We start from the raw sequence: 72,089 nt of genomic DNA, 5'->3' as shown, positions 1-72,089 counted from the left end.
GGTGTAGAGTGTGACAGAAAAAATATGATTGTGCAGTTTGCAGGAAGAAGCCCCCTCCTCATCCTTCTCCCACCACAGTGAAGTACAAATCTTAAGGAACTGTTAGAATTTATCCTAGAATGGTGGTGTGTGTCAAAATTCATTTTTAATTCTGTGCCTATCTGTAAATAATGTTGGTTTAATACTCATAAATGTATTCAACAGTCTATTTTACCAAAATGTACCATGAACACTTTGCAGATGTAAATTAGTAACTTGCGTTCTTCCAGTATGTCCGCTTAGGAATTTTCTACTAGGACTAATTAGAAAGCCTTACAGCAGGAAGCAGTCATCCTAACAAAGGGAGAGTTTATCATTTATACTAACACTTGAAATTAAAATGAAATGGAGATACACTGATGAAGAGGCTTATTGAAGGCAACAGAGCCAAGAATAAGGTCTGTATCTCCTGCACCTAAACAATTGTTTCATCCACTGTTTCACCCAAACAGCAGGGTTTAAAAATCCTCTGATTTTTAGACTACACCTCTATTATTTCTAAAATCAAAATATCAGGACCGAGATTAAGTGAGAAGCACTCAAAAATAGATCACAATAAGCACCAAAGATCTCTGGTATTTACCAGAGTTTTAAATAGCTTTTGTTCTAAACAACCTGTTCAAAACAAAAAGGAGACAGAATCCATTTAGTGCAGTTCCCATCTTATGGAATCACCATGCTGGCAAGTCTCTTTTGCATTTAATTAAATGATTACAAATTACTGCTAAAAATGAAAATTAATTACAATTTGATTAACATTAAATTAGTGGCCTGAGGGAATTCACCTTTGTTTAGGCTATGATATTATTAAGAGAAAAATTATTTTCAAAAAAGGCTTGATTTACTGAACATAGAAAATGGGAAAATATCTCATGTAATTAGATGATCAAGGACAGAATAGTATTACATTGAACTGCAAAGCAAGTCTAGTGGGATATGGAGTGATATCAGTCCGGTTACATAAACCCACTGTTGCTAGGAGCTTTGATATCAGCCAGAAATATGCTGAGAAAATTAATTAGAGAAGAATCATTACTGAAGACATAATGTCACTGATCTTCATTACCCATCATCCAAAAAAGGGCTCACTTAATTTGATAAATTTTGCTATTAATATGGAAATATAGATTCGTGTTTGCATAATAATGATATATTTTACCAGTTGTTGTCAGCATCCTTAAAAAATTACTGTTACAACCTGGCAATGTAGCAAATTATGGAAATCACAATTACCTAAATTAAGATAATTTGCAAAGAAGAGAAAATATGCAGGTTTTCCACCCTACTTTGTTTCTTGTCAATGTGAATGTTACATAAATATTTATCAGGTGTGTTTCTTGTTTGCTTCATTGGCTTATGTTGACATGCTTGTGGTTATTTTATAATAATTCTGTTTCCTAGGTCTCTGTTGCTGTCTTAGAACAAGACTTCATAACTCAGTTTCAAATTAATAAAGAGAATACAATTTATTTCCCCTTTTTTCAGAAAACTTGACCCCTACTCGCAGAGCAGACAGAAGACAAGGAAAGTCACCACTAACAATTAGTGGGTCTGTAGCACACTCAACCTTGTTCAGTATAATAACCTAGATTGTGGGCGATAATTGTGTAGCCACACGATCACCACAGCTGTGGTCTCTCTACTGGAACAAGAACAAAAGTGCTAAAAACATGATTTCCAAAAGGGACCAGGAATAATTAGATCATAAGTGGCACCACAATTTTCCCAAGACATGAAGCAAGACACAGTAGAAACAGTATACAAGATTTACTGGTTATTTATATATTTTATTTTTTTTAATATACTTCATTCTACCTTCTACAAAATAATCATTGTTACTTCTCAAAAATTGTAATCTGTGCTACCATTGCAGAACATCCTCATCATAGAGCTATATCCAAGCTATTGTCTGCTCTCTTCAAGAGCATAATATCATGTAATCCTAGGAAAAAAAAATATTTTAGAAGTCATCTAGTGACTTCTCTGGAAGTCATCTACTACAAAACCCTACTCAAAACTTGACTATATGGAAAATTAGATTAGGTTGTTTAAGATCTTGTCCAGCTGAGTTTTGAAAATGTCCAAGGATGAAAAGTCTGCAACAAAGGGCTTAACAGAAATTTTCCTTATATTCAGTGGGAATTTCAAACAGCTTGTGTCTATTGCCTTATGTGCTTCCCTGTGAACGTCTAAGATGAATCTGGCACCATCTTCTCCAAGCACCCCTGTCTTTAGGCCATGGAAGACTGCTACTAGATCTGTCAGGAAGTAGCAAGTGGAGACAGGATCCAAGGGTGACATCAGGGGAGGCAGTCAGTTGCATCACAGGAAAGTGCCTAGTCCCACAGTATCCCAGCAAGGCAAGCAGAACAGCTCTGGTGATAGTAACCAAGTTCAGTAAGAATACAAATAGCCCAACAAGTCCCTGGTGATAAATCAGGCCTGAAGTCAACCTAGGAAGTTGTCAGGGTCAGGATAGGTCTGGAAACAGTAGTCAGGATCAGATACCATCCAGCAATTACCAGATGAGTCCATAGTGATGAGGCATGGCTGAGGTCAAACCTGGAACTTGAATCTGTGAATTACTATCCGTGACTGGATCAAGGATGTACATGGCCAGGCACTGGCATATCTGTAAGGCTGCTGCAACATAGCTCAGGCCAGGACCATACACAAAAGCCTCAGCTTAAAAACAGCTCCCACATGAAGGAAGGGGACCCTCTGATGAGGCTTCTTAGCAGAGGCGTTTGGGGCAGGTACTCCTCTGATACTTCTTCCAGACTTTTCTTGAAGACCTCTAAGGCCAGCTGAGGTTTCTCAAATAGCCCTCATTATCAGGGAGCTGGCTTTGAACATGGGCGGTCAAATGGTGCCCCTTCACTACTGTCAGTGAAACTATTATAGGAGGAATAATTACTTCTCAGAGTTTAAATGGCAAATGTGGATGGCACACTTGATGGTGAGGAGAAGCAGTACAGAAGCACAACAGGGCACCAAAAAATGCACCTTATTACTTAATTGTGTACTACTGTAGTTTGTGTTGTGTTCTTTGTACATCCTACTGAACCATACTAAGAGGCTGACATAAAGTCTTTCCTTGGAGTAAGTCCACCTCAAGAAATAATGCCCACGGCAAAGATCCCAAGCTAGCAGTGATTTGAGCCACATAGTGCAGTTCAGGTCCACGAAACCAGACCCATGATTTCCTGGGCTCTGTTGTAGAAGTGTAAGACCAATGAAACACATGCCAAAAATCAGGTTTAATGGTGTCATGAAAAGTTAGAATGATAAAATGTATCAGGGATCTTATACTACAAACACTCTGGCAGCAAAAACTTTTTACATATCCTGGTTTGGGGTTGAGCAGAGCCAACTTTATTTTCAGTGAGAGAGACTCCTATTTATACTTGTTGCTGTGGCAATGAGGGTCAGCTGACTTGGTTGTTTAAAACCGCTGAAGGGGTTACACCTGTGGAGTGGACAGGTCAGGTGGCCCAAAACTGACTAATAGGGTATTCCAGCCCTTCTGCTATGCTCAGTATCAAAGCTGAGGGATCAAAGGATCAGTTCTTCACTTTCTTTTTCAATAGGTTGGATTCCTCAATGGCTCTCTTTCTTCAGTGACTGATGTCTGAGGAGGATCCTGGCAGTTCTTCTGCCTTTGATCCTGCTCTGTGCATTCCTGAAGCTAGATCTGGAATCCAGTTTCCATCTGTTGCTGAGTCTAGTCTGGAATTTCCCTAGTGTTGCTGGTGGCACCTTGCTGGGAACTTGATATGGTAAAATATTTATTTCATTCTTTCCTTTTTATTTTATTTTTACTATTTCATTAAAGTAGTTTAGTTTTTTCTAAATTCATATATCTCTTTATCTTTCCTCATCCTCTCCTTGGAGCGAGAAGTGAGGGAGAGCATCTGTCTTCTTGTCGTTGGCCAACCCAGTCCAAATTGCGACCTTACAGATTCAGGATGTCAGTTGGGAGCTAATACTACTCAGTTTGTATTAAATCTAAGCTTAGAATGATGACTCATAATGTGCAAACCACTAACCTAAAAGGTGAGGACACCCAATCCCGGGGAAGTTACTTTGGATGACGTCTCGACCCAAAGGGAGGGCTTCTGATTACAGATCCACTGCTCTGAGGAAAATAACTCAAATGGAGGTCTCCAGCAGGGGCATCATTTTATAGTCTGATCAGACCTGAACCATGGTCATCTATTGGTCATGGTCACATATACCTTTCATCAGTTGAGGGGTCTCCTAGGTAGGCTCTTTAGCTGAGGTGGTATCTGGGGTATGTGGCTGGGGGATGTTTAAGTACATGACTGGCAGCTCATGAGCTTCCCGCCAAATGATCCCCCATGTCACTGTATTGTGCCATTAGATCCACAATGAGGTGGGAGGGGAGGTGGTGATTCTGCCACAGGCTCCCCACTAGCAAGGTCTATGCAGCATTTCACACCACCACATGAATTTATCAGCTCAAAGTTCCACTCCCTTGGGTATTTCTCCACCTTTTTTCATTCCACAGTGAAAACATATTTTGAGAGAAGCTTTTTTTCCTCCCACGAGGCTGTAATAAAAACACAACAGAAATGGGAGCTGTTCTTACCCAAAACATAACTATGAGTTATTCTTCTGGCCGTTACTCTTATCCCAATGTAACTGTTGAGTTTAACACTACACTTGATACACAAATGTTTATGAGAACATAATAAGGTGCACAATCCCTGCACAAGGTGAAATTTGACATCATTGACAAAACAGGTGCTGATTATCTGAATGTTAATTTTGTTTTTCATCTTTTACCCTTCTCCACATGGTTGGAGGTTCTGGTGTCACATCTGCCCATCTGGTACCTCTCATGAGCTTATTTTCCTTCACAGGATAGTAAGACTTAATGCTGCTAAGATAAATGTTAGACCAGTTGGAGTGTTCATCCTATTAGACAGAACTGGCATTTCCCTGAGATTTATATGGTTCATGTAAAATACGTGTATTGTAAAACATCCTGAGGAGGTGAAGAATCTATGAACTGTATCCAGTTTATACACAATTTTGCCCTTACTGGGCCAAACTCCAAGTGTCATTGTCTCCTGAAAAAAAAATAGGCATAGTCTTCCCAGCTAAATGACTCTAGGCAGGGAGTACTCCTGAATGCTTTGGCTGGCTGACCATGTCTGTTTTAAAAAAAAGCCTCCACTTGCAAGAACTTCTATTTTTAAGAGTTTTTCTTTAGGGAATCAGAGAAGTCTGATTAACTTTGCCCTAAAGTTAAAAAAGTTAAAGTTAACTTTGCCCTAAAGTTAACTTTGCTCTAAAGTTAAAATTTCTAGAGAAAACATAAAAAAAAAAAAGCTGCTACAATTTTGGAAGTGATGCAAAAAGCAAGCTTTTTGGGGATTCCACAGTATAAAATCATGCTATTAAAAAAAATAATAAAAAAATTCTTCTGTTTTGAGGGACGTTACTGCCTATAGCAGCATTCTCCAATTTAAATCTAGGAAAGAATGTAATTTAAATAAAAAGGAAAATCTTTGTAATGTATGACTGGTAGTGGCCTCAGGATATGCCTTTTTCCTGCTCTTAGACCTCTTCTCAGTCGCCCTTGGTTGTTATTTTAAATACGTACACACACACAAGTAAACAATTGGTGCTGTGTATTATGAAATAGTATTCATTATTTTTGGATATATTCTATACATGTATATACACAGTTGTTGAAATGGACTAACCCATCACAAGATAGATCAGATACCAGAAAGTATTAGCAGAATTTTCTGTGAATGTAAAATGAGACAAAGTTGTGGCATCATCTCATTTTCTCCTATAGCAGCAGATCTTCCTAATGATGTTTGATGATGAGCACAAAATTGACCAGATCTCTCTGTGCAAAATAGAATGTGTGCACAAGTATGTGCATTTAAACTCCCATAACAGAAAAAAGAGATCTGTATTAAAAAGCACCAGGAGAATGGATTTTAAAGATAAAATTTTAGATATGCAGATTGCTGGTTGCAAAATTATATACTTGTGCATGCATTTTACATATACGTTTTTCTGCATTTGTTTATAGTTATATGCATTTTTGAAGATTTGTATGCGTGCAATAAATTTCTTGATTAATGAGCAGGAAGTACTAATAGTGACACTTTCATTCAAGGAAGTATTGTTTAATATTATAAAGTCTTTTCACTACATCCAAAATACAAGATTATATCTGTGATACTGTGATATTATAACAGAGTTTTGTTACAGTGTGAATCACCAGATTGAGAGATTAATTTTAAACTAGTCATCGTCTTTACAATCTTTCTGTATGTATTAGAAATAACTCTTGCTACTAGCTGATTACTGTTACTTTCCATATTATTCCTGTAATACACGCAAGCTACCAGAATTACAGTGCATCAGCTGAGAAATGTTTAGATTTCTTACCAACATCTTTTACCATATACCTGATCATGTTCCAATACATTTAATCTCAAAGCTTTTCTCTGAGACATAGAAGTGCTATTATGCCTAATCTATAGAAGGATATTAAGGCACATCCATATGCATTTATATGGTCAAGTAACTGTATCTAATAACTGCTTAAGCAAAATTTAGGATTCTAAGTAAACTCTGATTTAGAGAGGGGATTTCTACAACTTGATACTTACTGCATTGTCTGGAAGCAAGGGAAGTTTTCATTCTTATCATTGATAAAAGGAGTTTTTCCATTGATATGGAATTGCTGCTTCAGTACAAAACCCACAAACATCTCCTGGATACGGTTTCTCTCTCTTTCTCTCCATCCTTTACATAAGGAATTAAGATGCTTAAAACAGGCTTCTGAGCTCCACTGAGGGAGCCTTAAGATGGGAATCTCTTCAGAGTTCATTTCTGAACTCTGGATGCTACATTGTATTGAATTATTCTTTAAGTTTTCTTGTAGGTAGTAAGTACTCTTTCCTTTCATCATAATACTTGCTGTCAGTAGTGGATTGGCATGGAGGTCACGGGAAAGCAGATGCTAATGCACACATACAAACACACAAGTCAAAATAAAAACTTTAGTCCTTCAGGATTAAACCTGACATTTTACACTGAAACAAGTTCACTGGGGACTCCTGAAGAAACTTAACAGGAAATGTAATGAAAACACAAAAAAACTGCTGAGTAAATATATTAATGAAATAGGCAACACTCCTCTTTCCCTAATATCTCAAAAAGTAATCAGTAGTATTTAACACTTTTAAAATGTGCACATGTGAGAAAGTATCAGGGTGCAAATGTATCCAACCACATGTGGGAATATATTCTTAATATTAGAAGCAACTGAAGAATATTTTCATCTGAGAGGAGAGAGTATTACTTCTATTTTGCTTTTAGATTTCAGTGAAATCTCAATCAAAGTTTTTATTTGTAGCGTGACTGCTTTTCAGCCATACAAATAGCACTACATTATACAGTGAATTTGTTCAATCGGTCATTAATCAATTTAGCAAAAATACATTAGCATCGAGAATCATAAGAAAGTTCTGTGAAAACCATTTTTTAATGAATCTTCATGACAAGCAATGTTCAGTTTTGCACTTTTCTAGGCACTGTTTACAATATTCAAAATATGGAAAAAAAAAGTTGATGCTTCATACTTGTTGTAGGACAACATGGAGGCAAATTCACGCATATAATAGGCTGAATGCTTAGATAACAAATAAAGGTTAAATCTCGGTTCTCTAACACTTCTACTGTAGTGGAAATACTCACATAAGCAAAACAAATATTGATTCCTTCATTCAAAGCTCATCTTTCTTCTCTTACCTATTGCATGGGAAATAAAAAAAATCTTGATATTTTATTTTAATACATAATTTTACATTACCAAAAAGCCTGCAAAGAGAAAAGATAGTATTTTAGACTATTGTTCTTCAGTCTAATCTTTTTGGATATGATATGTTGTGGTAAGAAGGCTAAACAGTAGGAAGCAGCAATACAATTGACATAGTAACATTAAGAAGACTGTTTGGCAAATGCACTTGCAACTGAGGTACTTTCTCCTTAAATGACAATAGATAAAAATAATGTTACCAATATCACTGATTAATGTTCTAAAGCACCATGGAAGTTTTTCTTAAAGGTGGAATCAAATAAGAGGAAAGGAAATTTTTAGCTTAACCTGCAAAAGCATTTGTTATGCAAGAGAGAGTTATGCGAACAAAAGAAAAAACATGGATCTTGTTAGGCGAATAGGAAGCAAACTGCATTACAAAGCTGACTCGATATGCTTCATGAGAGAGAAGGGATAGAAACATGATCAGACAAGAAGACATTTAACCCTAAAATGATGGCAAGAACACTAAATGTAAACAAGGTGCAAAGAGAGGCATCAGAGGGAATGAAAATAAAGTGCACTTCAGAACAAAAGAACTGAAGACTGCAAAGGGGAGTTGTTCCCATTTCTTTGTTAGTTTAGTTCTTTGCAATTCTTTTTATCTCTTAAACTAGTAAATACTGCTGCCAGATCAGTGAAGCCTTTTGCAGACAGAGAAGCATAATTGCTCATCCTTCCAAATTTACAGACAACTTTCAACTTATTGATTGTGATGCCACAGGCTAAATATTACTAATAACTCAATGCAGAGAGTGGTTTTTTGGTGTGAGTGGCTTCTTTTTTTCACTCTGGGTTGAATCCCTGCTGATACTTTAAAACAACTATTAATTTTCTCAGGTAGCTGCTGTTCTGTTCATGTGCCAAAGATTTTCCTAGTTCTTTGTAGGAAAGAAACTGAGGTGGTTGAATGTGCAGTGACACTGCTGTGTCAAGTCCTCAAAGGCCATGAACTCTTTGTTCTCCCAAACTGACCTGTTTCACTTTGTAGCAGGCTGATGAAATGAAAGCGTTACTTCGTCCGTGTTACAGAATCCATTAACTGGGTCTCATACACTTCCAAACTAAGTTGATACCACCCAGGACGTCATGTCAATCCCATCTAAATTCTTTCTCCAGTCACAGATACTCCCAGGTCACCACATTAACTACTGTTTTAACCCTTCAAGAGAAAAAAAAAAAAAAAAAAAGTAATACAGAGCTCAATTATTGACATGAAACTGAGGGCTCCTTCTGGAAGTGCAACTGTATTCACTGATGAAAGTGTGATTTGGGATGTTCAAATATCAAATGAGAACAATATCTGTATTCTTCCCCAGTCTTTAGAAGAAGCCTAAAATGGTGAAATTAGAACCGAAACAAGCACAAGATGACTTTGATACTGTACTTATACCATTAGCTTCAATACAGGTTAAGTCCATAGTGTGAAGGGCTTATGTTATGTACTGACACTATTATAATTAAGAACACAGTAATGCCATTTCTAAATACTTTTATTAACACAAAGCTCATTTTGTTCATGCACTGCTTCTATTACTTTCTCTGAATCTACATAGCTGAGGTGCTGAGAGCACAAAGCATTCTTGAAAATCCTTCTTAATAAAAAAGCCTGTTTAATATATTCCATCTTGTGTAGATTCTGAAGTATTGTAAGTAGCCTAAAAATGTTTTATTCTTAAAAACACTTGAAGTATTCACGATAATATAAATCACAAAATAAATTTCTCCCTGAGAGTTCTAAACATGATTTCTTCACCTTGTTGAGTCCAAAATTTGTCAACATTTCAGTCCCTCCTACCTCTTTCTTCTGTGAGTTATTGTGTTTCAATGAATGAGTAGTCCTCTACCACTTCTTGTCATGTGCTTGCCTTGTATGATTTTGTCCAGGGCCACCCATGCAGACAATCTGTTTTCCCCTGATGATGAGAGACTGGGTAAAAGTCATCAAAGGTGAAAGCATCAGACTGCATCTACATGGTGACTTTGATAATTCTTTGAAGAACTACTAACTCCATTGTTGGGGGGGCAACTTTCTGCAGTGTTATTGTTCGCAGTCATGCTGATATTGTAGTTACAAAGCTCCTTTTGTTCTGCTGTGTTGCTACCCAAAGTGAAATGAGTCCCTCCTCAGTCATAGGGTGAAGACAGCCAGGGAAATGCTCTGGATGTTGAAATGAAAATGAACTTTAGTTTTGCAGAGTTATCCTCTGAAGTGCAAATTTACCTTCTACTCAAAATGTGTTCTTTCATTTGAGAAAGCTCCAAGTCATGGAAAGGTGGGTAAAGCCTCAAGTTCAGCACAGACAGGCTGAGCAATACAGTGGGTGTGCATGTTTGGACAAATACTACCCATAGTGTCTTTGGGCAACGTTACATAGTTGGGATTAAATTAACAACTTTTTGCCAGTCAGCTATGACCTGCAGGTAGCTGAACAACAGATATCTCCATCATTGTAAAGTGGATGTGAGATGCAAAAATCGGAGAAGATACAGTAAAATAGTCTGCACTCCTAAACCCAAGGTAAATGTTATTGGGTAGTAGGACTCTGCCTGTGCATAGGGGATAGCTGTTACAGACTAGGGAGGAAATATCTTCTCCCTTCATTGCTGATTATGCATCTAAGTAGTCTTAATTATTCCTACTGGTCCTCAGCTCCTTGGCACTCAGGAGATGGTAGAACCCCAAGGGAATTTATTTAATCTTTCCTCTGAAAGGTTCTTTTCTTTCACTTAGATGGTGACCTTGCCATGCTTATCTATGTCTTTGTCACATCCTTGGTTACTTTTGTAATTGAAAGGTACAGAATAGGATTTCTTCTGTGTTGGGGGTCTTTGTGTTTGTTTGTTTGTTTGTTTGTTTTTCTTAATAAGTGTCTAGCTGTATTAAAACAAAGCTTTACAAATTACTTTCTATTGCATATCAGCTTGAACTCCAACAACCTGCATGCCAGTCTATCACTTCCTACACAAACATTCTTACTCTTAATTGAAGTGTCTAATGAAATATTAATGTATTTTATTTTTAAATATAATGAAATTAGATAACTTCTGTGTACATAAGTACTTAGCAACTAAATCTTGGCAGAAGTTAGACTACTGTGGCATTGATCAAAATTAGTAGTATTTTGCTGAAATCCTTTACTGTTTCACTTCATACAACTTTAAAATTCAATTTAAACTGTAAATTGATAATTTATTTAAAATTTACAAATATCAAATTTTTTTGGTATAAAACATTCAATAATATCTACAGGAATACAGTATGAATGTTTCATTGCTTTATATCTCTATTTGGTATTTGGAGACACATATGATTCAGGAAAAGAAATGTGGAGCTTTATTTTACCTATCTTTTTTATCATGACATTATGCATATGCTTTTGTCTTCCAGTACAGAAAAGAGTGTCAGGAGATGAAATAAAATTGTTTCTTCAAGTCCAGGAAATAAAGAAATACATAAATAAGTACTCTAATGAGAAATATTAAAAGTAAATTTAAGCAGACTTAATAGAGGTATTCGAAATTTTCATAGATATATTTGAACTATCAACTGGATAATAAGTTGAAACGAAACGTGTCACTTTAAAACAACTAGTTACATGTTGCTAAAAAGCAATACATAATAAATGCCTTCTGTAGCATTCAGACAGCTGTGACTGAGGCCATCTTCGCTGGTATTATAATATCATCAAAAAGCTTAGAAATAAGGCTGAGATGCTATTGTGACAAGCAACATGAAAAAAAAAGGTTTGTTTATCACCACTTTACTGTATGAGTATGCACACATCAAAAAGAAAGAAGAAAAATATATTTTATCCCCATTTTCCTAGTAAACTGAGGTAAAGAAATGTATTTTCTGCTCTTATGTGGGCAGATTCCTATGCATATGTTCCACTCAAATTGTAATTAAAAGCAATAGTTTTATCAAATTTATTTAAGGGAAATTTTGGGGCAAAATTTAGACATTTCATTTATGAAATACCTGACTAAAGTTCGCCAACATTAAAAGATGCTGAATAATGATACCAGAATTTTGCACTGAACTGTGCCTACATAACTGTGACTATTCACTTTTCTATACATTAAGTGATTTTAAATGATAATATCATAATCAGGCATATGTTTATACTTATAGGATATTAACAGAGTTTTATCTGTCAAGTGCTGTACTTCCAAGAGATTTTTTTTTAAAATTGTCCTGCTTTATTAACTCAATAAAAAAGAATTTTAGATTGCAAAGGATCTAGCTACATTTTAGAATGGTTTCTCAATATTTTATAAATTGCCCTCTGAATCTTCTTCTTACTTTTTGGAATAATGACAATGACTTCATTTTTCTCATAAAAGCAGATATTAAAAAGCTGCACTTTGATGATGTCCAGTATAGATTCATAGAGCTTCAGAGAAGATCTGATCATTCATTGCAAGTGGAAATACAGATAGACATAATGATCATGTTCTCAGAAAACCTGTAGAAGCGGAACTTAAAGTAAAAGTAAGAAAAATTCCAAGCTTTTCTTTGTTTGTAGGACTTAAAGAGGAAGAAATGAAAATATGTGACAGCAAGAATCATTGCCTCTACTGGGCATAGCCAGCACGACTTTGGTAGCAGGGAGCTGCAGGTATGTCCTGGGTCAGAGGAGGTCAGGGGCTGCTCTGTGTTGACCACGGACTGTTCCAGCTGATACTGCAATGGATGACAAAATTGGAACCAGTCAGAAGACCCCCTGGCATCTCTGAAAAAACGTATTTAAGAAGCGGTGGTAGTCATTGGAGGAACAAAGGGAGACATGTGAGGAGATACAGGAGTAGGTGACATGAGGACACACACAAAGAGACACAAAGGAGGGAGGAGAGGCGTGAGGATGCATGTGAGGACACACTAAAGAGATACAGGAGGAAGTATGCATGTGAGGGGACTTCAGCCCATGGGTAACTCATGCCAGAGCAGGTACACCCTGAACGGGACTGCAGCCTCTGCTTCACCCACACCAGTGCAGAAATAAGTGAAAAGAGAAGAGCGGGGGGAATAAGAGTAAGCAACAAGGAATGGCAATGCTGTGCATTGATCCCCTCCTCCTGTGCTGTCCATTTCCTCTGAAGGGGCTGAGTGTAATGTGTGGCAAAAGCAAGGGGAGTGGAGACCAGGAAGGGGGAGCAAAGATGTCTGGAGTGAAGTTGAGACAGGAAAAGGAGGAGAAAAATGGTTTTCCCTTAGTCTTTGTTTAACTCATTGTCTCCATTGTATCTCAATACCCGAATCAGTAATTAAAGGTTCATGTAACCGGCAATAAATTAAAATTCAGTTAAGTTCCTTGAGTAAAGACCATTTTGCCCATGACAGTGCCCTACACTGATGATTTTTTTCAGTGCTGAAGTTAAGGAAAACCTAGTGAAAACTACAGTTTAGTAGATACTGAATACTGCTTTTATACTCTCTATATTTTTTATACTCTATATATTCTACTGTAATTCCAATGAGCAACCTCAGTCATGAAGCAAGTCATGAAGCAATTTTCTGCTGAGCAATTGGAACAGAACACAAAGTAAAAGATGCACACATTTATATACTCTGTGTGTTTAGCTGACTGATTTGAGGACTGGGTTAAAGACCACTTGGCCAAACTAGACATCCATAAGTCACAGAATCACAGAATCACAGAATCACCTAGGTTGGAAGGGACCTTTTAAGATCATCTAGTCCAACCGATAAAAAAAAAAAAAAAACCCACCACAAAAAAAAAAAAAAAAAAAAAAACACACAACACCCACAAACAAACCACACACACCACCACACCACCCAACACTAATCCATACTCCCAAGCACCATGTCAACTCCTCTCTTGAATACCTCCAGGGATGGTGCCTCAACCACCTCCCTGGGCAGCCCATTCCAATGCCTGACAACCCTTTCAGTAAAGAAATATTTCCTAATATCTAACCTGAACTTCCCCTGGCGTAACTTGAGGCCATTGCCTCTTGTCCTATCATCTGTAACTTGGGAGAAGAGACCGACCCCCGCCTCTCTACAGCCTCCTTTCAGGTAGTTGTAGAGAGCGATAAGGTCTCCCCTCAGTCTCCTCTTCCCCAGACTGAACAACCCCAGCTCCCTCAGCCTCTCCTCGTAAGACTTGTGCTCCAGACCCCTCACCAGCTTCGTTGCCCTAAAGTCCATGGGCCCTGATGGGATGCTCCCACGAGTGCTGAGAGAACTGGCAGATGTTATTGCTGAACCACTCTCCATCATTTTTGAGAGATCTTGGAGAACAGGAGAAGTGCCTGAAGACTGGAGGAAGGCAAATATCACACCAGTCTACAAAAAGGGCAAGGAGGACCCTGGGAACTACAGGCCAATTAGTCTCACTTCTGTCCCTGGGAAAATAATGGAGTGACTCATTCTGGGTGTCATCTCCAAACACATTCAAGATCAAGAAGTTATTGGAAGTGGTCAACATGGATTTACCAAGGGTAAATCATGCTTGACCAATCTGATAGCCTTCTATGACATTATAACTGGATGGCTGGATGAGGGGAGAGCAGCAGATGTCATCTACCTTGACTTCAGCAAGGCTTTTGACACTGTCTCCATAACATCCTCATTAGAAAATTATGGAAGCATGGGCTAGATGAGGGGGCAGTGAGGTGGATTGAGAGCTGGCTGTGTGACAGAACTCAGAGGGTTGTTATTAGTGGAGCAGGGTCAAGTTGGAGGCCTGTAACCAGCGGTGTCCCGCAGGGGTCAATACTCGGTCCAGTCCTGTTCAACATATTCATCAATGACCTGGACAAGGGGACAGAGCGTATCCTCACCAAGTTTGCTGATGATACCAAACTGGGAGGGCTGGCCCACACTCCAGAGGGCTGTGCCGCCATCCAGCGTGACCTGAACAGGCTGGAGAGCTGGGCAGAGAAGAACCTAATGAGGTTCAACAAGGGCAAGTGTAGGGTCCTGCACCTGGGGGGGAAGAACCCCAGACACCAATATAGGTTAGGGATGGATCTTCTGGAAAGCACTACTGAGGAGAAGGATCTGGGAGTCCTGGTGGATAGCAAACTTTCCATGAGCCAGCAATGTGCCCTTGTTGCCAAGAGGGCCAATGGGATCCTGGGCTGCATAGGGAAGAGTGTGGCCAGTAGGTCGAGGGAGGTCATTCTCCCCCTCTACTCTGCACTGGTGAGGTCACAACTGGAATACTGTGTCAAGTTCTGGGCTCCCCAGTTCAAGAGAGACAGGGAACTACTGGAGAGAGTCCAACATAGGGCGACTAAGATCATTAAGGGATTAGAGCACCTCCCTTACAAGGAAAGGCTCAAAGAGCTGGGGCTCTTTAGCCTGGAGAAGAGAAGGCTGAGGGGAGACCTTATCTATGTTTACAAGTATCTAAAGGGAGGGTTGAAGGAGGATGGAGCCAGACTCTTTTCAGTGGTTTCCAGCGATAGGATGAGGGGCAATGGACACAAGCTGTAACATAGGAAGTTCCATTTAAATATGAGGAAAAACTGCTTTACGGTGAGGGTGACAGAGCACTGGAACAGGCTGCCCAGGGAGGTCGTGGAGTCCCCTACTCTGGAGGTTTTCAAGACCCGCCTTGATGCAGTCCTGAGTAATGTGCTCTAGGCAATCCTGCTTTAGCAGGGGAGTTGGACTAGATGATCTCTAGAGGTCCCTTCCAACTCTGACAATTCCGTGATTTCGTGAACTAATCAGGGAACTCCACAACATTAATTAATAATAGTCAGAGGGAAAATAAGTAGATATTCTCAAAACAGGTGCACCATGGTTAAAAGAATTTTAGCAGGCTTAATTTTAAAATACAGAAATAGTGAAACCATCTGCCAGCTGAGTGAAAAAAAAAATATCACTAAATTGTTTTCTAAAGAAAATGTCTGATCACAGGAACATAAAATAGAGAAGTGTGGTATAAGGTGTTATTTTTGAACTGCATTTTGAGCATGGTAGCTCACAAGGTACAGCACTACTTCATGTGAATGCAGATTAAATCTAGACATTTTTGCTTCCCTGAAGTCTCACAAACACATTGAATATTTTAGTAAGGAAGAAGGTAAATCTCAAAAGAGGTGTTGTCTGAAGCAGAATTTTGGTGATACTCCTGAAATGGTGGAGACCCAACCAAGGAACATAGCAGTAGCACAATTTACCCTATTAAATAAAGTGACAAGCAGATAAGACAATAGGTAGCTACAGTAATATTACAATTTATATTTTTTTTTCTATCCTAAACATTATGTCTGCTGTTCCTCACCATGGTAACTCTTGTATTGGTCAAGTTTTTTCTCTGGAAAGACAGAAAACTGCATGTACCCATCAGCATCCAAAACCCATTATGTTGTCATTGTGCAAATCCCTCCAGTTTAGAGCTGGGAGAAAATTGCAATATCTATGTTCTCATTTTAAAGGTAGGCAAGTGTAAGGGAATTAAACCACTGGAACTGTCAATCTGGAACTTCTCACAGATAATACTTATGAAACAATAAATAAAATTTCATGTAAAGTACGCTTTGGTTATATTTTTTAACTAATTTGCATCTTACATTAATTATTATGTTTGTTATTAAAAAGGATGATCAAGTCCCTCTTTGAAGCCTGTATATGGTTAATGCTAGTGTATGTTATGTAAGCCATTATTTTAAAATATAGTAATTATTCCTTATCACAATAATTTCTTAAAGCTTCAAATACAGTATTCACCGCAAAAGAAAAACACAGTTCTTTATATGACTGAAGAAGAAATTAGACTGGTTTCATTTGTTGCAAGGGTACAAAAAAAATATTTTTTTTTTGTTTTCTATTTTGAACATATTAGAAACATCAGATCTGTCATGTGATTTTTGTGTTTCCAATCTGTATTTTGCAGCACATGTCAGATTATCTTGGTAAATAGCAGGGTAAGGGCCTCTTCAGTATCACTCCTACTGTCAGATTGAGTGGCTCAGCTGGAGGATTGAAGCTTTTAGCCAATGTAGTTGATAAGAATGCAAAACTATTCGTATTGTCTTTTTTACAGAATAAAACTTGTCTACATTTATCTTCCAAATTTAAAGTAGTCTGCACTAGACTGATACCAAAAGATCAGTGTATATCAGTACGTAGAATTATTAATGAAACAGCCATTTTAAAGACTATATTTTAAAATGTCAAAATCTTTCAGTCTTATTCACTGGGCACAGAACTTCATTCCTTAAGTAGACCCAGTATTCTATGAACAGCTGCTGGGTTTTCAGCACTGCTGAAAAATCAAGTCACTTGCAAGCTCTTGGTTTAAGAACTTCTAATTGTAAATTTAGTTCAAATCTCATCAACTGGAAGTGAACATCCTTCAGCTGAGACTCTATAAAAACATTTATGTTCTAAAAACCACAAAGTAAATGTTATGGGAATAGACACAATTATCTTACCTTTCTGAGAGTAGTACTTCTCAAAATGTTCTAATTTTATTATGTAATGACCTTGTTTAGGGGAACTGCAGTGCAACTTCTAGAGTCTGAATTTAGGACACTGTTTTTTACAAGTTGTGGCCATTATCTTTTCCACTTTTCCTTAAATGGTTATGATGAACACTCAGTTCTGTGAAAACACCTCTAATTTTTTCACAGTGAAAAGGAATTCAGTATTTGTCAGAAGTAGCACAATTCAAAATATGAGACCTCATTGTACTGAAAGTGAAACAACAAAGGAAAAAAAAATTCAAAAGAACCTTACAGAAAGCAAATTGGATTGCTCAGTTCATATTTTTCTACAGCAAGTAAGAGTAAAGGAGGCATGACAAGGTAAAACAGTTCAAATGGAGAGAAGAAAAAGCTGATATGACCTTTACTCAGTTTTCCAAAAGTTAAATATTGATTTAAAAAAAGAAAAGCTGAATATTGATTTAAAGATGGTATAGAATAATTTTAAGAGAACTAGTGTTCCTTTAAGTCATGTTACCTGCAGAGTGTTTTTTGTGGTTTTCACTGAAAGGAGCACAGTAAAATTAATTCCATTTGGAAACAATGGAACAAGGAACCTGAAAAATACTGAAATCAATCATTAGAGTAGCCAGAGTTTATCAAGACATTGTACAGTCTATTACTGTTACATACTTTCTCTTGAATGGTCCTTTTCAGGAATTTGATTGTACTTTAATTCAAAATCTTTAAACACACTAATAGAGAAATTCCTTATAAAAATTAACAGAAAAGTCACTTTAAATTTATGATTGGTCACACCTGTTTTCTAGAGATGAAGTTACTCAGCATTTTATTTAAGGAAGTTCAGAAGGCTTATAGTGCTCATAAAGCTCATAAATACATAGGAATATGAAATTATTTTTCTTCCACGCTGCAACACATTAATGGTAAAGCTTTCTACAAGGGCCTGTAGCATCAAGAAAGACTGGTTCAACTTGTTTACAAGGTCTTCTCTGTAAGAAATCTGACTATGGTAAAATTTACATACAGAGCTATATTGTTCTTTGTGCCTTTATAAAAAAAAAAAAAGTAAAACCTTTCCTGCTATCTTTGCAGATTGTTTTTCACTGACTTGCTATTGAAAGTACTGGGGATGTGATAATTTTTGTTTTCATTTTAGAGGAAAAAGGCAGGGGAAAAAAGAAACCCAACATATTTTCATATTATTGAAACAGTCCCTCTCAGGGTCTTGATTCATCTCTTCTTGAGTTCTCTCTCACTCAACTTGGGCACAGACAGAAGTCAGCAGAGGCTGGAGACCATTCTGCATAGTGAATTTAGACATGACTATCCTGTTACAGGCTGTCAGAGATCTGAAACTAGGATGTGGGCCACACCATGCCAGTTGTCCACAGTGTCATCAGACATTACCTGGCACATTTAATTTACAGACTCACAGACGCGAACTCAAGTGCCTTGTATTTCAAGAACGCTAGCACTTAATTCTCTTCTATTTGTCAACTGCTGTCAAGAGGAATTCATATTACAGTTCCCAATCAGAGGTACAAACACCCCCATCTGCAGTTCCTACTGTGACCAATTTGGTTTGATTCTGCTGTGGAATCATCTTAGTACTCTTGCTGCTAATCTGGAAGGGCCTACTTGCCAGGTCTGCATGCTGAAATTCAACTAAGCAATGCTAAACTTATAATTCATGTAAATGAGGCTACAAAGAATCTTATTATATACTTTGTTTTCTTCTTTTTTCTGCCCACATTGAAGGAGCTGAGTTATATCCATGAAACTGTGTTAGTCCTACACTTGGCATTTTGATTTTTCACACAGTTGCTTAATCCCTCTTTAGCCAGCAAAATCTTCTGAGCCTTCCATTCTGTTTAGAGCCTGTCCTTTGTCTGTTCTCCCTGAAAATGACTGGAGTTTTGCCATTGACTAAAACAGGAGTTGGTTTGTACCCAAAAAATTGATTAATTATTGCAAAAGATATTTTTTTAACAATTCATGAGTCTGTCAGTCAACTTCATGTTTTTGTATTAAGTCTAAATTAACTTTTAATTAATGATAAACATCTGATGTCTATCTGCCTAATTTGATATCATGCCATAATACTTTTGTTTATGTAGATATAAAATCTTTCTCAAAAAATGCAAACTGGTTAGGTCAGTCAAATTTCAGCTTTTTCTACTTTTCCCGCTAATGGAAATGGTTCCTTATTCATATTAATGGATGATGACATCTCAGTGAGTACATAAATCTCACAGTACCTTGACCTCTTTGCAAAATTGAAAAATCTGAACAAAATTTGACTAAACATTTGTGGGAACTGACCTTCTGTGGTGCTACGTGTTATATTTTATGATAAAGGCTCTAATTATTTCTGAGATACAGCCATCAGAAAATTGCCATTTTGTGTTGTGTACAAGAATAAGCCTTTCTGCATTGCAACTCCCATCACAGTTTGCTAAGCACTCCAGTTGTGTTATGATGCCGTATTTTTACCTGAACCTATATTTGGTTTCAACTAGGGTTAAGAATACCCATTAACTGTGTCCTCATAAATGATTCCTACTTATTATTGCAGAAATATAGCATGACACAGTGAAAGGAAAAGTCATACAGCATGAATATACAGATTGAGTAGTTAAAATACAGAGAGAACATATTCAGGATTCTAAATACATCAAATATTCACTGACTTGCTCTGATTTCAGCATGACCACTCTGAATATAAGACAAAGCAGAGTTTAGCTGTTGAGTTTAACCACCAGTCACTCGTCAACAGCAGTTGTAGCCCAATTAGAGTTTCACTGGGAATGTGATGGGGGAGTCACATGGCGGAAGAGCAGCCCTATTTGAGAGCAGCACTATTTGAATTTCACATTCAAGCTTGTTTTCTGCAGTCCATAACTGTAATACACTAGCTTGAAGCATGGTTCTGAAATCTTCATCATACACTATATATCGATTTTCTGCAGTCTTTTACTGTAGCTTTTAGGCAAGAATAGCTTAATAATTACATGTAATTTAGCATCTGCCAGAAATTGTTATTTTAGGAATTTATAAGCATGGGGAACAGCAAGGAGGGCCGAGAACCCACAGGTCCTGGGCCTGCTCTAGTACATGTTGTTTTTTCCAATCTCTTTTTTCGTCACTTGTGTTTCAGGTATTGGTGAAAGTCAGACTGAGTTAAATACCTGGGATGGAACAGTGGCATGTGTGTCATTTGGGCAAGGGGAGGCAAAATAACAAATAAGAAAGCATTGCCCATGGGTTATGATACAGGTGTCATATTTGATGGTCCCTCAAGGACACAGCAGTATAAAAACTACTAAGAAAGCTTTCAGGCACGTGAGAGTTACCATTGGTGTCATAGGAGCCATACTGTAGCACAGGACACTTTCATGGGAATTATTCGCATAGACAGAAGTGAAGGGATATACAGTAGGATTTTGTCACCTGGAATATAACTGGTGATGACTAGAACAGAAAACAGCCTAGAAAGCTTTTGACTTTAAGACTTTATAGAGTAAAAAACACCCTAAAATCTAAATAAAATTGTAGTATTCTGTTTTATATTGACTGTTAATACATCCAATTCTCATATGAAGCAAATTTTACATTTATATTTAGATTTTAGGGGAACTATAAGTACTTTACAGTACTGCTGAGTGGATGAAGTTATTGGTTTATGAGTAACGAGACAGAACTCCATCAAAATAATATCAGAAGGAAAAAAAAAGAAGAAATAAAGACAAAGTCAGGCAAAACCACGAGGAGGCCTGCATGGATGAACAAGGAGCTCCTGGAGAAACTCAAACACAAAAAGGAAGCCTACAGAGGGTGGAAGCAATGACAGGGAGACTTGGAGGAATACAGAGAAATTGTCCAAGAAGCCAGAGATCAGATTAGGAAAGCTAAAGCCCTGACAGAATTCAATCTAGCCAGGGACATCAAGGGCAACAAGAAAAGCTTCTACAGGTATGTGAGTGATAAAAGGAAGACAAGGGAAAATGTGGGCCCTCTTCGGAAGGAAACGGGAGACCTTGTTACCCAGGATATGGAGAAGGCTGAGGTACTCAATAACATTTTTGCCTCCCAGGAAGCCAACTGTGTCTTGGGCTGCATCAAAAAGAAGTGTGGCCAGCAGGTCGAGGGAGGTGATTCTGCTCCTCTACTCCAGTCTCATGAGATCCCACCTGGACTACTACTGTGGGGCCCCCAACAAAGAAGGACTTGGAGCTGGTCCAGAGGAGGTCCAGGAAGATAATCGGAGGACTGGAACACCTCTCCTATGAAGACAGGCTAAGAGAGTTGGGGTTCTTCAGCCTGGAGAAGAGAAGGCTCTGGGGAGACCCTATAGCAGCCTTCCAGTACCTAAAGGGCATCTATAGGAGAGATGGGGAGGGACTCTTTATCAGGGACTGTAGCAATAGGACAAAGGGTAATGGTTTTAAACTGAAAGAAGGGAAATTTAGATTAGATATTAGGAAGGAAATTCTTACTGTAGGGTGGTGAGGCACTGGAACAGGTTGCCCAGGGAAGTTCTCAATACCCGATCAGTGGAGATGTTCAAGGCCAACTTGGATAGGGCTTTGGGTAACCTGGTCTAGTGGACCCTCCCATGGTAGGGGGGTTGGAACTAAATGATCTTTAAGGTCCCTTCCAACACAAACTATTCTATGATTTTATGAGTTAGTGAAAAAAAGTCTCTTTTTCTTCTTCTGTAACGAATCCCATATTTAGAAGTAAGTTAATTGTTTCAACAAAGCAAATAATTTCACCCACTCTAAGAGTGTTTAAGCATTTTAGCATTTATTCAAGTTAAAAAGGCTGTAAGGTTCACCTTTCAACTACTTCCTTATAAATTAATGTTAATAGTAGGGCTCAATGAAAAATAAGAATGCTATTTTGATTTGGAGAATGAATGGTTAAAGGTCATTAGTGTAGATTTAGTACAGCTTGGCAAAGAACAGAGCTTGGAGCCCAGGAGCCCAGCATTCCAAGATAAGGAACTGGCCTTGTGTATAAGATAGCAGGAACAGCCTGCATGCTAAGGAGGAATCCAATTGTCTGGGTAAAGTGTCCATCTGGTCGGGACCAGTTTCACGGTTTGGGGTCCAGCCAGCCCAGCATTCTAAGCCAAAGGTAAAAGTACACGGTGAAGAAGACTATGAGCCTTCCTCCAGAAGACCCCAGCCCACGACCACTGGGCGACAGTACGCATGCGGCAAGGGAAGGAGACTTATGATAATGAGTTCCTAGAAATAATTAGAATAGTAACACCTTTTCTTAGAATTAATTATAATAACCCAGCCCACATTAATGAATATGTATGCTTTTTATCATAAATATATGCTTGTTTTATGAGCCAGTGTGCAAGTTAGGAGGAGAAATCCCCCTTGCACCCGGCGCCGCAATAAACTTACCTGCTTTATAACTCTATTCAAGTTGTAGGGTTTGTTTCCGCACGTCAATTTCAAAATATGGTTTGCTTCCATTAGATGGAAAATTTCCTACCTCTACATTCCTCAGAATTCTCAAAATTACATGCAGAAAGTTGATGAGCACTGAATGGGGCAAACCACAGTGCATCCTGCTAGGTAGGTAATGGATGTAGAATTTTCAGAGTTCCTAGTTCCTGGGCAATCTTCACGATCTCCTTAGACATAGGTACGCTTGTGATCCTGGATCTCTTATTAACTGGTGATATATTCAGTAAATACAGTACTTTAATATGACATTTTTGGAAATTTACGTAACTTATACATGTTTCTTCAGCTACCAAATAAACACCAGATGGTAGTATGAACTGTAGATAACCTCAATTTTTTTTTTTGTTTTCACAAAAATTAGTAACAGAATTTTGGCATGGAATTGTACAAAGCAAATAAAACCCAATAATAACCAAAATATATACTTTCAGGAAGTGGATACACATTTTATAGCTACATGTCTTTAAAGTAATCATTGATTATATGTGTTCCTGCTGTTGGATTTTTTTTCCATCCACTCTATCTCTCCCAGAAGCAAGGAAAATAATGATAAGAAATTATTTCGTAAATAATGTGTTGTGATTACAGATTAGAGTAAAATTTAACAGTTCTGTCATGTCTAGTCCATTCTAGTTTCTTGTTTCACCAAATTTGATTATATGCAAAAATATATGAAAGCATTACAGAAAAGTACATGTACAAACTATAATAGTACAAGTATAAACTATAAGAAAAGTGCATTTCTTGTCAGTCAGAACGACATGTATCTACTAATATGTTATTGCATTCATCACTCTTTCAACTTATTAATCTGACACTTAAAACTGAAAATTGTAAGGAAGCTCAAAATGAAAGAGTCTTTGTTGTCAGTGTGAAAGGAATTAGCATTCTGAAATGCAGGACTGATGCAAACCTTAAAATGAAATATTGCAGGACTTACTTCAGAGTTCTTTCCACAGTCCACCAGTAAATGGGAAAGTGTTCTAATATTTTAAATTTCCCTTTTTCCTCATTTTTGTCCATAAAACTTTTCACTGCTGCACTTCAAGTATCATGCAGGAAATCTCTATTAATTTGCAAAGCGAGGTGGTGGAGTTGATCTTTATGATTCCAGTGTATGATCTTTATCATTCCAGTGAGCAACTGGAATGCATTGAGCACTCCTTGGGGGCAGATGAAGAGAGAGTTGAGAGCTTGTGGGTAAGGATTAAGGGGCAGGCTAATATGGGAGACACTGTTGTGGGTGTTTATTACAAGCCATCGGATGAGGATGGGGAAGCTCATAAGGCCTTCTACAGACAGCTGAAAGTAGCCTCACAGTCACAGGCCTTGATTCTCATGGAGGACTGTGATATCTGCTGGGAAGGCTACACAGACAGGCATTTACAGTCCAGGAGGTTCCTCCAGTGTATTGATGACAACTTTTTAAGTCAGGTGGTGGAGGAGCCGAGAGGTGTACTACTGGACCTAGTACTGACAAAAAAAGAGGGGCTGGTGGAGGACATTAAGGTTGGGGATAGCCTTGGCTGTAGTGACCATGAAAAGACAGAGTTCAGGATCATGGTTAGTATGCACAAAACAACAAGTAGAATTGCAACCTTGAACTTCAGGAGGGCTAACTTTGACCTCTTCAAGAAACTGCTTGGAGAAATCCCATGGGTTAGGGCTCTGGAAGGTAGGGGGGCAGAAGAGAGCTGGTTGATATTCCACTTTCTCCAAGCTCAGGATTGGTGCATCCCTAAAAGCAAGAAATCAGTCAAGGGAAGCAGCGCCAAGTGAAGCATGGTTGAGCAGGGAGCTTCTGAGACACCTCAAGTGGAAGAAGGAATTTTACAGGATGTGGAAGAAGGGACTGACCACTTGGGAAGATTACAAGAATGTTATCAGAGTATGCAAGGATGAGATGAAGAAAGCCAAGGCCTCCTTGGAATTAAACCTGGCCAGGGATGTCAAGGTCTACAGGAAGGGTAGACATGAAAACGTCTATGAAGTTTTAAAGTCTAGCCTAAATTAGATTAACAAGAGATGTTAAATTAAGAATTCAAGTAAGTGGTCATAAATGGGGGGCTCAAGAAGCAGTAACATTTTCACCAACTGCATGATCATAGAGTGAGATCAGACAAGTTTTAGAAGAATATAAGAATTAGACTCAAAGTTAGTTTCCTTGGAGACAGGTGACACACTACTTACATATTTTTTTCCTATTTATAATAATGTGGTTTACATTGATGATTAGAAGAAGGACTTGCCCTAGAGCAAGCTGTTTCTGACAATGATCTGTCTTTTATGCTAACAATCTCACCTATAGGTACAAGAAAGTCCTCACTTTCTTGTAACTTTGTCTGAAGCTTGGGAAAGTTTACCTCTAAAAGACTTGCTACTTATCTTGTTTCTCAACAACTCTAAACCCGTGCATTACAATATTTAAATTATTTTTCTGTATTTATTGCAGGAAGAAGTTTTTCTGAAAGGTCAAACAAATGAGACCTGAATTACATCTGCCAGTGTCTAACTGACTAGATTACTTCTGTATGTGTTGGGAAAACAGAGAAGCATGGATGAGTTTTGATGTGTAACTGTTTCCAAATTTACAATCTTCTCTGTCAATTGGGACAGAGACTAAAGGATGATAGTCACCCAGGTAACAATTTCAAAGTAGCTTTACATAAGGTGAAAGTAAGAGAGATCTCCCTGAAGCTACCTAATTTATAAATCCATTCGTAATTTATGCCCACAATCTAATTCAAAAAGGCAAGAAGCTATTAAGACAGTAGCCCTATGTGGGGTAACATATTCATCCAACATATGACACCATACTGAAGTCTAAGCCCAAGATGGACCCAGCACGCGTAAGGGCCAGACCACCATCCAGGACCGGGACGCATCACATAATTGAAGCAAGTGTCCTTTTTCGCTTGGTCCGTGGCACTGATCACAAGTGGAGAGGAGAGCCTTGGCACTTGATTGACATGAATGTGAGGTGTGTGAACAGAGTCTTATAAGGAGACTCACAAAGATTAGCAGAAGAAACACAAAGTCCTGTACCTTGGGAGGAATAACCTGATGTACCAGTAGATGCTGAGGCCATCCAACTAGAAAGCAGATTTTCAGAGAAGGCCCTAGTGGTCTTGATGGGCAAACAGGTTTAACATGCATCAGCAATGTGCCCTTTCAATAAAGAAGGCCAACAGTGTCCTGGGGTCTCTCAGTAACAGTGTAGACAGCAGGTGCAGGGGAGCGATTCTTCCTCTCGCCACTGGTGAGACCCCATCAGAGTGCTCTGTTCAGTTCTGGGCTCCCCAGTGGAAGAGACATGGACATACTGGAACAAGGCCAGCAAAAGGTCATGAAGGTGATCATGGGACTGGAACATCTTTCATAGTGACTGAAGAGTTGGGACTGCTTGGTCCAAAGAGGAGAAAGCTCAGGGGGAATCTCATGAATGAATGCAAATATCTGATGAGGGGAAGCCAAAAATGGAAGCCAGGCTATTCTTAGTGGTGTTCAATGAGAGACCAAGGGGCAATGGGCACTAATAAAAATACAGAAAATTCCATTTAAACATAAGAAAAAATTTTTTCACTGTGTGGAGGTTTGAGCCCTGGAACATGTTGTCCAGGCAAGCTGTGGAGTGTCCATCCTTAGAGAGATTCAAAACCTGACTCAACACAACCCTGAGCAATTTATCAGTTGAGCCTGCTCTGAGCAGTGGGATTGGACTAGGTGACCTTCAGAGATGCCTTCCAACCTCGAAGATTCTGTGACACTATTAACAGAAATAAAAATAGATTTTTATCTCAAATAGAAATTGTTATCCACTCTCTTTGCCCATCCTACTTAGTAAATAAATTTTAGATTATGCTTCACAGTGTGGTGTGGCCTGGTTCTTGCAGCTGCCCTACACAAAATCCTCCATGACAGCATTCCATAATTAATATTTCCAGAAACAGTCTTTTAGAAAAAGTATTCTTTTTTTTTATATATTAATATATTTTTCTTAAACTGTTTCCTTAAGAATTCTCTTAGTTTTGAAGTCATGCCTGGAGGAATGTGAAATTTAATAATTCTTGCAAAATTGTATTGCTTATGCGATTCAATTACTCATATATAAAATAAGCTTCTGATTCCTGTCCAATTTATATATCTGTCTAGTACAGGACTTTACAAACTTGCTTTGTTTGCAGACATAGTAGCAGAGTGCCTCCAAGCCACAAACATATGAAGGCAAAGTTTAGCTGTACAGGAAGCTTTTGCACATTTTGCTTTGTGAACAAAACCTACAGGAAGAATTCCTCTCTAACATCTGCTATCTGCACTAGTTTTGCAAGAACTATTGTCAATAGTGTAAGAAATGTTAATCTATCAATCACAAGGCTTCCATAAGGATTGAGTCAATTTATACATATTCAGGGCTTTGTTTCCCAATTGTTTTGTTTCAGCACAGGAATTGAAACAAAAGCTACAAAAAATACTCTTGTTGGTAAGCCTTTCTTATCTGTTCCCTACTAAATCACCTTTGGCTCTAAATCTTGTTTACAAGTCCTCAAGTGAGAAATGACACAACTACCCCATGTTAGTACTGACAGATTGTCCATACAACCCAGATGATGATCCTCAAAAGAAGAAAAAAGGAATTTGAATGTGCTCAAAATAGGAGACTCAGAAACAAAATGATACAAAGACAAAAGAGAAGGCTAAAGAAGACAATCTATAAAGCTCCTTACAAACTCTGTCGACATATTACATTCATTTCTGTGGTTACCTTATTGTTCTTACCACACTTATCACACAGACTTTTCTTCCACTCATGCTGACAAACCAATTAGTGGTATTGTTAATAACGGAAACTGTTTTGTCTGCTCTTTCAATTGTCTTAGTATACCACACCAAGTGTTTTCTTTATGCTCCCTTTCAAAAGATTTCTATTTTTGTTATCTTCTTAGCAAATCTCAGATGTGGGCATATGGCCCCATATCTGTCCATCATTTTTCCACAGTGGATTCACAGAAATTCAGGATGAAAACGGTTCTAAATCCCATTATGAATCCATTCAATGGTCATTTATTCTTTTAAGGTGTTTTTTTCCTATTTTAGTTGAATTATCCACACATATTTTGACACTTCAGAAATCAGTCTTGACTATAAGTCACATAGATCAGCTGTGTTTTGAGCAACATTTACTCAGTTGATGGTGACCTCTTTATTAGTCAGTGCAATTATACCCTTTTCTTTTGTCTTAAAAAAAAATAGGTTGCTACGATGATTCTAATTCAGAATTGCTAATATTTATTGTCCATAATTTTTGTAATAAAGGAAAAAAACTGCAAAGGAAATTAAGAGCTAACTCATCGCTATTACTAACATATGAAACTGACATTTGATTGCCCCAAATAATAATAATAAAAAATCTTATTTATTTTTCCTTGAGAAATCTGTGAATGTATTTACAAGACCTTATCTATCTGCTTTGATTTGCAGTACAGTTTTCCTTCTAAAGCTGTACTTTGCTTCAGAGCTGTGAAAAGGAAAGGAAGAAAGTAAATAAAAAAAAAGTAAATAAGTTCATTTTTAAAGCTATCATAGAAACTATAATTTTATAAGTCAAAGGATGTAAAAGCACACATGCAAAATAGTTTGCACAAAACCTAAATGTATACTATTAAAAAAAAATGTTTCAAATGTTTATGAAGATAGGATTTACCAGATTTATCCACGCTTTTTGAAAATGTTTACTGACTTTTTTCTCCCTCTTTTTTAAATATTATTTTCATAATAGCTGTTTTGCTTCTCCCTGTATATGAAATTGGATGATATTCCCCTCATCAATGGATTCTATTGCATACTCGCCATGTTCCCCATTTTCTGCTGTGAACAGGATGTGTCAGGACATCATTTCCTTCCCCCAGTTTTAAGCATTTGGGCTGACAAAACAATATTCACCTTATCTTACACTAGAAAAACATCTTCAAAGACTAAGGTAGGAAGAAAACTGAGTATTCAGTAGGACTGTGAATCTAAAGGTATACTCACATTCTCAGTCAATATAGACGACAGGAATATTGTGGGAGAGTGCTCCTTTGCGTTTTTTTGTGGGCTGATAGCAGTGGCTAGTTTCAGACATCGTCCATGATGAAATGGCATCATTTGACTAGTACTCCATGAATTCTTTTGCAAACTCAGTGTAGTTATGTCAACATTTTGGGAAGATTCTCTGACTGAGTTTATGGTAGGCGTACCTACAAATCTAGGTAGTATGTAGCAAATAAAATGAGACGGGGAAGAAAATAGCATGAATATGACTGACACTTTTTGCACACACAAAAAAACAAACTAAACCAAACCAAACAAACCCAAGATATTAAAATACCTACAAGAACTTCTTCCTGACACACACTGTCCTCCAAATATCCCTTGACCTTTTTCTTAGAGAATGCTTTTGGGTCTGGAACAAAACTATGCAAAAGAATTCTTTAACACCTAAACAGTAATAAACCAATCTTGTGGCCTGGATCTACTTAGTTTACAAAATACATATAGCGTCATGGGCCTGAGCTCCAAGTTTAGTTACTAGACAGTAATCTTTACTTGGAATTTCAGGTTAGCCAGCATTAAAAAAAGAAAAAAACCTGGAAAGAAATATAAACTTATTTCACAGCTTATTATATACTGAGGGAAATTATTCTGTTTGTTGAGTTGTTCACTCATTGGTTTTATGCTCCCTGCAATATAGTCCTTTTTTTCTTTTATTTCAAATTTCTTTTTTCTACTTTTCTCCTGTACCATACTGTACCTGGGAAGTGAAAAAGAACCTGCACCCAAAAGCAGGTATTTTAGTGGCAGAGTTTTTGCAGTTTCCCTGATAAGTTGCAGCTCATGCCCTTCTGACTGATAATAATGAGGTTCTTGAAATGTAACTGTCGGGCATTCTTATTAAAGGAATCTTTTGCTTGACCATTATCTAACCTCTGGGTTTCCTTTTTAATGAGGTTGAGTTGTTTCAAAGTACAGACACTAAAGTCTGTCTCCGTTATCTGTCTCATTCTTAAAAAAATACCCAAAACTTTTCTTCTAAGGAAGGGTCAAGAATTTGAAACTAAGAAAGGGAACTATAGTATTTTGTTTTATTAATTAGTTTTTCTGTCTCTGTTTTTTTTTTTAATAAGTGTAACTTACAAATATTTTCATTCTGAAACATATCTGTTTCATGATGCAAAATGTTCTTACACCAAAATAATCATCAGAGATAATATTGTTAAGACTGTCAAGTAAAGAAAACATTTCTCAGTAATTCCTCTCTACTTCAAAATCAGGTATTCCTAAGGCATTGAACCTGTATGAAAAATAGTAAATAATATTTGTATTTAGTTTCTCCTTATTAGATTTTGTTTTTCACCACTTTTACCACATGTTGGGTTACATTTGCTTAGGTTTTTTAGAAATGGAATGAGAATATGCTTATTAATTTTAGCTTTTATTGCCTTGGCTTATATACACAATCTGATTAGATATACCAATACATCAACAGACAACAAGAAGCATTCAGGAAAACAATTCTCGTAGTGAAAAATTTCCATTTACAAATAAAATTTTATTTTTAAAGTTTCAGAAATAATCATTTTTGTTTCAATTTTGTTAGATTATTATTTGGAATACAAGTAGCAAGGAGAAATTCTTCATTTTTTATGGACCTGATTTGTATTATGTTTTGCAGAAACCTGTAAGAAAGACTGAAAAGTGAGGGAAGCAGAAGTATCTCTTCAGGAGTGGCTTGCAGTAACTTTTCTGTCTTCCATATACTAGCAATGTGAATGAACGCTGAATAAATATGACCAGCATCACATCATAGTATACGAACAGAGGTATGACCAGCATCTGAAAAACATATATATATATATATAAAATTTTCTAAATATAGTAAACCAAATGTACAAAAATTCTCTTAAGAGAATATATGCAGGAATTAAGATAGAAATATATAGATTGTAATCAAAAGATTGATATTTTCCTCCTCTTCCTCCAGCACCCCATGTATATCCCCTATGAAGGCTCAGAATTATCTTCTTGCTGACCAACTTCTGATCAATCTCAAAATGCTCTTCTTGAATGCCTGGGAACTTTGCCTTTGGCCGATTCCAAAGCAAAGCAGTATAAAGCCAGAAATATTCAGCTCACATGGGAGATCAAAGGATTGTTTATTTGAGTTTGGTAAATTCTTTTGATGGTACACACTAGGGCTTATTTGTTAAACCTCTGTGTTGTTTCTGCTTGTTTGGTAAGGGGTGATGTATAATGTGTTTTATAGCAACTCTGCTAAACAACTTTCTTTCTACTTTCCTATTCAGACCTTCAAACTACCTCATAGCTTTCTACTGAATTGAAATGAAACAATAAGTGTTTTCAGAAACACAGTAAGATCCCCCATGTTTGCCCTCTAGAAATGGAGAACTTCGTACACAGTCTCCTCAGGGTAACAGTCTCATTTATTTAATGTCATTTTTAGTGAATCAGAAATAATTTAGGAAACAACCACGAATGATTTAAAACATTACCACTCATAACTTGAGACAGTTATTGGAGCTTTTCTGAGCTTGCATTTTGAGCAAATTTTACCTTACTTATCTGGCTTTTGTTGAAATCGGCATATTTTTATCTGTTCTTAATTGAGCTAAACTGCTATTTCATGTGTTTTGAGATGTTGCAGGTATCAGGAAAATGCTGCATTTTAGAGCATTGACAAAGCTTCCTTATTTAAACATAAAAAACCAGTAAATCTTTTTAAATTAATTGCATATAAGACAAATTGAAAGAAGTGATTAGGGGCAGAGAAGAAAGGTGTCACAGTTTAACACCAGCCAACAGCTAGAACCACTCAGCTTCTCACGCACTCCCACCAGTTTGGATGGGAGAGAGAATTGGAAGAGTAAAAGTAAGAAAAAACTCCTGGATTTAGAGAAAGATAGTTTAATAGGTAGAGCAAAAGCCACGCATGCAAGCAAAGCAGAACAAGAAATTCATTTACTACTTCCCATCAGCAGGCAGATGTTCAACTATCTCCAGGAAATCAGGGCTTCATCACATGTAACAGTTATTTGGGAACACAAACGCCATAATTCTGAACCTCCCCCTCTTCTTTCTTCTTCCCCTAGCTTTATATGCTGACTATGACATCATATGGTATGGAATATCCTTTTGGTCAGTTTGGGTCAGCTGACCTGGCTGTGTCCCCTTCAAACATCTTGTGTCCTTGCAGCCTGCTTTCTGGCACAGCAATATGAGGAGCAGAAAAGGCCTTGACTGCCTAGCAACAACCAAAAACATTAGTGTGCTACCAACACCATTCTCATCCAAAATCTGGCACTATATCAGCTAATAAAAAAAGTTAACTCTATCCCAACTGAAACCATGACAAAAGGTTAATCCATTGAGGAAGAATAATTTGAAAATGCAAGACATCCAGAAACATAATAAGAATCAAAAATTTGTTAGGGTTTATCTCATTATATTTCTGAAATTTGCTTGTCAATAATTTCCCTGAAGACATACTTGTCTAATGATTTCTTTTTTCACACAGAGAGAAATGTGAATCCAAATTAGCATTGCACAAGTGTCACTCAAGCAATGAAGCAGATTAAAGAGGTTATGTGAAGCCACGTTCCTTCCCCAAAAACAAGGGGCCCTTTCTTTCATGTGAATAGTCTTGAGATATTTTCATTCCCATCTTATTTGAAGATACTTATTTTTGTTTGACTCCAGCTGTGTAATCCCCAGCAGTATAGACTTACGGTTTAGACTTCAAAGTGTTGTAAATTTATTTTAGAACTTTAGTCTCTCCCATCCAAAACCAGCCCTCTTTTCTGTGTGAGTGGTGGTGTAGTGAAAGTAGGAGAATTAGGAGAGTGATTTGTCTGAAAGTTTGTGCATTACATTTATATTGTATGCAAATGTCAGCAGGTTTCTACAGATAATTAAATATTGGCAGAAGTGCAGTAGATGCCTAGAGTGGCATTGTCATGTGACAGTGGAAGGTTGGCACTAGGATGAGAAGAAAAGCAGCTCAGATATTTTCAGTGATGTCACTATGATTTTTAAACAGAGGTGAAGGGAAGAAAGGAGGTGCCCTGAACTGATAAGAAATGCCAGACAACTGGAGATTTTGAGATGATACATAAACATAGCCCAGGGACAAATGGTGTTCTAGTTCAAAGCAGAGCCTGTACTGATTTCCTGCCTTAAAAGCTTAGCCTTTATATTGCCAAAAATGTTAAAACAAACGTGAACTGCTTTCATATGGATAGAAAAACATATCAATGTCACAGCTGTCAGTGGCAATTTCAAAAAGTTTACCTTCAAGTTCCTTATTCCTGATTTTTTCATAGATTAGGAATTTACCTACTGGTGATTTAAGCTAGACTGCACTCACTTTGTCACTGACTATTATCCTCTACTGTCCAAGGAATCTTTTGACAGAATTCAGAATACCACTCTCATTTTGTATCTGCATGTTTTTGTCCCTTACTTAATTACTTACTTAATCTTTTTATAATTCCTTCTTAAAAATTTATTCTTTCCATTTGCTTTGGTTTATTTGTTCATCTAGGCCATGCTTATGGTTATATGGTTCCACAGTAAAATTTGGAATTATGCTTTTCAATAGAAGATGAACATACATACTGTTGTCAAAGTGAGAAAGTAGAGAAAGAGAACGAGATACCGAGTAATCACCTTCTTAAACTTTTTACCTATATAGAATTTGCTTTACTGTTTTGTGTTGCAGGGAACAGACATTAGGTCATGCTGAGCACAAACAAGTATGACCAGATTTTCAAAAGGAGTGATGCCTGAGAGTTGAACAGAAAATGATTCCCCAAAGAGCTTTAAAATGGGAAATGCTGTATTAAAAACAATTAGTTTTGCTGTGAAACTACAAGGATCTTATCCAAACTTACTTCTGTCATTTAAAGGCAGGAAAATAATAAAATCTAAAAGGTAAATAATAAAATAGCTGTACTACTGTAGAAGTTGGAAGTCACCATTTTTTTAAATTTTAGAATTACTTTTGCTTTCAAAGTATTTTATTAAAAATGTTTTTAATGAAATATCAAAACAAAGAATGTAAAAAATATTCTTATGAAATATTCTTGCTGTCCACAAATGACAGTTTTCCTCAGATATTTCTTGAGCAATTCCAAAGTGTTGGTGTCTCATTGCACTTATGAATTATTTGCATTTAGTAAATCCATCTTTCTATCACAAACATGAAATACATTTTAATAAGCCAGAGAAGGGAGTCCTGAAATATGTGTTAACAGAATGGAACTGAAAACACTGGCATTATAAGTTTAAATTATACACACTTCTATTTAGCATTTAGAAGTATTCGAACTTGAAAATGATAGGAAAAAGAAGCTTCTGATGACATCTATTTAGGACCAGAAAAGATCACCTGGATCCCTGAGTCAACTTATTGTGACCATCAATCCTAAGTGTAAGTGAAGTACAGTAGCTAGCACAAGAAATCAAACTGAGGGGTTGAATATATCTTTATCAAGGAAGCTCACTGTTTCACGCAGAAAACTGGTTAAAGGATTAGGATACTGCATACTTCATTTATATATTTGTATAATGTACAGGTGATTACTATCATGTCCTAGCAGAAAAATTCAAGGCCCTCTTAATAAATTGCATCTATTTTATGGATAAAACTAGTTATGATGAGTAGCTGTTAAAGAGGTTGTTGGATGCAGGCAGAAACATTGCTCTTTCTTGGTTTTGGGAAAACTTTTGAGTCCAGCCCTCACCACCACGATACCTGGAAACATGATAAAGGTAAGACACCTTAAGTAGACATTTTAGAATCTCCTTTGTCTGTAAGTTCCTTGTCTTGTGCAATTTTCAAACTTTAACTAGGAATTAATGAAAATAGTCTTTGTTAACAAAATGTGGAAAAATGACCCCCAGTGAACCTCAAAGCTGAGAGAGACCAGCTTCCAGCACTGAACTCCTCCTAGCAAAGGGCTTAGAACCCTAAGAACCTTAGCATCTCATCCTTTATCCTTTTCTGCTTGAGATAACACGACACCACCAACCTTAACACCACCAGAATGAATGTGTAAGCATAGCACACTATAAAAAAGGGGTAGATACTAGGGTGTTTTCTATTAAAAAAATAATAGTATTACTAGTGAGGCTTTTCTGTAATAGATAAGTTAGACTACATGTGCTTGTATCTTTGTAAGTGAACTAGTAATAATAGCTGCTGTATTTTGATTAGAATGTGAATATCTGAGTCACCATCCCTTAATGTGTTATGAGTCGTTTAGATGTGGTGTTGGGGGATATGGTGTAGGGGAGAACTTTGTAGAGTAGGGTTGATGGTTGGACTCGATGATCCCAAGGGTCTTTTCCAACCTGAATGCTTCTATGATTCTATGACAAACCATATTTTGTTCCTAACAAGAAATTTTGTTCCTAACAAGAAAGTCAGCATAACACTTCCTAGGACAGCATTTGTGAGACTCTCGGTCTTAAGAATCTGAGAAAAAAGGACTGGAAGAACAGGAGCAGTCTAGCCATGGTAAAAGCATAACAACTGAGTAGAAAAGCATGCAGAGTGCTTTTCTACTCAGTTATGAGAAGCGTATGAGAGAGACGACTATGAGAAACTGTAATTGCTGGCACAATATTATATATATTGGGTGATTGAGATCATGACAGATGAGTAAACCTGAGGGATTGTTTGGAACAGCACAGACAGTGGATTATTATCTACTTGCATCTTATATTCATGGGAATAAGCAGTGGAATGCCATGCTGTTGTCACTAAGCACTGTACCCTTCTAGGTATCTGACTAGCAACCAGAATGACTTTTTGTCCATGTCACTGTGTCCTGGTTTTCTGTTGATATATCTTGGATGCATGCAAGTAATTTCATTTTCTACAGGTGAAAGACAATCTTGCAGGTACCTGACATCCTTTTTTTTTTTTAAGAATCTCCCATTAGAGACATGCCAGAGAAATACTGCCTCTACACATAGAAGCAACTGATGATCCAGAGATCCATACCTTTGCTACGTATTTGCTCATCACCATGTTAGCTTGGGTTCTGTCAAGAAATAAGGATTTTCTGGACTTAGGCCATTTCCTCCCAAAGCTCCAGGACAGGCTCTGTAATTCAACTGTAGCAACAGGAGGTTTAAAATGCTTGTAAATTCTGTTGCTGCTAATGTTTCTAAGAAGGCATGTAGAAAATGCCTTCAAGCCCAGTAATAAGTAATATATTTCCATACAGTCACATTGTTAAGCATGGGTCCAAATGATGATACAGGATAATGAAAACAACACTGTAATTTTGGGAAAAATATCTTGATGAGAGTTGTTTTGAACAGAACAGTGAGTTGAAAAACAAAAAGAGGAAGTCCCATTTTAAACTGTTGTATCTTGTGCCTCTGAAAAGGAAACAGTTGAGTGGTTCCATTCAGCTGGTCTATGGTTAATTTTGGTTTATAATTGTCCCCTCAATGAGTACTTACATAATCTGAATACTAGAAGATACAGTGAATATTTTTCTTTCTCAGGAATTCACGAAAAGTATTCTTAATAGAAAAACTCTAATGGTCTGGAATCCTGTTTGACAGTTGAAGTTGTCTCTGCCCCAGCAATGTAATTTACAGTATTACATTTTGAGGACTTTTCTTCTATTTTACTATAAAAGGAGGTCATCTCTAAATCTGAAATAGAATTTTTCCTGGACTACCACTTTCAGGTATATTATGGGAAGTGTCTAAATGAAAACTACTATTATTGATTTATTCTTCTAAGGCACTAAGGCATTTTACACAAGTATATGTTGGCAATTTAGTTTGACTTTCCTGCATTCCAGTCACCTGACACACTTTTTTTTTTTTTTTTTTCTCCTCAAGTCAGCATTATAATAGGCTCTTGTTTGGAGCCTCTGTGTTTGGACAAATATATATCTGTCCAGAATAACTCATGACAAAACAAAAAACATCATTTAAGACCAGATCATCAAGCAGCAATTTATTTTTTAGATCTGACATGGCAAAGCATACAATAACTCAGGCAGCCAAATCTGGGATAGAAGACAGCAGCAACTTAACAGAAAAAGTTTCTGAAAGACAAATAGTTAAAAAGAAAATTTTGAGCAACTACCCATGCTTAGGGTGGGATCAGATATGAAATCTTTATCTAGCTTGATACTTGTCGTGGATTAGCCTTGGCTAGCAGCTGAACTCCTACCCAGCTACTCGCTCACTCACGCTCCTTGGTGGGGCAGATGGCACAAATAAGAACAAGAAATCTCAATAAGTTGAGATAAAGACAGTGAGGTTGCTTACCAATTGCTACCATGAGCAAAACAGAATTGGCTTGGGCTAGACAAATTTATTTCTTGCTTATTCAGGTAAGGTTCAGACTGGACACTAGGAAGCATTTCTTTACAGAGAGGGTGGTCAAACACTGGAACAGGCTTCCCAGAGACGTTGTCAATGTCCCAATCCTGTCAGTGTTTAAGAGGCATTTGGACAATGCCTTTAATAATATGCTTTAACTTTTGCAAATTCCTGAAGTGGTCAGGGATAATATGGCCAGATGATATTTGTAGGTCCCTTCCGACTGAAAATATTCTATTCTATTCTATTCTATTCTATTCTATTCTATTCTATTCTATTCTATTCTATTCTTTCTATTCTAAATAGATTTATGTACTGAGAAACAAGAAGACAAAGGTTAAAAAAACACCTTTCATCCACCCTCCCCCAGACTCAACTTCACTCCTTCAATACCAATTCCTCTCCCTACCCTGCCCTGAGCAGGTGTGATGCGGGGGTACCTAGTGGTTCCTCTCTCTCACTTTTTTCTCACACTTTTCCTCTGCTTTGGCATGGACTCTCTCATGGACTGCAGGGAATTATGTGCTCTGATGCCTGGAGCACCTTCTCCTTCTCCTTGGACCTTGGTGTTCCCTCTGCATTTCTTACTCTTTTTGTTCCCGCCTTTTCTTTCTACCTGTCATTTTTTGACCTATCTTTAGAAAGTTAACACAGAGGTGGCAACAGGTTGGCTGATGGGATCAGCTGTGTCCTATGTGGATCTGTGTCTCACACAGGATAGACCCTGACCTCTTCTCAAAGCAGCCATCCCTACTAACAAAGCAGAGCTCCTGCTACCAAAAATTTGCCATAGACAGCCAATACAGTACTCATCCAAATTTTGTTCCACAAAATGAGACCTACATTCAGATGTAACACTTACCTACATCTCAGATCCCACATATCAGTTCAGATCCAGAAAGTAAATCTTTATATCCAGGAAATATAGAAGATAAAAAATATAATGTCTGAAGATATGTATGAATATGTATGAATGTGTGAAGATAAGTATGAAATAATTTAATGAAGAGCAGAATCATAAATATAAACTCCCTTCAATAGTAACGAATACACCTGCCAGTTTCCCATGACTTCTATTATTTCTGCATTTTCCACATAGACAAAACATGTGATGGATCATGGCCATTTTATTGATCTCTCTAGTCTGATAGCCTAAACAGTTATTTTACTTTGGCAGCGTCTAGAGATATTCTTAAGAATAATCCTCCATTATAGATAATTTCTTAATGCTTCTTGCCCCATGAGGAAATAAGGTTGGGTATTCCTGTCAGGAACTGGAGGAGGAGAACAGTGTGGTACAGCTAGAAGAGACCACTAAATATCAGGCTGACAGTAGGAGGGAAGGGGAGAGGACAATAGTAGTCTTCTCTCTGGTATTATGAGTTTCCTATTATTCAAGGATTATTATTTGTAATCAGTTAGTTAGTCATCTTGAATACAACATATGTGTTATGAGAACACATCCGAAAGTTAATTTGTTTTTAGATTAGTTCTTAAATTCTTAAGCTGCTATTGAGACGGGGACAATATCTGTAGGACCTTGATTATAACACTGTATTCATAAAACCTCCATTACACTATTTTGATAAATGTGCAATTCAACATTAGCTGAAACAAAGCACACGAAGCATACCTCATCCAGAGCATCTGTTAGAACAAACTGTAATAAAAAATAACTGAAAAAAAAAATTATTCAGACAATCGTTGAATCTTAACAAGGGACAGGTTTTCAGGAATAGGAGCAAGTAAAAGAATACATATTTTCTTCTCTGGTATATTTCAATACCCAAATTAATTCATATTACTGCTTCAGTGGGATTTATATCAAGACATATGTGTTAGCAAAGTTTGCTATAACGTAGTGAGACGATGATTTAAAAAACATATGAATATATATACCCATCAGACTGTTTATTTATTCTGAGGCAGCAGCTGCAAACAAGATTTTCAAACTAAGGCCTAAATTAATTTATGTGACAATCTTAATTTTAAAATCATCTCAGAATATAACATTATAGAATATAATAACCACCTGAATTGCATTACTTCCTTAGTGAGAACCCAAGTTTACTTTGAAAGTAATATCTCCTTTGGATTCAGAAAAAAATGAATATAAAATTGAACTAATTGATACAAATGAGACTCTCTGTATGTGTCGTGAAAAACTGAGAGTGCCAGTTTTGCACTGTAGCCAAATAAATATTTTCATTCACTAATCCTCCCTTCATCTACTGGCATAATTCAGCTCATAAAGCCAGAAAAAATATTCAAATCTCCTGTTACCATATTTTTGTCTGTGAATAGTACATTTGCTATTAAATCATACACTGATTTTCATTGGCTGAGTAGCATATGAAAAAGAACTTCAGTGCTAACTGATGACTAAATCTGTCATGGTTTGGGTCAGACTGGCCTCTGAGATGAACAACAGATGCTCTCCCCCAACTCTCTCTCCAAGGATAGGAAAGAGAGAGAGAGAAAGAGATTTATCAGTTGAGAAAAAAATAAAAGATACTAAAATACAAAACATATTTAAATGTGTTATGAGATCTGTGAGATGCTTCCCAGGATATTATTTAGATTTCCAGTGTGTGATTTGATTCAGGAGCTGGTAGGTTTAGAGGGCCTCATTTATTGTAGTTCTTTAGCGTTTATTTTCTAAAATACATTTCCACTCAGGTAAATGGCTTATACATAGTCCCAGGTTATGATGTTCTTCCTGCATTGTCTCCCTTATTTCTAACTGTAATGATTACTTGATGCTGTGTTTTAAGTCATTTTGTGCCATGAGTTCTCAGTGATGATTCTACCAAAATTTAAGAAGAGAAAATAACAGATAAAAGTCTGGTTTCAAATAACTCAATGAATTTTCATGGTATGGACCACTGTCTTGATGGTTTCACCTCAAGAGAGAAGTGCACCTTCTTTACACCACCAGCCTCCATTTCTGTTACAACTTGAAATTGCATGAAGCTATATATTGCACTCAGAGTTGGGGGGTTGTCATAGTTTCAGCTGGGATAGAGCTGTTGTTATTTAACCCCAACCAGCAACTAGGAGCACACAGCTACTCGTGCAATCCCACTTCCTCTCCCAGAAGGCAGAAAGGGAGGGGAAAGAGGAAAAAAAAGTTGTGGATAAAGACAGTTTAATATAAAAATAATGGAAAAAAAAATAACAATAACAATAATAATGGTACAAGAATATACAAGACACAAGTCACTCACATCCCAGTGAATTAGTTGTCCAGATCGACCCAAGCAGTGATCATAGATTCTTCTTCCGTCAGCTTTATATACTGAGCATGACATCACATAGCATAGAATATCCTTTTGGTCAGTTGGGGTCACCTGTCCTGACTGTGTTTCCCCCACCTTTTTGTGCACTCCCAGCCTGCTTGCTGGTGGGGCGGTATGAGGAGCAGAAAAGGCCTTGGCTGCTTAGCAACAACTAAAACCATTAGTGTGCTATCAACACCATTCTCATCCCAAATCCAAAACATAACACTATAGCAGCTGCTAGTAAGAAAATTAACTCTATCCCAGCTGAAACTATGACATTCTCGACTCCTTATTTCATACCATTTACATCATGCTCAGGTCCCACACTATCCAATACAATGTCATTAACCACCACCCCCCTTCCCACCCTTTGATATAATACACAGATATCAGTCCTTTAATCCATGGATCACCCCGTTGAATGCATATAAAAAGCCCGTAAATGTCCATTGAGTTAATTTAGTCTATGACTTTGGGCTCCATCTGTCATAACAGTCTTTCAGGGCAAGTGACATGGTGTATGGTGTTGTGTGGAGTTACTGGGCACCAAAGCTAGCTCAAGTTGCCAACTCAGCAGCTCAGTGCAGTTGCTGCACTTGCACTACTTCTTGTAAGGCTTGTTCTCCGTTGATTCAGGTGGTTCCCGCTATAACAATTCCTATAACATGCAAATCAAATAATGGGTAACAACAATTTAAAGCTATATCCAATACAAACTCTACTCGGTTTTCTTTGGGTAAGGTTATAGAGTTTAAAATTGCAATGAACTCCTCTTGCTTCTAGCCTGGCTAGCAACAAGGGGTTCCTGCTATAGTAACTCCTATAACATGCAACTCAGATCCTGGGTTTAACTTTACTCTCAATTTCTTTACCTCCTCCCCCCTCAAGTGGTACAGATGGATGGGGAATGGGGGTCACAGTCAGTTCATCATATGTTGTTTCTGCCGCTCCTTCCTCTTCAAGAGGAAGACTCCTCACACTCTTCCCCTGCCTCCAGCATGGCATCCTACCAATGGGAGACAGTTCTCCATGAACTTCTCCAACGTGAGTCCTTCCCATGGGCTGCAGTTCTTCACAAACTGTTCCTTCATGGGTCCCTTCCACAGGGTGCAGTCAGTCCTTTGGGCATCCACTGTTAACCTCCATAGTGGGACCTGCCTCACCAGGGTCTTCACAACAGGCTGCAGGGGAATCTCTGCTCTGGTGCCTGGAGCACATTCTCCCTCTCCTTCTTCACTGACCTTAGTGTTTGGAGAGTTGTTTCAACTTCAGTTCATGCTGGAGTTCCAGCATGTCCAGTACAACAGCACAGAAAAACAGCAGTCCTTGTCACCTGCTGGCCCAGGTGCATTGCCAGTGCTGTTATCAAAACATTCCCAGGCACAGCAGAGCAAGATGATAAGCAGTACAGCAGCACAGGAAGCAGAGGAAGCAAAAAAGCAGCCACTAACAAGTACTGGACTCTAATATACAGTAAGGCAAGCAAGCCCCATGGCAAGCTCAGAAGCCTGCCAATTAATAGCTAAACAGCAATAACAGCTATAAATTCAATCTAGCACATTCCAGTCAAACCTGTCATTATCTGGAACTCTTTAAGCCCCACACTGGGTGCCAAAAAGGACTGTTACGGTTTAGCCCCAGCTGGCAACTAGGATCATGCAACTGCTTGTTCACCCTCTCCAGCTGGGATAGGGGCAAAAACCAGAAGAATAAAAGTGAGAAAAAAATTGTGGGTTTAGATAAAGACAGTTTAATAGGTAGAGTAAAAGCCGCACATGGTAGCAAAATAAAATAAGGAATTTTTTCATTCAGTGCTCAAGATAGCATGAAAATGGTCTTGTGTCCTTTAGTATAAATATAGCCCAACTAAATTCCTATTGCCTTCAGCGTTGCATAGAATTCACCATAGGTTTATACTTTTAAAACAAAGTGTTAGAATTTAACTCATGATAAGTAGTGATGAAAGAATTCTGAAGTAGCATAGAGTTCTACAGTAGGGATTTCATTTTTTTCTCATTCTCAAGTGAAAAAAATAGAGGTTTTAAATTGAAGGAAGCAACTATTTTCCTTGAGCCTAGAAAAAAGTTCTCAATGAAGGTCTGATTTCACAGCCTTTGTTTCCTTGATGTCATCAGATCTGAGAAGGATCAAAAGAAGCTACTTTAATTTGCCTAGGAATATATCTTCACATTTTCTTGCTTGTCACCTGTTTGAATTTTTATAGATTACAAAAAAAGAATCATCGTAAATTCTGGCAGTGAGACAGGCAGTGAGCCGTGTTTTCAAGACTGTAATTCATAAACACATTTACCTGTGTACTGACAAGATCAGTCCTGATGAGGGTTCCTGGAGGCCAGTAAACCTATGTCAGTGAGACAATATATGGAGTTGACACACATCGAATCTTTTAACCTCTCAGCTTTTCTATATTGGTTATATCCACTTTTTTTTCTGTGTACTCAATATTCCCAGATGAATGGGTACAAATATATTTTATATTTTTTCTAGATAAAGGGAACTAATATTGTTGCTGAAGAAAAACACATGCCTCTAATATCAATAGTAATTTAATTCACTTCATGGGAATTACATCTGTGCTAAATGAGCAGACTGTAAGTTGGACTGAAAACTGGTGGAATGGTTTTTGGAGCATCCCTGAGGCTGCTGCTGAATGGCACAAAGACTAGCTGGAGCAAAAACTGTGTATGTATATGTATGTATAAATTTATTGCTATGACAGCTACATTAAAAAAAAAAAAAAGAATGATACTACTTGTCCCCATGGATAAACTTTTTCCTCAGATTTCAAATCACTTAAGCACATTCTTTTAGAGAACAAAGATTTACAATGGGACTATCGTAAACTCTGAGATACATTTCTATTTTTTTGTTGGCGATGCTTGGTGCTTCAGAGAACACAGAAGTTGCTTCTCTGTTTCTTGAAGCAATTACTACAAATTTGTTCGCTCTTTCACCTGTCCCAGTCAGATGCTCTTGTTCATAGCCCAAAAGTATGGTACATTTTCTTCTGTCTTCCTCTTGATTTGATTGAGAACCAACAGCAGAATTTCAATCTGCAATTTGACACATTATTTGAGCTTCACAAAAGAACTTCAATGGTTAAACCTTGATAGAATGCTCTTGGTTATAAGTGTCCTTAACTGAAACTTTAAATTGACATGCATATAGTGAAAATTAGATGGTAGCTAATATGAATGCAGTATTGATTCATCCAACATACTCAGAAGACAATTTTTACTCAATAAAAAAGTAAAATTATACTAATAGATGCAGTTAGATGTTTCTGCTTATGAGTTAATTACTGCCTTGTTCCTTGACAGAGTCTGGATCTATACATGAAAACAAATAAAAAGAAAAAAACAAATCTCGTAAGAGAGGAAATCCATTTAGTTTCTAAGTGACCCCAATTTAGTGAGGATTAACCCCTCTAGTGCAAGCCAACTTGTTATTGACTAGTATCAGTGACATGTATAATGTCTAGAACTGTGGAAAATATTCATATTTATGAATATTTACATATATATGTACCCAGCTTCTTTCTATTTCTTTTTCAATATTGTTTTGCTGAAATATAGACAGGTCAGTTACAGCTCTTTCCTACACTCTCTCCCCTAAGCTTGGACATTGTGTATCAGCTATTACTTTCACTGTCTGTATTAATTCTTGGGTCACTGAAAGGGCAATATCCAAGGAAAATATAAATACTAGAGGTGTCAGTGAAGGGAGAAAGGTTCTTTTTTTCTTATCTTTTTTTCTTTTTTTCTCCTTATTTTTCATCTTTATTATTTTCCTTTTCCTTTTCCTTTTCCTTTTTCTTTTCCTTTTCCTTTTCCTTTTCCTTTTTTACTTCCCTTTTTTACTTTCCTCTTTCTCTCCCTCTCCCTCTCCCTCTCCCTCTCCCTCTCCCTCTCCCTCTCTTTCCTTTTCCTTTACAATTTTAATGTTTTCTTTGCTTTCCCTTTCCTTCCACTTTCCTGTTTAAAACTTTCTCAAGAGCATTCACAAAAACAGATCTTAATCTCTCTTCAGAGCCAAGACAATACACTGGTCACCACTAACCTCATTACATTCCATCTGGCGGACAAGACTTGTTTGTTTAAAAAAACAATGTTTAAAAATATATCTGTATTGCCATGCATACATTCCCACTTTTTATATTGTTTCACCTAGTGAAAGGATGGAAAATAAATGAGAAAAATTTGAGTGCTTGACATTTTTCCAGAAGCTGCTGCTGAGATGATAAGCATCGTGTTAGACCTCACATCCCCCCGCCCCCAAATTATCTGTGCTAAACATCTCTGTAAATTAAATATCTTATTTAGATAACTACATTGTTCTAGTACAGTAGCTAGGTAGATTTTACTCTGAAATTGCACCATTATATTATGTCTTCATATTTTCACTGTATTGTCTTTGTAGTTTAAAGGCTTTAGATACATCAACACTTATTGAGAAATAACAAATTTAAGGGTGTTTTTATTCTGTGGAAACTATCCAGGAAAACTTACTTGTCTTCTCTTGTTTATTATGCAACAATGTATAATGGGCTCCTAGACTACAGTCTCTGAGTTACACTTCGTATATTATAAATAGAAAATTCATTCATTGATTAAAAAATCAAGATTTTTGTTCTCTAAGCACCATTTGATGGGAGCAATGATTCAGTTCACTGCTTATTGTTTCTCTATCTCACAATGGCATGTATTGAGCAACAGACTCTTCTAGTTCCTTTCTTCATCCATTTGTCATAATTTTGTTTTCTTTTTCAAACAATTTTGGAGGTAAGGAGCTGATGAATCACAAATCTGATTATTTACACCCAATCATGCATATTTTTCTTACCTATTTAAGGTAAATTTAAAGATTTTCAGGAGTCTGTTCTATGGGGGACATATAGTGGAATATGATTTTTTTATGCAATTCATTCTACCCTGTCAAATAACTGATGGATGTTTTCATAATACTGAAAAAAGTTTGTGCTTCACAAATACAAAATTTACTCATTAAGACTATGGGTCCAAATTTTGACTAGTTGTGAATGACGTTGAATGAAATCTCCTAGTTTGTGCTAGCTCCAAGTATAATCTAATGGACTAACTTCATTAAAAAATGACAAAATATGTTTAACTGAAACCTAGTTTAAACCTTATTAGGAACTCAATTAATATGAAATTCCATCATTTTGCAAATTCAGTATGTTAACTGAAAAGCTGGAGAAAGCTCTCTGAAACATGAAGTGGCATGCTGCTTGCCACAAAGTTGAGTAAAATCTGTGTGTGTTTTACTGCAGTGCTTGAAACTTAGCTTGCCAGAAAAGCTGGATAATTTACTACTGAGAAGATTTAGCTTAGAAAAAGTGTGGTAGCACAGTATATCCACTTTGTATGTGCTTTTGCAATAATATCTCAGCACTATTCCTGTGTTTTTTGTCCTTTGCTATTATTTATTGCTACTTTTTCCCAGGCTATTTCTTCAGCTTTAGTTTATAACCACAACAAAAACAATAAAACCAGTATTTTGTGATAGATAACATTTATGATGTTTTGATGATATACAGAATGGATACAGTATGCCAGATATTACACTCAGTGTCTGGTATATGTACCATGTGGTACAATATGTAATGATTTCACAGGACATATCAAACTGTTGAAAGAACTACCATGTCTAGGTTGCCCTTTTTGCTTTCATAAGTCCTTTTATTCTTCATAAATCTTTGTTCATTTTCAGTTTCTATTTCCATTTCCTTGCAGCATGACTAAAGCAGATAACATTTATCCTCCTGGAGGTTCTATTTTGGTATTATCAGTTTGCCAGAAAAGGCAATATATGTAAAACTGATATGACTCTCCCAAAATCTTCAAGTCCTGAGCAGAGGTCTTTAAATACCTCAGCCACTTCAAATTGCATCAGGCTGAAGCTTGATAAATGAGCTGTCAGCTTAAATGCACTTTGGGTTTTGTTTTTGGTTTTTAAATAAACACAACAAAGCCAAAACCTTCAAAATTAATAAGCTGTTTACAAATATCAAATGCTAAATATCTAATTAGAGAAGTTCACACATTTGACAAACTTGAAAAATGTCAGACAACTCTTTAAACTTTTTAATATTCTTTAACTACACACAGTTATAATTATTAACAAAAATATATGTATAAATCTTTAAAATGTTGAAAATTATTTGGTCAAGTTTCTTTGCAAGAATGTGTTTTCATTCTGTAAGCTGTCTGTCCCTTTGACTGTTTTAACAGTACAGCTTACAACTTTAAAGGCAATGACAGATTGAAAATTTACTGTTCCATCTGGTAGAGTTCAGGGAGGGCTGGTGAGTTCCTTAGGAACCTCATAATTTCAAATTCTTCTTCATGAACTACATGAATGATGGCCTGAAGCGTGCAACACGCACTGTGTATACAAGGAACGTGTTCAAACAACTTTGAATTCTCTGATTGCCACTGGTATTGTAATTGTCTTGTTAGGTCTTTGGTGCTGATAATATGCTGCTTCTCTGGATCATTAGGTGTCTGATGTCCATGTCTGATGCCTTAGAGATTCAAGATCTGTATATTCTACCAATAAATTTAGTACATATACCCAAAACAGATTTCAAGAATTTATGCAAGTTTATATTGTTTTTCTATTTCAGTATGAAGCAGATGTCTGTTGCCCATAGAGTATTCCCTTGAATCAGCTGCTAGGATTTTTCAGAGGGCTATTACTATGGATTATGCTATACCTTGCACATCTGGTAAATACTTTACAACAGAAAGACTGAAGACTTCTTGAAATCCTGAATATGGCCTTGTAAATAGAAACTTTACTGAGAACAATGGCACGGTTCTCCAGGTAAGAGGGAGGTAATAATTTCTTGTAAATAAAATTGAAGATTGCATTTAAATAACAAATGAAAAATTGCTACTAGCCACAAAATATTTATTTATTAATCTGTTCATGTTTTAGTTACATAATAAAAATTATTCCCTACATGGCACATTAAATGGTAAATTTTACCTATGCCAAAATTGTTCACAGTGCTCTCTATACATTCAGCTTTTTTGGTCTCCCTTAAGATCTTTTCTCTTTACCTTTTTTTACCTAAGTAATTTTGTATTATCCTCAAGATTTCGACTTTGTTGTTAACTCTGTTCAACCCAATAAATGTTTCAAATTCCATCCTTCAAATACCCCATACATTCCTATAATACAATATTACATAATTCTTTACTATGAATGGACTCCAAAGAAAACAATTTACTAAAGGTAAGTGGAACTCATAATTATCCATTGCACTGGATGTGTGAGTGTGTGCTGGAGTAGGGGAAGTTGAAAGAAGTTTCTTCTTTCTGAGAAGAATGGAAACAGATTCCTGACTAAGCTAAAAAAAATTAGTTACAAATGTAGCTGAAGTAGCTTTGTGAATTTTAATTTGTTCACATTCCTCTTAATCTTTCCTCTTAAGTATATAAATTGTCAGTCTCAAGATGAAACCACATTCTTTTTATTATTTAATTCAAATACTAAGTCCAAGTTTTGTCCAAGATTTTTGCAAAAGTCCATTTGCATGGTACTAAATAAATAATAAACAAAATTAATTTGATCTTCAGCTACGCCTAAATCAAAAGTTGATAAAACTAACCCCTTCTATTTGAACAAAGAACAACCTTAGAAAATTATAAACGCAGTGACATCCAAATTTTCAGGAAGGATAATAACTAAGCCCAATGGATTAATTATTCTTATCTTGTCATCACCATATCAATAATTGTCAGTAAATGAAAGAAAGAAAGAATTTATGACAATTTAGATTCAGTGGCCTTACAAGGATTCTACTATAGAGATAATTTTCATAGATGTAGATGTTTATCAATATCTACATAGGAGTGTGGATAGGTATTATCTGTTGCATTAGAATTATTTATTAATTTATTTATCTAGTACATTTATCTCTTACAATATTAAACATTTTTCTTTTTATATTCTTCTCTTGATATTATTCTTCAAGAACCGTGACTTGCTATTGCTTAAGTTGCACTTCCCTTTTACTACATAATACGTCTTTTTACACAGAATACATTTTGTGTGTGTTTGTGTGCATACATTGATGTAGCCAAAGGTCTGTCATATATGGTTTCTGACATCTCTGTTCAATTGTTTATAATAATCTATTTTCAGTAATTTAGGTCTGGTCCTCAGGGAAATGTGACTTGATGGTTTAGTGCAAAATGTCCACCAAGTGATGTTGCCAAGATTCATCTTTTTTCCCCAACATTTTACTTATTAATCTGTATGTAGAAAGTCCGAGAGCAATGCCTACCATCAAATAAAACTCAGATTTGTCTTTTTGATTTTCTAATTAGGTTCTCTATTCATTTTACTGTGATATGCAGATACTGTACCTGATTTCTGTCAGTACCCTGATTAAACATGGTTCAGCAGCAATGTCTTTCTAAGTAACTACTGCAGTCAGTCATATATGCTTCATTAACTTAAGTGTGGTGAGTATCTGAAATTTTAGGATGAAAAGAAGCCAGGAAAATCATTTAGGTATTTTGCCTTAGCAGTTTTCTGTCCATGGTTTAATGACTAAATCAAAGGAAATAGAAACAGAAATAGCAGTCTTGTGGGTCACTTTCTGTTACTTACTCTGTGATCTTCTTGAGAAAGCCATTTCTTAACATGAGTGCATGTATTTGTAAGGCCAGGTGATGCAAAAGACGTAGTCTTGGAACTAGGAACATAAGTTTTAAAACCAGTCCCTAAATAAGAGGATAAGTGAAGACAACAATTATGAATAGTAATCAACAAACCCTAACAACAAACAAAATTAAACACATTATAAACAAAAAAAAAAAGCCAACCCAGTAGGTAAAATAAACAGAAGCTACTGAAATGTGATAATGTAGAAGGGTAGATAAAATCTCCAAAAAAAATATAGCTGTAATTCTAAATGCATTTTGAAATATAGAAGCAATTACAAAAAGTTTAAGTCTAATCATATATGATGTCCAGCCCAGATGACATCCAGTAAATTGATAGACAAGATGATAACAGGTTTGAGCAACCTGGTCTAGTGGGAGGTGTCCCTGCCAATGGCATGGGGGTTGGAACTTGATGATCTTTAAGGTCCCTTCTAACTCGAACCTATGATTCTATGATACCAAGTCCAAAACTAGATAACAGTGATAAATAGGAAGTAAGTGGTCATTATGTACTTTCATTCCATGTATAAATGAAGTAGACTTAAACATTCATATTGCACATGTATTTTAACATCTATAAATAATAATAAATTGCAATGAAGCAACAATTCATTACTATTTGAAAGAAACATCCAAAATTCAGGTATGCCTTTGCAGGGAAATAATTGGCTTATTATCACTTCCAAATGCAGGTAAACAAATAGATCTCCACTGATTTCTCTGTCTTTTACATAAGCAGACACAGATCACAGATTTTTGGTGTTGCCTTTAGTAGTTAATTTTTGTTGTAGCAAAATGTGTTCTTCTAAGAAATATTATTGAGGTTTTTGTTTGATTTTTAAGTAGTCGTTTTCTAAAACACTTTACTCTTGATACCAGACCAGATAATATAAAAATATCCAACATCTCGGTGTCTTTTAAAACTTGGACTCTTTTTCTACATAGCCATTTACAATTTATCAACTTCTTTCTTGTACTGGAAGGCAAAAGTGGACACAGTATTCCAGATGTGGTCAGTATCTGAGGTTAAGAACAGTTTGAGTAGATTTTTGTGGCCTGAAAAAAAATTATTTCCACAAAAAACCCAGCATTACATACAATCTCTAGGAATTCCAACCTGGTAGTACAGAAGCACATTTAATAAACATCTGCTATCATTTTAATCTAATTCAAACATATTTTGAATCCATGTGAGAATACAGCTTTCTGTAATCACAGATCTAGAAATTCAACCAGTGAAAATACGTTTCTCTAAGGACAAAGCAACTTTTGTTTTAAGAAAGCACTGTGGAGAAAAAAACCCAACCAACATTGTTTAGGGCATCACTTATCTCTAACCAGTAACAAATCATGTGTGTTTTGGAGAGACAGGAGCTGAAAGTTACAGAATAGTAGTTTTTTTATGCTTTTTTAGAAAAATTGATTCTTACACCAGTAATCAGCATCAGTTACTTATAATGAGGAACCCTGTGAAAATGAAGAAAGGTAACATGATTATTTTGAACTGATTACAACATTGAAATTCCTCCTATTCTTAAGAATAATACTTGAAAGAAAGCTAGAAATGTGAAATACCTGGTTTTTATCTGCAGTATTATCAATCACATTAGGATGTCAATTTAAACATTTTTAGTGCTTTTCTATTCCAAGATGTTAAAGCCCTTCTGCTAAGTATTCACTGCCTTTTTATTTTATTTTTAGCTCCTTATTTTGCAAGAAGAAATCAACAGAAATGTTGTATAATAGAAGACTCTGAACATTAAGTAGAAAAAGAGTAATCTGATTTAAAAAAAAAAAAAAAAGAATTTAAACCAGAAAAAGCTCACTTGCTATATTTACAGGGGACACTGGTGTTGCAAATGATCTTGATTTGTCTAATTAAGACAAGTGGTCACTTTGATCATTGAAAAGTCTTTTTCTACTTCTTATTTAGAATAGCATAGCATAGCATAGCATAGCAGAGCAGAGCATGGCATAGCATACCATAGAATAGAATAGGATAGAATCATAGAATCATAGAATGGTTAGAGTTAGAAGGGACCTTAAAGATCACCTAGTTCCAACCCCCCTGCCATGGGCAGGGACACCTCCCACTAGAGCAGGTTGCTCAAAGCCCTATCCAGCCTGGCCTTAAACACTTCCAGGGATGGGGCATCCACAACTTCCCTGGGCAACCTGTTCCAGTGCTTCACCACCCTCACAGTAAAGAATTTCCTCCTAATATCTAATCTAAATCTCCCCTCTTCCAATTTAAAACCATTACCCCTTGTCCTGTCACTACATTTCCTGACAAAGAGACCCTCTCCAGCTCTCCTGTAGGCTCCCTTCAGATATGGGAAGGCTGCTATGAGGTCTCCCCGGAGCCTTCTCTTCTCCAGGCTGAACAACCCCAACTCTCTCAGCCTGTCTTCATAGGGGAGGTGCTCCATCCCTCTGATCATCTTTGTGGCCCTTCGCTGGACCCGTTCCAACAGGTCCATGTCCTTCCTGTGTTGAGGACTCCAAAGCTGGACACAGTATTACAGGTGGGGTCTCACGAGCACAGAGCAGAGGGGTAGAATCACCTCCCACGACCTGCTGGCCACACTTCTCTTGATGCAGCCCAGGATGCGGTTGGCTTTCTGGGCTGCCAGTGCACATTGCCGGCTCATGTTGAGCTTCTCAGCCACCAACACTCCCAAGTCCTTCTCTTCAGGGCTGCTCTCTAGCCATTCTCTGCCCAACCTGTATTTGTGCCTGGGATTGCCACGTCCCATGTGCAGGTCGCTGCACTTGGCCTGGTTGAACTTCATGCGGTTTGCATGGGCCCACCTCTCAAGCCTGTCCAGGTCCCTCTGGATGGCATCCCTTCCCTCCAGCGTGTCGACCATACCACCGAGCTTGGTGTCGTCAGCAAACTTGCTGAGGGTGCACTCTATCCCACTGTCCATGTCTCCAACAAAGATGTTGAACAACACTGGTCCCAGTACCGACCCCTGAGGAACTCCGCTCGTCACTGGCTGCCAACTGGACATTGAAGCATTGACCACAACCCTCTGAGTGCGGCCATTCAGCCAGTTCCTTATCCACCAAGGGGTCCATCCATCAAACCCATGACTTTCCAGTTTTGAGACCAGGATGTGGTGTGGGACACTGTCAAATGCTTTGCATAAGTCCAGGTAGATGGTGTCTGTTGCTCTGCCCTTGTCCACCAAGTCTGTGGCAGTATCGTAAAAGGCCACCAAATTTGTCAGGCACTATTTTGCCTTTGGTGAAGCCATGTTGGCTGTCTCCAATCACCTCCTTATTTTCCATGTGCCTTAGCAGAGACTCCAGGAGGATCTGCTCCATGATCTTGCCAGGCACAGAGGTGGGGCTGACTGGCCTATAGTTCCCTGGGTCTTTTTTTTTTTCCTTTTTTGAATATCAGGGTTATGTTTCCCTTTTTCCAGTCAGCGGGAACTTCGCCAGATTGCCATGATTTCTCAAATATGATAGAAAGCAGCTTAGCGACTTCGTCCGCCAGCTCCCTCAGGACCCATGGGTGGATTTCATCAGGTCCCACGGACTTATGCACCTTCAGGTTCCTTAAGAGGTCTCAAACCTGATCTTCTCCTACTGTGGGCAGTTCTTCATTCTCAGAGCCCCTGTTTTTGCCTTCCATGACTTGGGCTGTGTGGTTAGAGCCCTTGCCGGTGAAGACTGAGGCAAAAAAGTCGTTCAGTAGCTCAGCCTCATCCATATCCTGGGAGGCCAGGTCTCCCGTTTCCTTTCAGAGAGGGCCCACAACTTCCCTAGTCTTACCTTTATCCCTGACATATCTATAGAAGTTTTTCTTATTGTTTTTGATGTCCCTGGCTAGATTTAGTGCTGCCCAGGCTTTCACTTGCCTGATCTGGTTCCTGGCCACTCGGACAGTTTCTTTATATTCTGTCCATTCTACCCTCATTCTGCTTCCACCCTCTATAAGCCTCCTTTTTGTTCCTGAGCTTGTCCAGCATTTCCTTGTTCATCCACGCAGGCCTGCTGGCTATTTTGCTTGACTTCTTTTTTGGGATGCACCTCTCCTGAGCTTGGAGGAGGCAGTCCTTGAATGCCAACCACCTTTCTTGGGCCCCTCTCGCCTCCAGTTCTTTCTCCCACGCTACCCTGCCAAGCAGATCTCTCAGGAGACCAAAGTCTGCTCTTCTGAAGTTCAGGGTAGCAAGCTTACTGCACACCCTCCTCGCTGCCCTATGAATCTTGAATTCTACCATTTCGTGGTTGCTGCAGCCAAGGTTACCCTTGAACTTGACATTCCCCACAAGCCCTTCCTTGTTGGTAAGGACAAGGTCCAGCACAGCTCCTTTCCTTGTTGGCTCCTTGATCATTTGAAGAAGAAAGTTATCATTAACGCATTCCAAGAACTTCCTGGATTTCATGTACCCTGCTGTGTTGTCCTTCCAACAGATATCGGGGTGGTTGAAGTCCCCCATGAGGACCAGGGTGTGCGAGCACGATGCTGCTCCTATCTGTCTGTAGAGGGCCTCATCCTCCCTGTCACTCTGATGAGGTGGTCTGTAGCAGACCCCTACTGCAACATCACCTGCCCCCGTTCTCCCTTTAATCCTGACCCATAAGCTCTCTGTCAGGTCTTCATCCATCTATTCTATTTTGTCTTCTTAAAATGCAAAGTTTGAAGTCTTTTTACCTTTTTTTTTAAAGCTTCCTTGAGCTTGTATGTCACAATTAAGCTTCTGAAGTAGCTTTCTTTTCCTCCTTTTTTCCTCTTCCTCCATTCTAAAATAAGTATTCATAGGGCACATTGAGGTCAGAAATTTTTGATCTTCAGTATTACATGAATACTGCATTGCTACTGTCATCTTTGGATCACATTTCCAGAGAAGAAAGAAGGAAAAACTCAAAAGTTTCTTCTGTTCATGAACCTATACAAAATAAAGAGCGTACAAATGTGACAGCTCTGTGGGGGTGCAGCGTTCCTTGTCTGCAACTACCATCTACCAGCCAAAATAAAACAGGGCAGCACAATTCCTGCAACCAATTCCAGGGAGGAAGCTAAAGAACTAGAAATAGTAAATAAGGTCATTCGTGACACTTGGAAGTAATTAAATCATTGAAGATTAAACTAATCTAAACTAAAAGCATCTTAGGCATTGAAAGTAGATACTAGAGTAAGCTTGATGTAGGGAAAATGTTTCTTAAATAAATGATACTCTGAAAGAATAATCTAATCGTGTTTATGCCCTGAGGGCTGTTTCTGAGGCACTTATAAAGGAAATCACCACACTGCACAAGAAAATAGAAATTCTAATGAATCATAAGTGACAGAACCAAGAAGGACTTTTCACGGTGCACATTCTGAGCCTCAACATTTTCAGGAGTAATTTTTACTATTTAAAGTAAGCTAGTTTCAAACATAGGCATCCTTGATTTGTCCCAAATTCCTTTGTAATCTGTTAGTCTTCTTGACTGCTTTCCCTGTTAATAATCCTTTTCTTTCTGCCTACAACAGTTCCACCACTCCCCTCCATTTTTTCCCAATGTACAGCTCGGACTTTTCTTTTTTTTTTTAGATTTTGGCCATTGCTCTTTCTCCTGTCATTTTCTAAGGCTGTGAATAATTCCTTTCTTTGATTTTTATTGTTATGCTGTAGGATCTTACATTTCAGGCATTGATCTTATCTTAATAGTGATGGAACCTTGCTGAAGTGCATCATTTGGCTTCTTCAGTCTCTTTATATTCAGAACACTTATATTATTTTTTTCCAACCTTTAATTTTATTTCCCACTGTAGTTTTCATATCTTTCAAACTGTGAATAGAAGAACTCCGTATATGAATACAAACTTTAAGCGTTAAAGCTATTTAATATAGAGTTATTACTTTACTGAGACACAGCATTAGTGTTTACTTCATATCAGCATCACAGTGAGCACTTGTATCTATTTGCTGTATGGATACTTCAGACTTATCAGTAGTATTCTGAAGTTTCGGGCTGTGCTGTTTCTTTCCCTCCCACCACACGGTGATCTAAGAGAGAGAGATTAGCAACCTAAGGTATGCAGAAAGTGTCTGACTGGTTTGCATCAGGGATTACAGTAATTAGTCCTCTAAGAAGAAATAGCTCCTACATCCTAGCTCTAGGACCCACTAAATATGTCTACAAAACCTGCTGCAAGTCAGCTAAACTTTGAAAGGGGCAGGCTGATATTCAGCCTCATTTTTCTGTTAGAAGTAGCTCTCATCTACTGCTGAGTGCCCGTTAAAGCTACCATTTTCATAGAAGCAATATACCATATGCAAAAAGTTACTCCCATTTCCTGTTAAGATTCAATTCAGAAGCAGTAGTGACATTTTGCTGTTTTAGAAAACTACTTAGTTTTGTTTGCCTTCACAGGAGCAAAATCAGGGCTTTGCAATGGAAAAAGTTCCATTTGAGGGAAAAAACAAACAACAAACAAACACAGTTTTTCTTCAGAGAATAAAACTGTTATTATTTAGTGCTTAAAGGTTTTTGAATTCAACAATCAGCATAGTCATAAATTTTATAACTGGGAAAGAAAGATAAAGTATCAGAGGAAGATAATTCGTCTTTTCATATTTATTCACTTGTTTCATTTCTTCAGCTCTGTACTGTGTTACTTTTCATGGTACCTCATTCAGCCGATTCATTCCAGCATTCATATATAATCCTTCTTATATTTTGTTTTGCAATAAAATACAAATAGGTGTTTAGATAAAAAAAGTGCAGTTCAGAAAATCTTTTGAGATTAAGCAAGGACAGTATGTAGCATATCAACATGTGAAAGAAAACATTTAGTTTGAAATACACATCATCAATGCTTTGCTGAGAGAGAGGTAAAGTATTACTAACAGAAATGCAAATACATTTGAAATTCAAACTGAGACTAGTGTTTTCCGTATTAGTACATGCTTGAAAATGGTCTCAGATTAGTGGAAATTAGTAGTGGAAGTTGGTTGTTTTTGTAGCAACTCCATCTGAATCTGCAGATTATTCAAATAAAATTGCAATTTCTATTTTCCTTTGCTAACATTATTAACATTTGAAGACCAGGGAAAAAAATTATGTATGCATTCCTACTCCAAAGCTAAAAGAATTTGTATTTACTAAGCGGTTCTCTCCAGTTTAAAACCTGTGAGTTTGGGGAGTTATTCGCAAAAGGGAACCCTAGCAATATGGATTTTGCTGCATCAAGTTTAGTTATTCATGCCCTGCAAAAGATGTGCTCTAACACCACCCCAGTAGGTTTTGCATCCTCTCTCATACAAGATTATCCAGCACAGCCTTTACATAAATTCAGATATTACGAACCAGGGGAAAAAAAAGTGTGTGTGTGTACATATATATATATGTATATATGATTTAAGATTACATGAAGACCAAAAGAGACTCCTGCTGATGTTCTGTGTGGTGAGACTAGTCTTCTCAGAAGGGGCTAGACGCTCTGTACCACTCAAACTACTAGTGATAGGGAGGGACTACTCCCTGGGTTAGATGCTTATAGCAAAATATATGTAGCCAAATAATAATGCTATTATCATATATAAAAATTGTCTTGGACATAAGCCTGCTCTTAGTGCCTGGAAATTATTCTTTTTCAACAGTTAGATTCTCCTGAAATAATAGATTTATCCTATTTCACATTCTATATTCAAAACCCTAAAATATGAGAGCTGTATTTTCATAGCGCTTCCCTGCCTTTTTGAAAGGAGCATTGTAAAAAGTATCATCTTCTCAGTTTTTGGTTTATGAGATTTTAATTTGCAACATGAAACTGAAGTATTTTGTGTCTAAGCAGCTTGTGAAACAGATTTTTTTTTAAATATTAATTTGTATTTATTCATTTCATTAAATACCTGTTATGTTATCAAGATCTAAAAAATATTGTATCTATATAGGAAGCTAATAATTTTGGGTTGGCTTTGTGTTCTGCATGCCAGTAATGAGTTGGATTTTTTGTGGGGGTTTTTTGGTTTTGTTTTGTTTTGTTTTTTCACTTTATGGAAAGCCTAAAACAAAAGGCAATTAAAAATATTAAGGGAGATGACAAAAGGTATTAAGACTTGTTTTTTGCTGTAATGAGATAATCATGAGTCATTTTTGATGATGGTGTGACACTCTTGTTCACCTTGCCTCATGATAAATTGCTATATGTCTCAGAGTGAAGTTTGTCATATGAATAGATTTATTTAAGCTTACCTACTACAGTACAATACCATTGCCCTAATATACTTAGTGGCCCTTCCTTCAACACACCCATGCATTTACAACCAATTTTTCTTGATATTAAAATCTTAACTGTTTTAAAATGTGTTAAGGCATAAATCAGATATATTGTCTAGCTTTGATATAATGTCTTTGTTAGATTGTTTTCAGTGGTAGCAGAACAGGACAAAAAGAGTCGTCTTCTGTCTTCCTGCTTACTTTTATTTTTTCCCCCCACTAAAGGAAACACCTGGACGCTCAATAAATAAATAAATAAATAAATAATGTTTCAGCTGAAAGCAGTATTTATTTAAAAACTTTTCCTGAAAAAAAAAAAAATGTCCTGAAGTATTTTTTATTCAGATTCCTTGATTCTTCTACTTCAGTTTTAGTGGGAGTCTCTAATTCAGCAAAACCTTTTAGGTTCCAAGAGCATCTATGAATGCTCATTTTGTATTGGAAGATCTTAGCAGTCCTGGCAGAATATTCCAGGACAGAAAATTAATTATCTAAATTACAATTTGCTTGATGCTTTATGAGATTGTTCTTAAATATATATTTTTTTTTGGGAGGGGTGGTGGTGGTGGTGGAGAGAGTAGTGTTGTTTCTGCTAGGAAGCAAGGGAAAAAGGGACAGAGTCAGAGGGAAGAGAAGGAGGAAGGAAGAAAAGAAGGAAACTTCTGGTAAAATTATCAAATAAATCTTTATGAGTTACCAAAGCCTGCTTGCTTTAACAAAAAAAACCAAACCCTGAAATACTCAAATAAGTTGTAAGATATGGAGGTTATCTGTAGTGAAAAGAAATAACACTATCTTGTTACAAGTCAGTGCAAGTATTAAGGTATTACACATAAAGAAACCAACCAACATTTTAAAAATGACTTCTTTGTGTCCTACAGAAGGACTTGTTAGTTTACCAGGTTTCCAGGTCACACTATTTACATTATTTGATAACTGTGAATATATCTCTTTCTGGGCAGAAGAATATGGTTTGCTGAAGGCACTTTTAAACCTTTGGAGCAGAGGAGTGGGCAGATAGATTCACATGCTGATTAAGTCTTTCTACATGCCCATGACATTTACACCAGTGTGATTCCACAAACTCCAGTGTAAGCAATGGAAAGAAATTGTGCATTTCATCAGAGTTCCACTAATTGCAGCATCTAACTAACACTATAGTTAGTAATTTTCTTTCCATGATGCATACCAAACTTGCCTGTGTAGAGAAAACGGGAGAGGGGGTAGCAGCTGGCAGGCTAATAGCAACTAAAGTAGCCTGAAAAACTGATTGTGTGAAGTAGCAACATAGTACTCCCCTTGGATTTAAAATAATCTTGAAAAAGTAAGGCTGAAATAAAAATAAAACAGTAAGACTGCTAAAATTATTTAATTTAAATATTTATTATCTTTTCTTATTGAAGTGGTCAGAACATGCACATTGAAAAATATCTGAGAACAAGCACATATTAGGACTTATTTTTACAAATAATTTTCTTGAATCAATTTCGTGATCTTGGTCAAGATTGATCTTGATCATCTATTTGCTGTCTGGGGTTATGATTTGGAATACAGAAACTCTGGATTCAAGACCCTTCTCTCCCTACTCATACTGAGTTTTTTTGGAAGAGTTTGTGAGTATGCCTCAAATGTAAAAATATTTACAAGGAAATAGAATAGTCTCTTTCTAGTTGCTTCTACAGCTCAGAAGCATGATCTACCTGCATGGAACAGGAAAGTAGAAAGATTATAGGACTATCATATCTACTTCCATATTTGCCAAAGTGGTTCGAAATATTAGGTCGGTCTAGAGAAAGGCACTACTTTCTCATGATCACTCTATGACAGCAGGACTTCCAGCTTTTCTCACTCTATTTTCCAAGGTGTAATCTCTTATTTCAGTAAGGTATTTCTACATGTTTTGGAGTGTGCAACTGAATTTTGCTCATAATTCTGGGGTTTTTATTTTATTTTCTTCAATTAGTCTCAAAGCCAACTATTAGAGTTTACATAGTGTTGAGCGTCCTGATCTCCTTCTATGACAAAGTGACTCGCTTGGTGGATGAAGGAAAGGCTGTGGATGTTATTTACCTAGACTTTAGCAAGGCCTTTGATACAGTGTCCCACAGTATTCTCCTGGAGAAACTGGATGCTCATGGCTTAGATGGGTATACTCTCCGCTGGGTTAAAAACTGGCTGGAGGGCCGGGCCCAGAGAGTGGTGGTGAATGGAGTGAAGTCCAGTTGGCGACCGGTCACGAGTGGTGTCCCACAGGGCTCGGTACTGGGGCCAGTTCTCTTCACCATCTTTATCAATGATCTGGACGAGGGGATCGAATGCACCCTCAGCAAATTTGCAGATGACACCAAGTTGGGTTGGGAGTGTTGATCTGCTGGAGGGTAGAGAGGCTTTGCAGAGGGATCTAGACAGGCTGGCTGGATGGGCTGAGACCAACGGGATGAGGTTCAATAAGGCCAAGTGCCGGGTCCTGCACTTGGGTCACAACAACCCCAGGCAACAACCCCCAAGCGCTACAGGCTTGGGGCAGACTGGCTGGAGAGCTGCCTGGCAGAAAAGGACCTGGGGGTGTTGGTCGACTGTCGGCTGAACATGAGCCAGCAGTGTGTCCAGGTGGCCAAAAAGGCCAACAGCATCCTGGTCTGTATCAAGAACAGTGTGGTGAGTAGGACCCGAGAGGTGATCGTCCCCCTGTACTCGGCACTGGTGAGACCCCACCTCGAGTACTGTGTCCAGTTTTGGGCCCCCTACCACAGGAAAGACATTGAGGTGCTGGAGCAGGTCCAGAGAAGGGCAACGAAGCTGGTGAGGGGTCTGGAGCACAAGTCTTATGAGGAGAGGCTGAGGGAGCTGGGGTTGTTCAGTCTGGGGAAGAGGAGACTGAAGGGAGACCTTATCGCTCTCTACAACTACCTGAAAGGAGGCTGTAGAGAGGCGGGGGTCGGTCTCTTCTCCCAAGTTACAGATGATAGGACAAGGGGTAATGGCCTCACGTTATGCCAGGGGAAGTTCAGGTTAGATATTAGGAAATATTTCTTTACTGAAAGGGTTATTAGGCATTGGAATGGGCTGCCCAGGGAGATGGTTGAGGCACCATCCCTGGAGGTATTCAAGAGAGGAGCTGACATGGTGCTCGGGGATATGGATTAGTGTTGGGTGGTGTGTGTGTGGGTTGTGTATAGTGTGTTGTGTGTGTGTGGTTTGGGTTTTTTTTGGTTTTTTTTTTTTTTTTTTTTTTGTTTGTTTGTTTGTTTTTGGTTTTGTTTTTGTTTTTGTTTTTCATTGGTTGGACTAGATGATCTTAAAGGGTCCCTTCCAACCTAGGTGATTCTGTGATTCTGTGATTCTGTCCTTGGCTTGTTCGACTCTAAATGTAGGACTGTGAATCACAATATCTCTGCTTATCATTTGTGCCCTAGAGGGACTTAAATTAGCTCTGAATAAATTTGGGAAGTTCAGCTGATCATCAGTGATCGTTACTAAGTAATAGTTCTTTTCTCTTAAACCAAACAATCATTATTTGGATTACAGAAGGAAAGTTCTCAGAGCCAAAACCAACCCAATCTTGTTCTAAAATTCGTGGAGGATTTGGAAGCCTCCACTGTTTCCAGTGTCTGTTTCCCTTTCCCCCTGCTTTTCTTCTTAAACACAGTCTACATGCTTCTTTTGAAGCTTGCTCCAGGGAAGCTCAATGTTAAAAGTTAATGACCATTGGCTGAGGCTTCCCGCTGTCTCAGCAAAGAGAACTCTCTAAAATGCATTGCCTATTCAATTCTAAAGTTTCTGGTTAGACAGCTAGGCTCTGTTTTCCTTTCTTTTTTCCCAAAGCAAGACTTTAATCCATTCTTTTCCCCACTATATATAATTCAGAATTTTCGGGAAAAAACTGATCATAGCAGTAAATACAGAAATATTTTTAATTTTCTACATTTCCTTCAGGTATTCACAAGACATAAACAAATAATATATGCAAGTATATGGAAATATCTTCGGTGGTGCTTTTTTTCCTTGACTTTTCAATGCTTAGGCACAAAAGTATTTATTCAAAAGAAAAAGAAAATGTTTAATTAGAATACAACATGAGTCTCACACAAGCACACAAACACTTCATGCTGGCATCGTACAAGTTGGCAAAGAAGATAAGACCTTTTTAAACATGGAGCAGATACACAACTCCCTTCTGCATGGTCCCTATGTCCACACCTGTGCTGCTAAATGAAACATGAAGAGACATATTCCCAGACACGCAGTCCAGTGGGTCCAGAGCAGTGGGCATGTATGTTTATAAACTCTCTCAGCCTCCAAAGACAGCCCAGATCTTGGGGTGTCCTAACTTCTAAGCTGTGTCTGAGAAACATTTGGGGGAGTGATAGTTTACACAGTCCCATAGTCCTTAATGTCAAAGACTATTTTGATCATTCACTTGTACAGAAAAATGAATTGCAATGCCCAGAAATTAAACATAGATTAATGAAACATTAATCCAGACATAGCTTAGGGACATAGTGGTGCGACCTGGGTTACCCAAAAGGGTGAAACAACCGAAATTATGACTGAGCAGCTGAATCCAGGACAGGCATCATGTACTAACGTAAGAACACATTAGTAATGTTGAAGCCTGGATCAGCAACCTTGGCAACATGCAGCTCCATGAATTCATCATATAGGCTGTCTTGAGACTGTTTTACAAAGGAAAGGCTCAGCAGGAATACCAGTACTTGGCACTAGATAAAAGAGATTGAAGGTAAGACCCTAAAGCAAAACTTCAGTGACTGAAACTATCCATTCTTATCCATTGTTCTTTTTGTACTGCTAAATTATCTCATGCAGTTCATTAACCAATGTGGGACTTTACCTGAAGTCTCAATGAGGCCAAACTCATTTTGGCCAGGCTGGATGGGGCTTTGAGCAACCTGGTCTAGTGGGAGGTGTCCCTGCCCATGGCAGATGGTTGAAACTTGATGATCTTTAAGCTCCCTTCCAACTGTAACCATTCTATGATTCTATAAATCAGGCAGTGTTTTTAAATGGCAGTATTTTTTCTCCTATTTTTAATTTCTTACTATTTGCATAGTTATAAGCTTTCCAAAGACAAGAGAGTAACATATGTCCAGATTTATACAAGGTATTTAGAAGTGAAGTTGCATAGGGATTTATATATATATCTACATGGAAGAAATTTTACTGTTGGAATCATCTCTCTGTATTAAAAAATATTAAAATATTAAATTTTATTGAAAGGGAGTCTCCATATGGATACAGAGAAGAACTCTGATACAGTAGAAGCACAAAAGAACTTTTTTTCCAGTATTCCTCTTTTCAAATATAAAGAATAGAGCTGAAATCAACAGTAGCTCCAGAACGCTGGTGACCTCCATGTCAGGGCCCAAAGGGCACCAATAGGCCTGTCTGCCCATTCCCCTCAAGGTCTCCTCCCACCCTGTCCATGGGGTCTCCCCCTATCCCGCCAACAGCCCAGGACCCCATTTCAGCCCCATCTGGTAGTCTCAACCCCTGTCCCAGCAACTCCACAGCAGGACTGGTCTCCAGCTCCCCATAGCCCTGCCCTGCCCAGCCATGGGCTGCACCGAGCTGGGCCCACCTGCAGGCTTATATCCCAGCCTGGCCCCAGCATATCTCCATCCCCAGTGAGATGCTCCATGCCTGGGGCTGGAACTGCCCCTGTGCCTCCCGGCTGTCTGCTCTGGGGCGGTGGGATGGGCCCTGGTTGCCAGGCCCTATCCTGCCATTACAGGGGAGCCCCCGCATCTCCTGGTGCCTGGTCCCCAATGAACCACTAGCTCACCTGGCACCCTGATACATAAGTATTTTATATAGATATCCCCTGAATAAAGGAGATAGATGTTATTAGTCTGCCAAGAGGGTAATTATTGCTACAAAACCAAATGTGTGTATTGCATGATTCTTAAGGCTATGCTGGCATTAGTAATTACATTTATTCAGGAATGTCCCTAGGCATTGAGATTGACTCTCACCAAATGGCCTGAATTTATGCTCACAGAGCACAGACTCCACCAGAGGCTGTCTGCATGCAGCCTGCCTAATAAGAATGGTCCTTTGAATGATCGAACTCTGAGCTGCTTCTGGGAAGTTACTCTCACAAATGTAAAGCAGCTGAATATTCCTCATGCTACAACACAAAGGAAGGAAGAGAATGAGGTATATATATATCACTGTAAATCTCTACCTTTCTCATTACACATGAAGGACTATAACTGGGAATAATTTAGAAAGTAGGTCTGCCTTCCATTCCAACACAAGCATATGGAGTATATACTTCTGAACTGGATTAATGAGTGACCTACTTGAGGCTTGGAGATTATGCTGTGCTGAACATTCACATTTATATGCAAAGTAAGAAATGCAAAACTTCTACAGAAGTGAAAAAGTGCATGAATTCCTTCATATATTGTTATATAGAACATTGTTAAATAAAGATACTCATAACTTGCTGGACAAGAAAAAAACTAAATGATATCTAAAACTACCTCCTGCTACTACCGCTTATTGCATAGCAACAGCACATCAATCTGAAACCACCCCTTATTTCTGCAAGAATGTGAACATGATACACAATAGCATTGTGGTTAAACTCATAACTCTTTCATTAACTGAGCTATTAAACTTCATGCATACTTTACAGTACATTTTAATATCTGTAAGCTGATACAGAAATCTCCACTTTGTGAATTTACTCTTGGGTTCAAAATTATTAACTGATAGAATTGTTTATTAATAAAATAATAGCATTGGAGACATGGTCTTTTGCATCTACATTAGCTAACAAACAAACAAAAAAACCCAAAAGGAAACAAATTTAAGAAAGGCTCAAACCAATCCATTTGCTGATATCTGCAAACATTTAATTTACATCAATGTATATCCATTTATTAACAGATATCTATATAAAAATGCTAGCTCTGTCAAATTGAACTTAAGGATCCTATAATATATTTAACAACATATAATTTGATTATTCTGAAAATATAAAGAACAAAATTTAAAATGCTAAATAGTCCAGCTTCATCATCCCACTCACTTTTAAACCACAAATTTTACATTTATGTAGATCTTCAAAAAGAAAATCTGATTCATTCTACTGAGCTGGTATGCTCAGTTAAACTTCTTATGTTAATGGACTCATCTTCATAGCTGATACAGAGAAATAAGCTTTTTCCAGAAGTCACTGTAGATTTCTGCCTCTTCCAACTTTCAAACACTGAGGTGTTTGAAATTTCAAACAATTGCTCCAACAGCAATTTTCAAATATGGAGGTCAACTTACTGGTTAGATCCAAACTTGAAGAAAAACACTGTAAAGGTCTGATATTGTCTTATTCTCTCAGAATAGTCCTTCTTTTGGGAGAAGACAACAGCATCACCAAAAGAGACCAGCTATTTCCCACCTCCTGTCTGTAGCCTTGTCTTCTCCAGTGTGACTCAGTGTGAGTTTATTCTTCTTTTTCTTCCCAACTCTCCTGCTTCTTACAATTCTCCCCTGGTAAACAATGTAAACAGCTCTGTTGTATTACCTGTAATTGTAACTGAGAAGGACTAACTGAAGAGAGACTAACCTCTCAGGAATACCGTAATAGTTTTGATCAGTGTTATCCTGAAAAAGTGGTAACTTGGCCATTTGCTCAGTTATCAATTTTGGGCCAGTTACACTCTGCCTGAAAAGTACTTTGACAAGTTTAGCCTGTGAGCTTTATTCAGTTCCATATCTCATTCTGCTCACTTCCCATGGACCCCCAAGATTTTCTTACATATAGCATCTCCAAAATGCTATAACAGTGAAATAAACAGTGGATATACTGATCTGTCTTCTCTTTAGCACTGGAAATGACTACCAGTTGCATTGTAAATAACTCTGGTTATGCATAGATCCCATGTGTTTTTCCCAAAGTTTTTGTATTACCTAAGAACTTAGAAATTTCCAGAAGATATTTCTTGGAACCTTGCCAAATCTTAAGTTTGGACCCTAATTTTTGAGCTAGGTTTTTAAGCTAATGATTTTGTAAGCACGTAAGACGTTGCATCTGAAATATTAAGGAAAAGTTACCAGATATTTTTAAATTAGGTTTTTTAAAATATTTTTTCCGGGAACATATGATAGCAAAAAGAAATAGATTGAGGATGATAAAAAGGAAGAGAGAAATTTGGGGGCTCAGAGGATGAGTGGTGAAGTAGGAACCTCCCACCTCTCCTTTTGCTTTACAAGTAGCAGGTGTTTAAAGCCAAATAATGCAACAGAGTGAAGGGAATGGTGTAACCCTTTCACATTTTATAGCAAACATGGGACTCATACAGTTTAATGTTGTTGCAAATCCCCTGAAATCTGTAGTATTATTTCCACTAAATATCCATTCTCCTTACCTTCATAATGCTGAAAAATAACTGTTCTGATATTTAACGTCTCCTCTATCAGCTGACAATTTCCTGAGAAACACGCACTCAATTTGAAACCAGAGCAGACAATAAATCAAACTATTACTGTCAACCTTGGTGGAGACCTAGGGGACTGAACAAACATGGAAAATGCATCACCTTAGTAGTTCCACAAGGTCAAAGTTGAAGCACATTTGGAATGTTTACAGAAAATGTGAGTACACATTTCCAAAGTGAGGTATTATACAAAGCATTGCTCTCCAGGCCAACAGGTTTCCCAACAAAATTCGTGTCTTATAACCCCAGATAGGTTATTCTGAACTTTATACAGAGTCTTTCTATGCTTATAGTCTTTTTTTCAAGTCAGGAACTATGCCTGAAGAAATTACACCAAAGAAACAAGTTGCCTACAAATTCTTTAGGTAAAATTACAAATTACCCTGTTAAGTCTCATAGTTATTGCAAACACTCATCAAATTTCTGCACATTTTACTGTTTTCCTTAATGAGTATAAATTTCCTTGGCAGTCAAATCAATTTAATACTTATGGTAATAAATGTTTTTCAAAATCCCTGGTGACAGTATACCTAGAATTGTAATATGTAATGCACAATAAAACAGAAGGCAAATAGTACAGAAACAGAAAAAAAGAGGGAAACACAGACAGTAGTCTTCTTGTTAACTAAAACTATCTATTTACAAAAAATGAAAACAAATTTATATATTTTTATGTGTATTTTTATTACTCCAGACACTCTGAGAAACTATTAGGATTTTTAATAAGTTCAGTTTTACTTTACCTGTTTTGTTACCTTCACCAAAAATCTGTATTATTGAAAAAAATATGAACAAAATATACAGAAGTAATATGGAACACAGCAGTAAAACTACAAAGAAATGTTCTAGATTGTCCTGTGTTACGAACCAAGACCCTGAGAAATATTTTGGCTCTTATAAAATAAACAAATGCATTACAAAAAACCCCCCAAAAAATTCTAAAGGTAGACTTAGGTAATGTTAGACTTAGAATGAAAAGTTCAGTCCTTCTCACCTTGTCCTAAAGAAGATACAATAGAAGTGGAAATGCTTTACATCCAAGCAGTGATTTAATTCTGTCATGTTTTGCCTAAGTAGGAATGAAATGGAAAATGAGAGCTCCTAATTTTTCTTTCATAAAACAAGAAGAAGGGAATATCCAGAATGAACAAAAAATGGATACATTTTAACTTTTGAGAATAAACTATTCATAGGATGCCATAATAAGTAACAGAATTTATTACAACAGAATACTAATGATGTGAAGAGCTTAGCCAAATACTTTATGATCAGGTAGGACACTAACTTCCTAGGATTAGGAAAAAGACAAAAAAAGAAAGATCCTGTAGTCAGGCCTTTCAGTGTGCCTTCAGAAACCTCATCTGTCTGTAAACATTTAATAGTAGCAACCATGAAGGAACTGGACCGGTTTGAAAGAGCATCACAACTTTAGTATTCTTAGGCCAGAAAACATTTTTTCAGTATGTGACGATATCTGCAATACTCGTATATGTTTCTCCAAATACATTTCTCCAGTATTTTTACCTAAGTAGGAAACAGAATGTTAACTGTCTTGTATTTAGAAGACTGAGAACTTTTTTTTTTCTTTAGAAGTATCTAATAGCAATAAAACCAGCAGAAACATGCCTGAAAATATAGAGCTCAAAGATGTAGTTTCCTTAGCAACAAAAATTCTGAGATTATCTTCCAAATTCCGATACCTCACAAATACTAGAAAGAGTATCTACTGGGCTCACATTTTCCCCTCCCTTGTATTCTGAAACCTTGCTTTGTAATTATGCATATTCATACAGAAAAGTGAAATACTCTCTGAAATCAAGGATTTCAGATTCTAGCAATTTTACTTACTTATCCTTTGGAGGTGGCTTATGAAAGTGTGCAGATTCACCATTTTTCACAAAGGCTGGGGAAAACGTGAGGAAGAAACTGGAGAAGAGTTTGTTACCAAAAAAAAAAAAAAAAAAAGGTAAGACTGGGTATCAGAAGACAACACAGAGAGAGTGGAATAGCAGAAAGGGCTATTTTATGGCAATTTTTGTGGGGAAGGGCTAAATGTGGTTAGGGAGAAACAATACACATTAACAAGAGAGAATTAAATCTGGAAGAAGTAATACTGAATAATTCACAGGTAAAATAGGATTTTGAAAAGATAAAAGGTAAAGGTGTTTACTATAAAGGCTGAGAAGGAAATTCAAGGAAATAGTTGACTATAATGTATCTCTTGTGATATTAATTTTCTAGTTTTGTTTCCTCCATGTCAGTTTGTGTAATTTGACAGGTGTCTGTCTTCTGTACTTGGAACAACCAAAATGTTTCAGATTATTTAAATTCAATTATATGTTGAAGTAAGCCACAAAATGGCAAACTATGTGATTAATCAGAAATACCTTGATTTCATAACCTGACATTTTGTGCTGAGTGTTGTCATTTAAAAAAAAAAAAAAAAGAGAGAAAGAGAACAATCAGAAAAAAAGGGTTACAAGTCAGGAATAAGTCTTCTCATCCATACCAGATCCATACCAGTCTGTGACCTATTCTGCATACATTTTAAAGTCACTTCCAAACTTGTGCTATGAGAAGATGAACCTTACAATTTGATATATGTGTTTATACTGTCAGATCTTTTCCCACTAGACTTTTAGCTTACTATATCTAGAGTTTAAATTTATCCTCAGAACTTCACTTTTTCTTGATAGGTGAAATACTGTCTTTCCTTGACGTGACATCCACTTTAAACCCAGTGCAGTGAAGTTGTGAATTGCAGTCAAAAGAAATGAAGTTTAGGAAGAGCTAAATCAGGGTGTTGAAGTCTTCATCAAAGACCAAGAGGCACACTGCTGTAGCCAACTGAATACTTTATTTTTTTAAGGATTTTTCTCGCTCTTGCTGTTAGTAATTAATAGCAGGAAGGAATCCAAAAATAACTCTAGGTTATGGACATACAAACCCCAAGCCAATGCAGTCTGTGTTCCCCACACCAATAAAGGGGAAGTTTCCCATTAACAGAATCACTGCAGAGTTACAAGTGGCAGCGGTAGCAGCCCAGAGCTCACACCAAATAATGGAAGTAGCAGAATAAGAACAGCTGGGGCCACTTGTGCTATAAATGTACTGCATCTTCACTGATCAGAGCCCAAACTCACAAGTCATCCATGGTTTCAACACAAGCCATTGCTAAACTACAGGCATCGTATGAGCTTTGAGGAAGAAAAAGATGATCCTATACAATTTTTCTTATAGTACCATCCAACTACATCTTTACCTACACTGCAGTGGACAGGAGATATCATGTAAGAGCAGGTTTATTCCAGAAGGAAGCCCAGTGCTCCCTGACACAAAGGCAAAGGATTTTTGTAGGCAGCTGCCTATGGATAACATGGATACTGACACCACAAGTATGCCCTAGGTTAACATAATGAGTCAGGGCTAAGGTCACCGACCTCTATCAGTTGGCTGTGGGACCCAAATTCTTCTGCTCCAGTTAGGCGTCAAAGTAACATTTTGCAAGTAGTCCCTAGTACAGTGTGAATTTAAGTATATAACTGACTCATGCTTTTATTGTTTTATTGTTTATCTAAATCTGTCCCCTTCAGGCAGCCAGCTAGTTCTTTCTTTCTTTCTTTCTTTTTTTTTTTAATTGTTCTTTGAAATATCATTAATATTCGTCAAAATCTTTAATTAGGGACAATTTGTTTTTCCATACGCGCATATTATCAGTTCAGCATTTATTAAGCCTGTGTGACTCTTGCACTTTACTCACTGTGTGGGATCAAATTTGTGATGTGATCACCCTGTAGAATGCAAAATGAATCAGCAATCTAGGGATTCTAATTCTGCCCCTTCACCAGACAATCCTCCTTCTATTTCCAGGCTGACTTTTCAGTCTGTGTACAGGGTGTAGATTTCTTGCTTTGAAGCAAATACTGTTAATTTTTTAGGATGCAATTCTTTTGTTGATGATTTTCTGCTTTTTTTTTTTCCCCTCACTGAAGCCATATTTTGCAGAAATCTCTTTTCAGAAAACAGTTGGTATTCCCTTACACTGTTATTGCACATTTTAAATATTTTTTCATTTATTCATGTGAATCTGTCAATTTGAAAACTTTTTAGAATGTTCAATCAAGATACCTTGAAATCAAGCAGAATTCAGCTACATATTATTCCGATAAGTTGGTGACTCTTGGTGGTACAAGGGACAAAGGAGATACCTGTGATTTAAAACAATATAGAATAAATCTACACTGTTGACATCTCTGTGACTATTGTAGGAAATAGTTTGAGTGCTACCTTCTTTTTTGCAATGACAGTATGAAGCTCAGTTCAGTGCAATTTATCCTGTTCAGTACCATGCAAAAAATACCCTCAGAGCCAGGAGACATTGGCTTAGTCCTTGACTCTATGGCATATTTCTTACATTTCTTAGATGCATTATTTAGGGCCAGCTCAACAGAATTTAGGGTTATAACTTACACTTCAGAGACCAAATTACAATTGCTTTCAATAAGCATCTAAATGGATAGTAGTAACGTAAACTTTTTTTATATGTGAGTCTTTACCCTCTCAGTGATTCAGTTACTTTTTCATAAAGCACAAACAATGGTGGAGTTTCTTGGGGACTTTTCCACAACATATTTCACTGTTGGAAAGCTTCGATTTGCCACCATTTAATTGAATTTTTTACCAAGGAAATTTTCCACCAAGGAAATTTTCCAACTTCAAGACATATTTTCTGGTTAAAGAAAAAAAAAAAAAAAGGAGGCAAAACCAGACCAATTTTAGTTACAACATTTTTTGTTATATTTGGGCAATATTCAGATCTCAGTTCCTCCTACATGAGTCGCATGCATCCCATGTGAATAATTAGAAGTATTAAAATCTGAAAATATTTTCTGAAACTATATTCTTCATTTCCAAATAGCACCAGGAATAAGTAATTTTATGTTCCCTCATTTTGTCTCTTCTGTTTATTTGGATTGTGCGTATGAGGAGCTTACAATGGTGTCTTGTTTTCAGCTGGTACTTTAATTTGATATTCTGATGCAAATAATTACCTCTTCTACGATTTGCTGTTTCCCTTTGATATGTCCCAGCCTTGATCATTTCAAAGGAAAAGACATTTTTGAGATAAATGGTATTTCATGAAATTGTATGGTTCTATGAAGCAAAGAAACAAAATATTCTGTTAAATTCATCAGATGCTTTCTCCAAGTCAGAGGCAGCATATTTTTATCTTGTCATTTCCAGAAGGAAGAATTCTTCTGCATCAGTTGTAAGACCTTTACAAGCTTTTAACTCCAAACAAATCAACTGAGAAAAGGTGCAGAGCTTAGAGAGGATATTTATGATAAGTTTTGCTGCAATTTTTGTGTGAGTTTTGCTTTACTACAGATATTACTTGGTGCTGTCTTTTCTGAACACTCCTGTGCCTAGACAGAAGTTTCTTTGGCCCCAGATCAGGCAAATAGTAAGAGAAATAAAAACTCATTAATTTTTAAGTTTTTATGGATACTATTGGAATGAGTGAAGCCTGTGCTCGTGAGTGACTCCTTTTAGATCTAATTGCTCCACTATTCATCTCTGTGTTTTGATTTTAATAGAACTTCTGAAGTAAACTACTGTTCACTGTGAGGAAAAAAATTACTCTCATAGAGAACTTTTTAATCTTTTCATCACCACTTTTTAAAATTCTCTTTTATCACATTTAACCAATAAAATATATGTATAAAATCCCTGGAAACGTGTCTAACCTTATCCTACTAGCATACAATAAATACATTGTGACCTTTGCATAACTGAAATTTTTGTTATGGGCAGCATCTTTGATATTAACAATGAAGAATTTATCTTCTAAGAGCAGAGAAGCCTAATCATCTAAATAGCCTAAAGTGGAAATTGCAGAATCACAGAATTGGTGAGCTTGGAAGGGACCTCTGGAGTTTCAATCACCCTGCTCAAGCAGGGCCACCTAGAACTAGATGTCCAAGGAGGAGACTCTACAACCTCTCTGGGCAAATCATCCCAGTGCTCAGTCATCCTCACAGTAGAGGGCATTAGAATATTCATAAAACAAAAAACTATAGCATACTGGTTTTACTGAAAGTATATAGAAAGTTTATCAGTTGTGCAAATAAAATTTAATAACTTTTTTTAAAGTGTGTAAAATT

The sequence above is a fragment of the Numenius arquata genome, chromosome 3 (genome assembly GCF_964106895.1).
Source record: "Numenius arquata chromosome 3, bNumArq3.hap1.1, whole genome shotgun sequence".
Lineage (NCBI taxonomy): Eukaryota > Metazoa > Chordata > Aves > Charadriiformes > Scolopacidae > Numenius > Numenius arquata.
This window is presented reverse-complemented; position numbering follows the sequence as displayed.